Raw genomic sequence first — 72,089 nt, forward strand, 5'->3', positions numbered from 1 at the left:
ATCATATAATCGAGTCACCGCAGACCAGAAAATAAAACTAAATGCTATTGGCTTTATCAAAAATGGGGAGGAGATGTTCGATATGTCCCGCCCTGACTTGTGCCTTCCTGTTTCAGTGGATATTACATCAACACACTAAATAATGCTGCGTGTTTCAAGTTTCAAGGCACCTCAGTGGCCCGTTTTTAATTAAAGAACTTTTTTTCATTGTGTGAAGAACTTTTTTATTAAGCTAAAAAAAACGTTTCACTGTTAAAACCTTTTGCGGAATGAAAAGAATTCATGGATGTTTATAAATGTAAATATAGAGGCACACTGGCTGTGTCCAAAATTGCCCCCTGTACCCTTAAATAGGGCACTATGTAGTGGTGTCCGAAACCATAGTGGATGTTAGAGTGCATTCATTCAATCACACAATGCACCACAATAATGAGAACACAGCCAACATTCAACGGCTGGAAAATACCCATAATGCAGTGTGAGAGACGCATGCCAGATGAATTCCATCGTTTTGCCAGAAGATGGCGCTCACATCTGAATTATCTATCCATCCATTTTACAAACAGCTGGTCCAATGTGGATACAGCGTAATATCATACAGGAATTGTAAACATGACTACCCTACAATAATACTCGCTCTAGTCGGCCAAGTCTTATACTTTTAACACATCAACGTCGGCTGAGCACTAAACCTACCCTATACCCTAAACGCGTCTACAGTCGACGTCGGCTTGGTGCTAATAATTCTAACTTACTTGTTCTTGCTGCACAGCTTAAATAACAGACAGACTCCAGCAAATGTCCTTTCAATGCTTTTAATTAGCAATACTCAGAGAACTTCCCAAGTAAATACAAGGCCGGTGGATCTCAGACAAATTCCATTGAGAATCCTCCCTGAAAACACTGATACAACAGTTTTTATACAATAGGGAGGTACTGTAATGTCAAATGACATTAATATGATTGGTTCTTCATTTACAGTCTCTTCTGTTACTGGGTAGAGGAGACTTTGTTTTAATGATTACTTAACTGATGACAATTCTAACGTAGTCATCTGTCTAGTTCCATTTCCCATTTTTGTTTGACACACATACATTCATCTAAAGTACAAAGTGTCTTAGTATCTACATTGTCTTAGTATCCACATTGATTTAGCAGGTTAAATGAGGTCAAATGTTAAAACATGGTTAGCTTAATATTCAGTTTAAAATTTTCCACCGCAGTTTACATTCTTGTTTACTTGATTATTAAATTGTTTAAATAAGGCTCATAAAAAAATTTAATCATAACCTTTAAGTGAACTACAGTAATTTACTGGTGTAATGTAGGCAGGGAATGGTGAATGATTGTATCGGGGCGATTTCAAAACACAGCCGTTGTATTATTCGTGCCAGGCCAGTAGATGGCGATGTCACTTTGTCACTTTGTCAACTATACGCCTAGAGACGATAACGGTAACCCATTTCAAAAGGCTATGTTTTTACAGAAAACAGTGATGTCATGCATATGCATATTACGTGTTCAGTCTATAAGGGGTGTAGTGTTTCCTTACAAAGTGACATCGCCATCTATTGGCCTGGCATGAATAATACATTGTTTTGAACTGTTTTCACGGATCCATGTGAATGGGGATCTTTTTGACAATGTTGTTGTCCATACTTAAAAAAACACAAAGGAAAACTTTTCTGATTTAAGTACATTGTTGTAAATGTAAACGTGTCCTAAAGGACCGTTCACACAGTAAACGTTTTTCCTTTCCACTCCGCTACTTTTCCATAGTTTTTTAATGTGAAGAGAAGGAGGAGGAGATTTGTAGGATGCACATCCAGGGCACGAAGCTCCCGTTCCACTACATCCCCAAGATGCTCAATTGGGTTGCGATCTGGTGACTGTGGGGGCCATTACAGTGAAGTCATTGTCATGTTCAAGAACCCAATTTGAAATGATTCAAGCTTTGCGACATGGTGCATTATCCTGCTGGAAGTAGCCATCAGAGGATGGGTACATCGTGGACATAAAAGGATGGACATGGTCAGAAACAATGCTCAGGTAGGCCGTGGCATTTAAACGATGCCCAATTGGCACTAAGGGGCCCAAAGTGTGCCAAGAAAACATCCCCCACACCATTACACCACCACCACCAGCCTGCACAGTGGTAACAAGGGATGATGGATCCATGTCAATCAGTCATTCAGTTTACGCCAAATTCTGACTCTACCATCTGAATGTCTCAACAGAAATCGAGACTCATCAGACCAGGCAACATTTTTCAACAGTCTTCAACTGTACAATTTTGCTGAGCTCTTGCAAATTGTAGCCTCTTTATGAAGTGGAGATGAGTGGTACCCTGAAGGTTGTGCGTGTTGTGGCTTCACAAATGCTTTGCAGCATATCTCGGTTGTAACGAGTGGTTATTTTAGTCAAATTTGCTCTTCTATCAGCTTGATTCAGTCGGCCCATTCTCTTCTGACCTCTAGCATCAACAAGGCGTTTTCACCCACAGGACTGCCGCATACTGGATATTTTTCCCTTTTCACACCATTCTTTGTAAACCCTAGAAATGGTTGTGGGTGAAAATCCCAGTAACTGAGCAGATTGCGAAATACTCAGACCAGCCCGTCTGGCACCAACAACCATGCCACGCTCAAAATCGCTTAAATCACCTTTCTTTCCCATTCTGACATTCAGTTTGGAGTTCAGGAGATTGTCTTGACCAGGACCACACCCCTAAATGCATTGAAGCAACTGCCATGTGATTGATTGATTAGATAATTGCATTAATGAGAAATTGAACAGGTGTTCTTAATGACCCTTTAGGGGAGTGTGTTTATATGAGAATGTAAGGAAAATAATATACTGTAGAATAAATTACGTTGAGTGGAAATCTCATAAAATATTTATTTAATGCAGTCTTTTTGACAATTATCTTTTGCATAATCCTTCTTTTCCTTTGACAAATTTTGACAGATTAGCTGGAATTTTATCCACACCAAATCGTTATGAATTCTTCAAAAGTAGGCTACTTAAAAAATACAGAATATCCAGCTAGCCTACAGTATATTTGATTTGACTGGATATGGTCACTTTGAAAGGACATCAGGGGCAGTGTATCAAACATCTGAGGAGAAGAGTAGTGATCAAAGATGCCTTTCTAAAAACAGGATTACATGAACAGGAGGGAGCAGATCTGAACATACGCTGGAAGCTTTCATGCACATTGATCCTTTATTCAGAGGAGATCAATGTTGTCAGCAGGATCCAGACAGATCCGTGAGCAAGCACTATATTTACTCTGTTCATTAATCATCAGTCCTGACAGCTTGAGTCTCCTCTTCTCATTTTCTCTTGCTACATCTTCGCCTCCTCACATCTGATTAAAGCTTTGAAGAATATGCCATTAATATCCTGTTTATCTTATGAGGTGATAACTTAATGATAAGTTGTCCATGCTAAGGGGTGCAGGGAAGCTGTGGTAAAATTAACAGTAAAAAATACAGTAATATTGTGAAATATTATTACATTTTAAAATAACTGGCTTCTATATGAATATATTAAAATGTAATTTATTCCTGTGCTCAAAGCTGAATTTTCACTATCATTACTGCAGTCTTCAGTGTCACATGATCCTTCAGAAATCATTCTGATATGATGATTTGATGCTCAAGAAATGTCATGGCGTCACATTTAGGCTCTTTGCAGGACGTCCTGCTTTTACAGCTCAGTTTTTCTCAGAAAAAAAAAAAATCAAGTTAAATTTGAATCATCATCCATTATTATCATTTATTTAGAAGCCTCTCTTTAATTTAGTCTCTCTGTTGCATTTTAAATATCTGCTTTAATCATGTTTGAATCCAACATTGCTTTCTGAATGTAAATCTAAGACTATAATGAGTAAAAAAGAACAGATTTAAAATAGTAAAGGAAACATATTAGCTTGGGACACTGAAATACCCTGGTCATTAATTATGTAATTTGTAAAATGAGCTTTTATAAAGCCTTTAATGCATTGCTCAGTTAGGTTTCACATAAATGATGTAATAGATTAGCAAATATGGGGCCATTTTGAATTCTGTCTTCATTTTTAAGCGGTAGATCTGCCACGGGTCCAGTTATGTCATTTCTGAAATCATACAAACTTAACAAATGTAAAATTATTTTATTATGTGAGTAAAAAAAAATATTTTTTCATTACTATTCTTATGATTTAATTTAGGTGTACATAAATGCATCAGGCCTTTTCCAGTGCTTTTTTATTTTCAATAATTCACTTTACATCTGTACAGTGTTATAGTACCAAAATTACAATAACATTCAGTTATTAAATGACTTATATAATGTACAATATAATATTCAATCAATCAATCTATCTATCTATCTATCTATCTATCTATCTATCTATCTATCTATCTATCTATCTATCTATCTATCTATCTATCTATCTATCTATCTATCTCTATCTATCTATCTATCTATCTATCTATCTATCTATCTATCTATCTATCTATCTATCTATCTATCTATCCATCCATCCATCCATCCATCCATCCATCCATCCATCCATCCATCCATCCATCTGGGCATGTTGACAAAGGTTTGCTCGGGTACTGGCTTCAAATCTTTGAAAGGTCAATCGCTATTAAATAGATATTTTACTATATCTCAGAAAACTCCTCCCCCAAATGCCACATATAACCAATGCAATCCGTGATTACTGTAATCACATTACATGTCAGATGGGTGACTCTTACCTTCTACCTGAGTGATTCTTAGGCAGAATAAGCTGCATTATCCTAGCGTATGTGCACTATTGTACACATTTGCTATTCAATACTGTTTAATTCACTGCAACTCAAACTAAAACTGGAGGTTCCTTGAAAATCCATAAGACTTGCACTAACATTGTGTCCATGTAGACTCACTGGACTTAAATTAACAGTTCATTAGCACTCATTTATTGTCCGTATGGCGATAGGTCCTCATTAGAGTGTGACGGCGACTCCAACCAGTAGAGGGAGCTGTCTGCCGTGGGCCGGTCCACATGTTCACACACAGAGTGGGCACTGGTGTTTCAGCACAGAACAGGAGGCCGAGGTCACCTGGGTGGGATGCAGCCGTATGGTATATGTAAGCACAGGGAGTAGTTGGGCAGAGAGTTGTTGCTGCTGGGCAGTGGGTGAATGTGGTAATGTTCGATCAGGGCAGATAAAGAGGGGAATGTCAGATCTGCCTCCAGGTAAACCTTCTGCTCCTGTAAATATTAAAGAGACATTTTCTGGTGAATTACGCAGAAATAGAGTGCGACAGTGGCATTTCCTTAACATTCAGTAGCATTAGCATCCCATGATGGGACAGCAGAGAAAAGTTTTATTACTATTATTATTTTAGAAGTTCCTAATTTTGTTTTGGATTGGAGATTGCAGATTTTATGACATCTCTCTTCTCACAGTGTCTGCTATGGTTTACTCTGTTACTCTGTTGTGATTAGTCTACTCTACTCTGATTGGCCAGATGACCCAGTCTGTTGTGATTGGTTTACTCTACTCTGATTGGCCAGATGACCTAGTCTGCTGTGATTGGTCTACTCTTCTCTGATTGGTCAGATGATCCAGTCTGATTGGTCTAATCAGCTCTGATTGGTCAGATGAGCCAGTCTGTTATGATTGGTCTACTCTGCTCTGATTGGTCAGATGACCCAGTCTGTTGTGATTGGTCTACTCTGCTCTGATTGGTCAGATGACCCAGTCTGTTGTGATTGGTCTACCCTACTCTGATTGGTCATATGACCCAGTCTGTTATGATTGGTCTACCCTACTCTGATTGGTCAGATGACCCAGTCTGTTATGATTGGCCTACCCTACTCTGATTGGTCAGATGACCCAGTCTGTTGTGATTGGTCTACCCTACTCTGATTGGTCAGATGAGCCAGTCTGTTATGGTTGGTCTACTCTGCTCTGATTGGTCAGATGACCCAGTCTGTTGTGATTCTACTCTGATTGGTCATATGACCCAGTCTGTTATGATTGGTCTACCCTACTCTGATTGGTCAGATGACCCAGTCTGTTATGATTGGTCTACCCTACTCTGATTGGTCAGATGACCCTGTCTGTGGTGATTGGTCTACCCTACTCTGATTGGTCAGATGACCCAGTCTGTTGTGATTGGTCTACTCTGCTCTGATTGGTCAGATGACCCAGTCTGTTGTGATTGGTCTACTCTGCTCTAATTGGTCAGATGATCCAGTCTGTTGTGATTGGTCTACTCTGCTCTGATTGGTCAGATGACCCAGTCTGTTATGATTGGTCTACCCTACTCTGATTGGTCAGATGACCCAGTCTGTTGTGATTGGTCTACCCTACTCTGATTGGTCAGATGACCCAGTCTGTGGTGATTGGTCTACCCTACTCTGATTGGTCATATGACCCAGTCTGTTGTGATTGGTCTACTCTGCTCTGATTGGTCAGATGACCCAGTCTGTTGTGATTGGTCTACTCTGCTCTGATTGGTCAGATGATCCAGTCTGTTGTGATTGGTCTACTCTGCTCTGATTGGTCAGATGACCCAGTCTGTTGTAATTGGTCTAGTCTGCTCTAATTGGTCAGATGACCCGTCTGTTGCGATTGGTCTACTTTGCCCTGATTGGTCATGTCCCAGGGTGTTGCTATATGCAGTTGCTAAAGTATTGTAAATGGTATTTGCTTGTTGTTTTGTGGTAATTAGGGGTTACTGAGTGGTTGCTTTATGTTAAATTACTGATCTCTATTTTACTGAGTAGTCTCTAATGGGTTCATCTTCTTTATCGTTTTATGGGCAAAAACCTGATGCCAAATAGTGTGGGTCTACATGTATTGTAGATTTAGACTTCTTGAAAAAATACCAACCTCTTCAAAGAGCCTGTAATTTCTGGCTTTATTGATACCCGTGTCCCAAACAACCAGCACCTGTGTCAAATAGGGAAAAAGTGCAAGCACAGATAACTTAGATTTGTTTGTTTTTAGGAAAATATACTTTTATTATTTTTAAAAGAAATAGACACTATATATTTATATGAAGACTTCAGATGCAAACGCCTCTAAGTGCTATCTGAAAGTTTCTTCTAGAATGATGGTGATAGCGCAGTGGATAAGACACATACCTTTGGTGTGAGACACCAATGTGTCCCGGAGAAAGAAACTTAACCGCTAAGCTTTCACACAGCGCCTTGATCCCGGGAAATTGCCAGGAAATTGCCAGAACGCCTTCTGTGTGAACGCAAACACGACCCGGGCTTGATGCCGGGTTGGGGACCTAGTAACATTGTATGCGCGTGTACATGTTTTCGACGCACATGTTACACGTCTCATCCTGACGTCATGTGTCTTTCCAGGATCTTTACGGGTTGTGTGTGCACTCACAGATCCCGGCAAATCACTGGCAGTGTGAATGAACCGAAATCAAACAATCCCGGGATAATTGGTGGGTCACATTATCCATGTATTTTCCGGAATCTCTGTGTGAAAGGGGCTAGTTGCTCCAGGGCCGTGCGACCTCTGATATATATATAGCATAGCAACTGTAAGTCGCTTTGGATAAAAAAAAGCATCAGCTAAATTAATAAATGTAAATGTAGAATGATAATTTTTTATCAAACTTGTGAATGCTTGATGGCACTTAGAGGCGTTTGCATCTGCAGTCTTCAATATTTGCCAGTCTATGTGTATTATGCATAACATGTTGACCGTACCTGTGTTGTTCTCCCTGTTCCTGATTTTCGGATGCAGTACAGACCGTTCTGTGGGAGGTGGTACGTCTCCTTAAATATTCTATAATCAATATGAAAAGACACAATTAACAATGATGTCAAACAAAGTGATGCATGGAGTAGATCAGTGGTTCTCAACTGGTGGGTCACCACATGTACGATCTGGGTCCTCGAGTAAAAGCAGAGAACAGCAGTTGTCTAAACTCTAAAGAGAGAGTACTGATACTGATGCAGTTTACAGTACAACTACAAATCATTTCCACTAGAGGGCAGCAATACATAGAAAACTAACTGTATACACACAAATATTTAATTTACCTTTCAACATTATTGGTTTCCAACGTGTCCACGAAGACAGAGGGAGGCAGCTGCACCTGATGAGAAAAAAAAACATGTGAACAAAGGCATTATTATTGTTACGATATGGTAAGATAACCGTAACATTTTAAAAATAACTTATTTTGGTAAATGTTGCAACAGCAAAACAAAACATAGTGTAAGAAATAGTCATGATATCCCACCCAATCTATTTTGGTTCAAGCGTGTCATTGAGGAAGTGACTCATGTTTTGTTCTTCACTACAGCAGCTAACAGACAGACAGACAGACAGATGGACAGACAGACAGATATACAGTATATATATATATAGACAGACATATATAGATAGATAGATGGATAAATATAGATAGACTGATAGATAGACAGACAGATACAGACAGACAGACAGACAGACAGACATAGACCGACAGACACACATATAGATAGATATACACAGACAGACAGATGCGTTGGCAGATATACAGACACATATAGATAGATATACATACAGACAGACAGACAGACATAAGTATAGACATACATACATATAGATAGACAGACAGACAGATTGATAGACAGACAAAGGAACGCTTTAGAGATGCTGGACATCACTCCTAAAAATGATGAAACTTTGAAGCAGAAACCGCATATCAATAAGAATTAGCTCAAAGAACCAAGATGTACAAACACATGCAGAGACTTCCAGACTCCAGCCTGCACCATTAACACTTTTTCATCACATTGTCTTTTACTAAAAATGCATTTTATCAAAAACAGAATGGATTTCTAATAATGTGTGTCCACATCATTTATTATTTCTAATGACAAATAATGTGTCCACATTATCAGTTGAGGTAAATTTACATTTTCATAGTCATCATCGTCCGAGTCTTCGCTGATTCTGCTCGGCACTCGTTTTTTTAAAGGATTCTCTTCAATAGAAGAACGAAAACTTTGTCCATCCGGTGATGCTCTTCTGAGAAGAAAGGCACAGACAATTAAATAAACTCTGTAAGTCTAAATAAACTCTGTAAGTCTAAATAAACTCTGTAAGTCTAAATATTACCAGACGTGAAAGTTCTTAGATTATATGAGGAAAATAAGTATTTGAACACCCTGCTATTTTGCAAGTTCTCCCACTTTGAAATCATGAAGGGGTCTGAAATTGTCATCGTAGGTGCATTGCCCACTGTGAGAGACATAATAATAATAATAATAATAATAAAAATAATCCAGAAATCACAATGTATCATTTTAATAAATAAACTATTTATTTGTATGATACAGCTGCAAATAAGTATTTGGACACCTGAGAAAGTCAATGTTAATATTGATACAGTAGCCTTTGTTTGCAATTACAGAGGTCAAACACTTGCTGTAGTTTTTCACCAGGTTTGCACACACTGCAGGAGGGATTTTGGCCCACTCCTCCACACAGATCTTCTCTGGATCAGTCAGGTTTATGGGCTGTCATTGAGAAACATGGAGTTTGAGCTCCCTCCAAAGATTCTCTATTGGGTTTGTGTGGAGACTGGCCTTGATATGCTTCTTACAGAGCCACTCCTTTGTGATCCTGGCTGTGTGCTTCGGGTCATTGTCATGTTGGAAGACCCAGCCTCGACCCATCTTCAATGCTCTAACTGAGGGAAGGAGGTTGTTCCCCAAAATCTTGCAATACATGGCCCCGGTCAGCCTCTCCTTAATACAGTGCAGTCACCCTGTCCCATGTGCATAAAAACATCCCAAAGTATGATGCTACCACCCCCATGCTTCACATGGTGTTCGTGGGATGGTACTCATCATTCTTCTTCCTCCAAACACGGTTAGTGGAATTATGACCAAAAATTTCTCATCTGACCACATGACTTTCTCCCATGACTTCTCTGGATCATCCAAATGGTCATTGTCAAACTTAAGACGGGCCTTGACATGTGCTGGTTTAAGCAGGGGAACCTTCCCTGACATGCATGATTTTAAACCATGACGTCTTAGTGTATTACCAACAGTAACCTTGGAAACGGGGGTCCCAGCTCTTTTCAGGTCATTGGCCAGCTCCTCCCGTGTAGTTCTGGGCTGATTTCTCACCTTTCTTGGGATCATTGAGACCCCACGAGGACATGGAGCCCTAGTCCAAGGGAGATTGACATTCATGTTTAGCTTCTTCCATTTTCTAATGATTGCTCCAACAGTGGACCTTTTTTCACCAAGCTGCTTGGCAATTTCCAAGTAGCCCTTTTGTGGAGGAGTACAATTTTGTCACTAGTGTCTTTGGACAGCTCTTTGGTCTTGGCCATGTTAGTTGTATGATTCTTACTGATTGTATGGGGTGGACAGCTGTCTTTATGCAGCTAACGACCTCAAATAGGTGCATGTAATGCTGCGTTCAAGTCCTCCTGGGGAGTTCGTACGTACGAGGTGGGAAGTCGTGTTTACGACGTGAGGTGCGTTCAAGTTAGTTTCGTCGGAGCAAAATGGCAGTGTACCTACTTTTAATGAATTACACGAAAATACAGCAAGGTTTGTTAACTCTGCTAATAAAAAGTGTTTTTCTTTTAATGTTTTTTTATTAGCTTATGAAGCCAATGTAAACTATATCATTAGGTATAATATTTATTACAATGATATCATATTTTGTGCAGAGAGCTTGCTTTATAAATGAAAAAGCCTTACAATGTCAATGAGTAAACATTGAAATTCAATTAAAATTTACCGTCAACAGACGTTGAATGAACGTTTCTCACTGACACGCCCCCAACTCGTACAGATCGGGGCTTAAAGAAAATCCCGAGCTCCCCACTGGTATTTACGACATTGTGGTGGCGTTCAAGTGCGTTCAACTCGTAATTACCATCTATACGAGATGACTTGAACGCAGCATAATTTAGGATAATAAATGGAGTGGAGGTGGACATCTTAAAGGCAGACTAACAGGTCTTTGAGGGTCAGAATTCTAGCTGATAGACAGGTGTTTTAAATACTTATTTGCAGCTGTATCATACAAATAAATAGTTAAAAAATCATATATTGTGATTTCTGATTTTTTTTTAAAGATTATGTCTCTCACAGTGGACATGCACCTACGATGACAATTTCAGACTCCTCCATGATTTCTAAGTGGAACAACTTGCAAAATAGCAGGGTGTTCAAATACTTATTTTCCTCACTGTTTACACACACACACACACACATATATATATATATATATATATATATATATATATATATAACAACTGTCAGTAAGTGTTTTTCGCTCAATAATGACATTTTGAATGCAAATATGACATTGTTTAAGATGTCTTTCATCTTGACATAAACCATAACATCATAACCTAACTTTGTCATGACAACTTGACATAAAATTAAGTCAAACTGTCATGTGGTTGGCTTTGACATTGGCTGTCATGAGGCCATTATAACTTTGTCATGAATATTGTTCTCGTGACCTCAACTACAAGTGGTACAAAATGAATTTGTCATTAAAAAGTTATAAGCTACCTCATGACAGCCAATGTCAAAACCAACCACCTGACAGTTTAATGTTAATGTTAAGCTAGATGGTTTCTTAAGTTTGATAATTAATCTGCAATGTCATGTTTATTACAGGTTGTGTTGTCTCAGTAATGTCAAGTTGTCATGACAAAGACACTGACAGGTTATGATGTATTGGTTTATGTCAAGTTGTCATAACAAAGACATCTCAAACAATGTCATTTTTACATTAAAAATGTCATAACTGAGTGAATGACACTTAATGACGGTTGTCACAAACTTCCTTCATATTCATAACACACGTCATGTCATGGTTATGAAGGTGTCATGTTAGTCTCATCCACACCCCGAAGTAAGTGTTACCCACGTTTACCTGTTAAAGGTTAATGTGTGAACTAACATGAACATTTTTATAACATAATTGTAAAAATATGTCGCTTATTGTTTCATGTTAGTTAATGCATTATTTAATCTTAACAAATGAGACCAAATTGTAAAGTGTTGCCGATTTTGTGTCGCTCTTGCTGCTTTCGTGCTCTCACATCTTATGTGGTTTTAACTCTCACACATGTGGTTATAAAAACGAAGTTACAAAATGCGGTTGTGGATCTTGTTTTATAAGTGTATTTTAGTCGTGAGAGTCAGTGCGCAACATCTGTGCGGTGAGCGTGAGACACTTACTGGACGGAGGGTCTGCTGGGCTTGGGTTTGGTTGGTAAGGGAGGTTTGGGTATCTGTCCCATGCTCCTGTTAAGAGCAGAGGACAGTTGAGGCGAGACGGGACGGGGTTGGGGGGTGCTCTTCACTGTCAGGTGCTGTGCTTTACTTCCACTGTTCAGAATCACCTTCTGCAAGTTCTCGATGATGGGTAAAGTAGCTGGATTATTCCCAGTGAGAAATGTGTTCGGCTTCCTCTCGCAAACGGGCATTGTTGAGAACGGGCCTGTCATGGTCTTCATGCTGTTTGGTGGGGGTAGAGGGGGAATGGGACCAATGGGGCATTTGGTAGACAGGTGCGAGTCTGGTTTCTCTAGATGCGGGGCGTACGGAAGGGGTGGAGGAGGACCTTTGGCTGAATACACAGGCTTTTTGAATGGAGGGGGCAGTGGAGGTGGAGGTCCTTTCGTGTGATTGGTTTCTCTGGACGGCTGAAAGGGAACAGGGGGTGGTGGGTACGGTGGGGGTGGGACCGTGGGTCGACCTGGAAATAAAACATCAAACGGTTAGTCCACTCAGTGGGTTTTGTCTAAGGTAGATCTCTTCAGTCGATCTGAATGCAACCACAGTGGAATCGCTGAAAAAAGAATCACGTACCTGCTGATGTCGGGGACCAGTCCTCTCCATCACTGTCTTCATCTTGTGTCATGTAATCTATAAATAAATAAATTAAATAAATAAATAATAATAAATAAATTCAATTCCATTCAATTGAATTTGAATATACCTCTTCTGTAATGTTTTTTTTTTATTTCAAAATTAAAATGATTTTAAGTTGTTGAATCTAAAATTTTAAACATTTGTTTTTAATATGTAATGCAATAAATAAAAAGGTTTAATGCTCCTTTAAAAAATTATTTGTTTGCCAAATCATTCACGTGGAATGACAAACATATGAAAAAGAAGATTAGAAACCACATCATATATGAGAATGCAATGCTAGTTTTAAACGAAATGAAATAAAATACAATTTTAAAATGTAATTTATTTTTATGCAATTTTATTTAATTACCGACTACAAATATTGGGTAAAAATTTGATTTGTTAATACATTATTAAATACATTGTTTAATATGTTTTAATTGAATGTATATCATATACAATTTTATATAATGAAAAAAAAATACATTTATACAGATTTATAGAAATACTTTTTAAACATTTGTTGATCTTTGTTAATGTAATTTAATGAATAAAATATAGGTCTTCGTTGTTTGTTCATGCATGGTTAGTTCACAGTGCATTACCTAATGGTAATAGACATCCTTTTTCTTTGTAAAAATGTCTAATGACGTAAATATTGAAAAAAAGGTCTGAGCCTGACAGAACCCTTTAAGGTAATTGTTCATAGTACATTTGTGTTAATTTAGTTAATTCACGTGAAAGAATGAGACCTTATTGTAAAGTGCATGTTACACTCTAAACAATGCTGGGATGTTTTAACCCAAAATTGGGTAAAATAAGGACAAACCCAAATGTTGGGTTAAAAATGTAATATAAAATTTGAACCTAACTTCAACTTTAACTTTCAACTGTACATTTTTTAATTACATTTTTAAACCAACATTTGGGTTGGTCAATATTTGACCCAAATTTGGGTTGAAATAACCCAGCATTTTTTAGACAGTACCAAATTTTAATATTTCTAAATAAACACATTTTTGTAGACCTAAAATTTGCTTCACTCTCGGAAAAAAGGTACAAAAGCTGTCACTGGGGCTGTACCTTTTCAAAATGTACACTTTTGTACCTTAATGGTACATATTAGCACCTAAAATGTACATATTAGCACCTAACATGGACATATTGACACCTAAAATGTACATATTAGCACCTAAAATGTACATATTAGCACCTAAGATGTACGTATTAGCACCTAAAATGGACATATTGACACCTAAAATGTATATATTAGCACCTAAAATGTACATATTAACACCTAAAATGTACATATTAGCACCTAAAATGGACATATTAACACCTAAATTGTACATATTAACACCTAAAATGTCCATATTAGCACCTAAAATGGACATATTAACACCTAAAATGTACACATTAGCAACTAAAATGTACATATTAATACCTAAATGTATATATTAGCAACTAAAATGTACATATTAGGACCTAAAATGGTCAAAAGTTTACCTTTTGAAAAGGTACAGCCCCAGTGACCGCTTTCGTACTTTTTTTCTGAGAGTGTATATGGTTAAGTGAAATGAAACTATGAAATGCCACTACTCAATATTTGTAATATTAAGAGAAAAAAGTCATGATTAATAATTTTATTTAAACATTGGTTATGATTCAATTTAAGGTGTCAGTGTTACAGTATAATTATACTTTTAAGTATTTTTCATTTTCATTTCATTTATTTCGGTTTGGTCATTTACAGATCATTCAATCAATCAATCAAATCATTCGAAACATGAGTACTAAGTAATAATAAGTAACTACATGTTTACTATAGGGTAAGGCTAGGATTAGGGTGCGATTTAGGGGTAGTTGCATGTAATTAATCACAATAAACAGTAATTACTATAGTAACAACATGTAAAGTTTAACAATATAAAGTGTCATCACAAGATAAATACAACCATGTAGGAAGAGGAAGACTCATCATGGCTATATTCCAGGATGACAATGCCAAGATTCATCAGACTCAGATTATGAAACAATGGTTGGGCGGGAGTATGACTGATGGAGATTAAAGGGGTGGTAAAGTATGATTTCACTTTTCTAACTTTAGTTAGAGTGTAATGTTGCTTTTTGAGCATAAACAACATTATCAAAGTTACAACGCTCAAAGTTCAAAGCAAAGGAAGATATTTGGTAGGGACTACACGACATTCCTCCCGGGTTAGTGACATCACCAACCCTAAAATGTACTTAAACCCCGCCCCTGGGAACATAAGAGTGGTTATAAGAGTACATTTGTGAGTCAGCTCAAACTTTAGAATCCATCTTTTCACATGCAATAGAAAGTCACTCTGTGTGCATCTCACAACAGTTCCTATATGAGTGATTTATAGATTACATGACAGAATATACCTAACTGAAGATAGTTAACTCCACATCGGCAACATAAATTCATCAACTAACTAACTATTCAGAGACGTCCTGTTGGATTCTACCTGTTGTCACTTCTTCTTGAGTCTCTCCATCTTTGATTGACTCAATTTTAACATTAAAGGGAGACGAGTTTCTGTCATTTTAGTGTGTCTGTGTGAGGAAGTTCTTGAAACCCCGCCCTCTGCAGCAGCTCATTTGCATTTAAAGGGACAGACACGAAACGGTGCGTTTTTGCAAACCCTCAAAAAGTGACAACTTCAACACGCTATATAAAAACAGCAGTTGGGTATTTTGTGCTAAAACTTCACACACACACACATGAATGAATTCATGTGTAAATACGACTCTTAATGCTTTCTCCAAACCATTCTCACACAACTTGAGCCTGATGAATCTTGACATTGTCATCCCGGAATATAGAAATGATGTGTCTTCCTATGGTTGTTTAGGAAATGAAAAGCTACACACTCCATCTATTATGTTTAGAAGAACTGTTGCCAAACATAACATGCTAGAAACATAACAGTCACTGCAATAATGATCCAGTCATAGACTCTTAAGCATTTGCCCATTTAAATCCAAATTTTTTTCTTAAATAGGTCAGTATAAAAGCATTGCGATTTTGAATCTTTGCGTGTCACTCATACCTGCTTCAAAGTCATATTCAACAGGACTGATCTCCAGCGGTTCCTCTAACTGCCCATATATGCTCTCAGAATCCGAGTCATCGCTATTAAAACACACAAGAGATTCGTGAGAAAAGTGACAGAACACGTAGATGAAGAATTACACATGCAGTGATTGAAAGAAAGAGGAAGAGGTTCTTGTGAAATCCCCCCTCCAAGAAAACGAAAGGTACAAATGAGGGGGTAAAAATCATGTTGTGTAAGCATAATGTGTGAAATGTGACCGAGCTAATCAACGGTGTTCGGTTAATGTGAGCTGATGCCAGTTTTTACCTTGGAAGCGGCATGTCTCTTTTATCATTATAAAAGTTGATTTCTTTTCTCAAGTTCTTCATCCATGTCTGTCAGAATGGAAAAATACACATTTAAGTTTCATTTGAACTGATCAAAGAAACCAACACACATCCATGGTTGCGCAGTGCAGTCTGATGTGATCTCACCCTTCTCTCATCCTCACTCGCGGCTGAGAAATACCACGTCCGGTGTCTCTTACTGAAGTGGACGATCTTGAAGGGGAAAACATTGCTAGATGTCGTCTCCTCTGCTGCCCGCAGAACCCTGTCAAGCACAGACAGCAGAAAGTGTTTGGGAGATAAACTGATGCTGATTGATACGAAGAAATCCTTTTTGTTTTTAACTTAAATGTACAGTACTGTTCAAAAGTGTGACCTTTGTTGGTCTCACTTTATATTAAGTGGCTTTAAGTACTATGTACTGACATTTAAAAATAAGTACTTATTGTGCTCATGTTGTATTGTAAATCACTTTTGCTGCTATTGAGGTGTGATACGGGTGAGGTTAGGGACAGGTGTGGTGGTATGGGTAGGTTTAAGGGTGGGTTTAAGCGTAAGGGATGGGTAATTACAGATGTAATTACACATATTAATTACAGATGTAATTACATGCTGGTATTTTTAAAATATGAGTACAATGTAAAAACATGTATGTACACAATAAGTCCATTGTCTCAAATTATACATTTCAATGTACAGTAAGTATATGGTACTTAAAGCCATTAATGTAAAGTGGGACCAATAATTCAATAGTTTTTTTGACTTTATGTCAATCAAAGAATCCTGATATGATACATGTCACACTTTCCACAGACACATCAAGCAGAAGCACAACTGATTTAAACATTGTTAAATAATAATAATTTTTTTCTTGAGCATCAAATCATGTGACACTGAAGACTGCAGTAATGATGCTGAAACTACCATTTTCATCAGAGGAATAAATTACATTTTAACATAATATTCACATAGGAACCAGTTATTTTAAATTGTGACAATATTTCTGTTTTTACTGTATTTTGATCAAATGAATGATGCAGTCCTGATGAGCAGAAGTGACTTCTTTCAAAAACAAAATAAAAACTAAAACTTTTGTTTTACGTTTCCATGTACGCAAACTGTCATAAAAAAACTATAACTACACAAAACTTATTTTAACCTTTTGATTGTTGATTATTAGTGGTGCTTTAAATCACGATTATATCGTTTTACTGTATCCTCAGTGTCAGATACATGGCTAAAGGGTCCATAATTGCAATGAACATGCAGTTAAGTGTGAAAACATTACATTCAGTTCACATTTAAGAATAGTATTTTTAAAGTAGTCCATATTGTTATAGTTTTACAATCCTGTTCCGCATGTACATACTATGAACTCATTATCAATTAAACTCCTCATTTAAAGGGATACTCCACTTTTTTTTGGAAATAGGCTCATTTTACCACTCCCCCAGAGTTAAACAGTTGGCTTTTACCGTTTTCGAATGTATTCAGCCGATTTTCTGATATTTAGAAGAATATCAGTAACCAGACAGTTCCTGGTCTCATTGACTTCCATAGTATATATGGAAGTCAATGAGACCAGAAACTGTCTGGTTACTGATATTCTTCTAAATATCAGAAAATCGGCTGAATGGATTCAAAAACGATAAAACTCAACTGTTTAACTGTGGGGGAATTGTAAAATGAGCCTATTTCCAAATAAAGTGGAGTATCCCTTTAACTCAGTACACTGTAAATTCATTGAAAATGCACATTCTGTAAAATAAAGTGTCCTTCTAGGACGGTCTTGCTCATCCGCGAACACTCCCTGTGCTCTGCTATTAATTCAGAGAGCTATTTTTACCCAAGCACAGCCACGCAATAATTACATGTTCACCATATGGCACAGTCAAGTTCCTTATAGGAGGAACTTCTGCAGAAATCGACACCCCTTCCGTAACATTAACATCACGGAACATATGGTATTAAACAGAACATGTGCGTTAACATACACGTGAGCGCTGCGTTGACTTGCACAGGAAACACATACTTAGGCCAATTCGATGCAGAATCGAAACTGTTGCACCTAAAAGAGTCTGCGTGAAGAATGCACAGCTGTGGACAGGATGTGGCCTGCGATCTTGTCGAGATGGCCACTGGTTAACTTAACTTACAGATTGCGATACTTAGCACAGAGAGGTGGGCTTCTGAAACTTTCTCACTTTCTCTGAAACTTCATATGAGCAAATGCAGTGCTATAAGGGAAACCGATGTGAACGGGTAGAAATAACCAATGGAAACAAGCAGAATCACCAACCTGTTGTAGCCATTGAGGGAGAAAGCTCCTTGCGGTGTGGCAGAAGTACTGCTCTTGAAATAGTAGACGCAGCCTTTGTGGATTATAATGAAGCGGAGCGGCCCTGTGGAATTGGCAGACAATCAGTATGTTTCTCTTCAGCACATAAATGAAAAGCAAGAGAGTTTATAGACTGTCCGGCCAAAAAAAGATAAGAAGAAAAAGGCGCTGTTTGGATTTAAATTGGCAAATGCTTAAGAGTCTATGACTGGATCATTATTGCAGTGATTGTTATGTTTCTGGCATGTTATATGTTTGGCAATAGTTCTTCTAACCATAATAAATGGAGAGTGTATTTCATTTCATAAACAACCATGTAGAAAGACACATCCTGGCCATATTCCAGGATGACAATGTCAAAATTCATCAGGCTCAACTTGTGTAAGAATGGTTTGGCTGGAGCATGAAGAATCATTAATGTTGTGATGTTATTTCCATCAAGAGGTGCATCAATGTTCGGTTGAGATCTTGTATTGACAATGCAAGAGTCCAGCACTCTATAAAGTCTCCTCCAGCACATCCCAAAGACTTTCCATGAATTTAAGGTGTGAATGAATTTATGTGTAAATATGATTATTCGTGCTTCCTTCCAACCATTCTTACACAACTTGAGCCTGATGAATCTTGACATTGTCATCCTGGAATATAGAAATGATGGTCTTCCTAGATGGTCTTCCTGAGAAAGATAGCGCGTTCTTTGAACATTAAATCATGTGAATCTACTCTAGTAGCCCCTCAAAAAAGTTCACCCTCTAACAAAAAGCATTGTCAACCTACTTTATTCCTGCATGGATCAAACCACCATTAAATTCCTGAGGTAAACATTGTATTACCCATAACATTAGCCTAAATATTGAACATGTATCTATAAAGCTGTGTAGAACGGTCCCATGAGTAAGTCCTACTTTTCTGCATGGTATTTCCTAAAACTTTACCCCTGAATGAAAATGTTGTCATTATTTATTAACCATAATGTCTTTCCATTTCTTGCACAGAACAGGAAAGAAGAGCTTCTGGAGAATGTGAATGCTGAGTGAATGGGGTCCAAACAAACATTTACTTTCATTTGGAAAATATACATTTCCAAAAAAAAAAAAAAAAAAAAAAAACTCTTTTGGATTCGACAGACGAAAGAACGTCATACAGGTTTGGAACAACATGAGGGCGAGTTTCCTTTCCTCGAACAGATGTTAATGTATGTTCGATGTTTAGTCTATTGGCTGGTGGATTCCAGCGAGCTGCAAAACTCACATTTCATCAGGCTGAACTGGCTCCCTCCTTTCTTGTGCAGATACCCAGACCAGGTGACTCCTCCCGGCATGGTGAGCAGATTCTGAGCTCCGATAGCCCTCATGGGAACGGGCCAGGAGACCGCTGTAGCAGCCATGTTTCTGTAAGCAAGAAAAGGCCATGTTGTTAAGACTCGTTCTCGACAATAACTTATTTCACGATCAGCCACTGCTGGGGGGTGAAAACATCTGCACAACCACCAAGAACACTCTCGTAACCACCTAACAACATCCACCCAGACACCTGCGGCCCCAGGCCTAGGGCCAAATCACAACCGTGCAGCAATTCAACACGATATTATCTGTATAAAACACTATTCAGCGCAAATATAACTTTCAAAATCAAATCTCTCTTCATGCGGCACAAATATTAAAACCTTTAAATTTGAAGGTTTATAACCTACATTACTGAACTCCACTTTTCAAGTTAGTAGGCCTATTCTGAAGATCTCTCTGTACTGTTGGGTATTTGTACATAAAGGTTATTTCTCATTCGAAAAAATTGATGAGGCAAAAAATCTGTGTTCTTGCCCTACTTCAATGCAGTAAACCTACAAATAACTAAAAGAAGGCCTGACTACAATGGCCTCAGATATGCTTACTTCCTCAGATTACATATTTCCAGATAAACATCTGGTAGATCTTATTATCAGTGATCTTGGTGTTGTTCGTCATATTAATTTTGACATGGTGTTGATAGGCAGCCGTGGGTTAACCTCAAACCATTAGATTCACCAGTGTACGTCTGAAGCCCATGTAATACACCCAAACAATGTTCCTCCGCAAGTAATGTTATATTTCTAACACAGATAGCAATACAGAGACCAGAATTCTGTACTGTACCTTTAATAGGGAGGGATGATGGGTTTTTAACAGGCAAAAATCCGGAAGCGAGTTCAGATTTTAGCTCTTTCCGGTTCCATTGTCCTGAAGTCAATGGGATTTTTGAATGGGCTTTTGGTTAAATGCCTGAAATGAGGTCTGGGGTGAACACAGAGATATTTTCACGTTTTATTCTACAAAATGCGGTTGCTAACAACTCATTACTCAGTACTCATGTCATTGTGTTTATAACCGTGTTTTTGCAAACTCTTCAAACTCAAACCTTAAGGGAAAATGTTTGGTTACACTTTATTTCAAGGTGACATAGTAACATTGTTAGTCAAATAAGGACTGAGTAATATTCATTAATTGCATGTACTTATATGGGGTTTGGTTTAGGGTTTAGTTAGTTGTAATTATGCATAATTTACAGTTATTACTATGCAACCTTAAAATAAAGTGTTACCAAATGTTTTTAAATAAAGACTGAAAGAGCTGTCAGAAGCTTAATGATGGCGAACTTGAAGTCAATGATGAACAAAATATGTAAGCATTATAAACCTATTTTGGTCATAGAGCTTATTTTCTTCAATAAAACAATAGCCAATGGAAGATTTACTATTGTTTTTTTGTTGTTGTTTTTTTGCGAGGGAACCAGGGGGATCCGAAATTACGTGTTTGGCCTATAAAAATACATGATCAATGCCACATTCTATACAATTAAGTGCTAATTTTGAAAATAACAGATCAGATGTTTTTCTTATGTCTGTATTGATAAAAATAGATAATGTTATTTGAAACAAAGTGCTAAACCTAAATATATTTGAGCCTAATTTTAAATGATATTTTGAGCCTAATTTTGAAAGTGTTATTTCCTGAAAAAATCATGTAATTTTATCAAATCTCTGCCAAGCCCTAAAATATTTAATTGGGTAAAAATTGTGAGTGAAAGCATTTTTAATAATCTTTATTCTTACATTTAGGAAATCATGAACAACTGGAAAAGTTATGGGGCCTTTCAAATATTGTGGGGGGCCTTGGAGCCAAAAAGTTTTTTTTTTTTTTTGCAAAACTAAACAATAAACAAAAACCTTCGAATCTGAACAACTAATACTGAAGTACCAGACATAAAAAAATTACAGACATAACAAATCAAAAGGACAAGCTTTATAAACACATTGAGCAAACCCAGTCAAAACATGAAGACGAGACAGTTGATAATAATAAACAATGAAAAAACACAACAGCCGTCCAAAGAGATCTATCACAGAAGCCCTAACAAAATTCCTGCTATAGATCCACAATGTCCAAATACCATTAGTGATATCAAGAGAATTCTAATGGAATATGTCTACACATAATCACAAACTCCACATAATTGTTCTTCAAGAACCCAACTCCAAACAAACTTCTTCAAACACCCACACTGTCCCATGATCCCCAATCTGTTCCCTGACTCCACAATCGACGCATACCTTCTGCTGACGCATCTTCTGATGCTCTGCACCGCTGGACTCTCGCTGAACATATCGCCAGAAGAGACAGAGAGCTTGAAGACGTACTCGTCTCCACCACAAAACTCCCAAACCTCCAGCAAAAACTTTGAATCTAGACGGGACACTGAAAGGACAGGAAACTCTACGTTTCCTTTGGAAAGTTTGAGCCCCCCCCTTGGCTGTCGAGCGCACAGAGGAATTTGCCTATCCGGTGCAGGACGTCTGAGTGCCAGTCAGCAGATATAGATGGGAATCGAGGAAAGTCCATCTAACACTCGGTGGAGTGGCGAGATTAGAATCCCATGGGACAATTTTGACCTAAATGAGAAGTCTAATGGTAGCGTAGTGGATCTCATCATGACATTATAATATCCAACCAAAGAATTATAGTTCAGGAGCGAGCTTGTGGCAAGAGGATCCTATTTTTAGGAGTTAAGTAGAAGTTTAGAGTGCCACTGTCAGCAAAGTGCTCTTGACCTTCTTACAAACTTCCCTTCAAGGAAATTGAAAGAACTAAACGTCACTGTGTTTAAGAAGATTGTGCAAAAACCAGCCCGATCTCATGAAAGTTCGTGTGTCTATGGCACGAATGTCATTTCTCGTGGCATTTATACGGCAAAAACAGTTTTTGCGTGTATTTGGCACACGATTTTCGCGTACATATGATACGCACTTTTTTGCGTATAATACGCACGAACTCCCCACCCCCCTCCCCCCTAAACCTAACCCAGGGTTTTTTAGTGCGTACCATATACACGAAAAAACACTTTTGGCGTATAAATGCCACGAGAAATTACACTCGTGGTATAGATGCGCATCTTCATGAGACTGTGTTGCAAAAACATACAAATTATCCACCAAATCAGCGAAACGTAAAATGTTTACAAATTGCAATGAGAGTGTGTGTGGTTTTTTTTTTGTGGTGTTTCATAAGCCAGCCTCTCTATTACTGTTTGAACATCCTCTTGAGCCAACGCATTACTGATCCTGCAGTGTTTGTGCTACACCAAAAAAATTAAAAAAAATAATATTTTACACTTTATAGCAATCTTTGTATTTATGTTTGGTTTTATATGGTTTCGAAAAAATTATTTATTATCATTTTTCAACAAAACTTTAAATGTAATATATTATTATTACATTTAAGCAATGTAGAAGATGCTTTTATCCAAAAAAAGAAAAAAAAAAGAAAAAAAGAAAAAAGCAATTCTTCAAAAGTCAGTCACAAGTCAAGTTAGACAACAATAATACAGGGCTCAGATTATCACTAATAAACACAAGATGTTTACGCATATCAAGGGTTTGTGCGGAGTGTGGCACGCTTGCTGCATAGCACGGAGGCGCGGGCGCGATCACTTGCATTTTCCTATCAACAGTCGAAGCAAATGAAAATACTACATCATTTCTGGTCATACAAAAAAAAAAAAATACATAATTTGCAACTACTTTTATTTAAACTCACAATAACAAGAAAACGTTGTGCTTTTGTAAAATAAAATAAAACTATCAGGCGCACTTTGATGATCTCCGTGAACTGGAGCGCATCTCAAAAATGAACTGAGACAAAATATAGCCTACCTATATAAAGCTCGAAATGTCCGCTTTTAAACAAACAAAAAATGCAAAAAGCAAATATATGAAAGGTGCATTTCTCTCTAAAGGCGCATCCGCTTTACAGCGGAGAGGTAGATTTGTTTTCAGCCGACAGCGACACTGATTTATAAACAAGTTTATTAATAAACAATTAAAATGGGTCAATGTAAAGACACATTTATTATCATTAACAAATAAAACATCTATAAATCAGCTATGGTTCCAGAGGCTCTTCTCATTCAGCACTGCGGGGAAAAAATATATAATTTCCAGGTTCTAAATTCTAATTTGGCCTTAAAAATGGTTTCCATATTAGTTATATATTTTAAATGTTTAATAAAGGGACAAAAAGTCATAAACAAAAATATGAAAATACGTTAAAAAAAAATTGCGCACCATTGTGTAGAGTACAGTTCAAATTCAAATTTTGGTATTCAAAATTGGATTTAAAAAATAAAACAACCATTAATTTTTCGTTTTTCAATTACGGGTTAAAAAGGGAAAAACGAATGGACGCAAACATACACTTTTTCTACAAATGCATTATTTGAAATATTTTAATAATAAGGTCCTTGCACTTTTGCATCCATTCAATTTTCTTTTTTAACCCGTAATCGTCTGGCCTGGTGAGACTCCGAATGAAGGTGGAATGGATTTGAGCAGCAGCGTGGAAATCAATGCTGTAGCTAAAACGCCCATGCATTCAAATGAACATTGTATGTGTTGTTAGAGGCTTAAAAAAGGTGTGACAACAGTGAGTAGGAGTAGGCTATATAGTGCTACAGTCAGACATAACGCCCCCATTTGTGCCTGAGCGCCCCCCTCTCTGCTGTCTCGTTCACACCGCCCAACACTGTCCAAACGCCCCCGTTGAGAAACGCTACTCTAAGCTATGAAATATCAATCTTAAATGTCCACTAAAAAAAAAATGTCAGGCTCTAGGAACTGCAAAAAAATAGCAGGGTGGACAAGATTTCAGCCTTATTTACACAATTCCCTGATCCTGCTGTGACCTCATGCACTGCTCAGCAGTGATAGGAGGTCATACATAGTTTAAAAGTGCATTTGGCATTTGATGTGAATTTCAGAGGGTAAGAATGTAGCACAGATCTTGATTATCCATCGGGAATTGATTGGATCATGAAAAGCAGGCTTTTATGCCAGAATGGAGCCACATGATTGAAGAGAAGAGGCCGCAATGATTTGAATGGGGAAGATAAAAAAAAAAAAAACCCTCTCTAAAATAACTAAATCAGTCAGAAAAAAAGACTATCTATGTGGGAATTGAAGAAGTAAAAATGTAATAAAAGGAATTAAAATTGTGTCCCATTTGTCTATTTTCCACGCCCACGTTGTTACGATGATGTCAGAGGAAAAGTTAAGTTGTTTCATTTTATTACATTTTGATGAAAGATTATAAATAAAAGTTTTTTTTTCCGCTTTGGGATAGCATTATTTACAGCATTATCTGTGAAGTGAGAAGTATCAATTTCCTCTGAAAGCAATATAATATGCATGCCTCAGTGGTGTGTCAGAGTTTCCACATGATATTGTTTTCAGCTTGTGACATTTAAACAATGTTTCCATTCACAGGAGTCAGTGACCAGAACTTAACCTGCTCTTAAAGTGTGGGTGAATATGTAAGATACAATCCACGACTGAACCCTTTTAATGCACGACTATGCGGCAAAAAACCACCCGACGCGACCAAAACAAGCTAAACTGACTGCTGAAAGCCCCTTTACTGACTGGATAACATGTCTTATCTAGCAACCATACAATTTTGACTAATATAAGTGACAAATGAAAGTCAATTTGATTTCATACTAAATCCAAGATGTCACCCATCCACTTCATTAGAGTTACTGAAGCCAACAGCTAGCAAACATGCTCCAAACAACAGCTAGCAACAGCCAAACAGCTAACAAACATGTTCACTTTTGACACTGAAAGTGATGAAAGTTTGTCACTCAAGCAAAGTTGTGATAACCATCATTATCAGGTTGTCTAATCTGGTTTAGACTTTATTCAGAGTGAAAGCCCTGTGTGAAAACTAGAACAAGAGTTTAAAAGTTATTAGCACAGCTAAAAGCACATTAAAACACCTGTTAAAACTAGATCACATATTGGTTAACCATGAAAGTCAGATGAGCGCTTCTGAGGATGAGAATCAGGATTTGCCAGATTAGTGGAATGAAATGTCAGAAGTAGTACAATTAGTACACCAGATGTCTGTATATTCTGTGTTTATGAGATAATTGGTACTCGTCCGCAAACTCTTGCTGGTGTTTTCTGCACAGCTGTTCACGGACAGCTTGATCATTTTTTCCACGCTGGTCTATCATTTTACCCACCCTAGATGACACATCAAACTAAACAAACTCTCATTGGTCACTGAACATGCCAATCAGACAGTCTCTTCTCACATTAGCGAAATTTTGTGGGGAAAATGGAAAAACAGAGAAACACAGAAATCACTTTGTTGGTCAGTGCCACAAATTTCTATGAACAGCTTAATCTGTTGTGAAATCTGCATCGCAAAATCTTTTGTCCTCACATAAAAATCCCGATAGCATATATTGCAACGCGTTCTCATCCTTTAACGTCATATAGAACGCTATATGCAAAAACGGCGCTATACTACGCACATGGCACCCGTTATCGTTAATATAACACGCGCTGTGAGGGCTAAGTTTAGGTGTGGGGTAGGGTCTGCGTGTCATATTCACGCTAAAGTCTTGGGTTCGCGTGTTATATTAACGATAAAGGGTGCCATGTGCGTAGTATAGCGCCGTTTTTTGCATATAGCGTTCTATATGACGTTAAAGGATGAGAACGGGCTGTATATTTCGAATAAAATGGCGGGATTTCACCAAACAGCGATAAATGTGACTGCACCTAAACAGGCGTTTCTTGGACAAAATGGAATTTCTGTTGCTACAGATTATACATGAAGAATACACTTACACTCGCTTTAAGTAAACTAATATTAAAGCATTCATTTTGAATTGATTTATCACAAGCTACTCATGGTTTTCTCACATAGAGGACCATTTCCTTATTATGATTATTTATGTTACAAACTAAGGATGAGAAAAGAATCTGTGGCATCAGTTTCAGTTATTATTTTTGCTCTGCACGTACATCCTTCATTTCCTGCACTTCACCTAAAATACAGCTGGTGTCCTGTTTTCAATAAAAGAGAACATGATGCACACACGTAACACGCCTCCATCAACGGCACATTAAGTTTTGGCAACATTTTAGAATAATGATCCGTCATTAATAAGTAACTATGCGGTACTACATTAACACTTCAGCTTCTACTATTAACTATTATTTTGGAAACAAGCTTAATTAATCAGTACAGTACTTACATGTACTTACAGTGTACTTACCTAGAAAGTACTGGCTAATATAAGGTAAGTACATGGGTTAGGGGTAGGTTCAGGGTTAGTACCTAGTTATTAAGCAGTAATTATAATACATAGTAAGTACATGGGTAACACGACTGTAAAAGGAAGCGTTACCCAGAATTTGTGACTAAGATAGTTCCATGTTATTCCAAAAACATCATTTTTACTTTAAAATAGTGGTCCAGATCACTATAGTAGTTCCTGCATAGGGACTAGGCAACACTTGAGTAAATAGTGATGCACTTTATGACTATATTCAGAGTAAAAATTATAACGTCTCAGACTCACATAATATTCTTTAGAATTTGTCAGTTAGTTAAGCTATTAATCATGCCAATCTAATTCAGTAACTACTCTTTCTAAATTTCCTATTATTTACTGATTGTTTCAGCTCGTTTTTATATTAGTTAATAGTACAGTAGCTGAAGTGTTAATGTGGAACTGCATAGTTTCTCATTAATGACGGACCATTGTTCTAGAGTGTTACGTTTTTTTCAAACATCTGCCCACAGATGTTAGTCAGAACAACATTTCATAGTCTGCTGGATGTGCCCCCACATTATAACGTGTAGAAATGCAAAGTGTATCCTGTCTAAAAAAGGTCATAAGAACACCATTAACATGGGGTAGGAGTTTAGTGGTAAAGGTGTATATGTAACATCCATATTGTGGCCTTGAGTACGGCAGGGGTTTTCCCTGCAATCATTATGAATGAAAAACACATATAGTACATTTGAAATTTGTTTAACTTTACATTAAATCTGCAACCTGAATTTTACCAGAGCCACATGACTGGAGTTAAAATACAGATTATATGTGAACAATTATATAGGTAGAACTGTACTCTCTAGCACCACAAACCACGCACCTTCTCAATTATCTTAAAAACGACAATAATTCAATGACTCCCATTTACTTTAACACACATGGTCGACCATAGCACAAGCTCACTATTGTAGTAACCCTCAAACTTGTGGGAATTACTTTCACTTTTCAAACAATTGATAACAAAACACTCTTTCGTACATCAATGTTGTTGTTTCGTACATCAATGTTGTTCTGTCCAAATGGACAGAAGTGAAGAAACCCGCATACTTACTTGTTACAGAAGTCCTGGATGCACATCTTCGCATTTGACTGTTGTAAATGGCTGAAGGTATGTTTTTTTTTCATCGAAAGTGCCATTCGTACAGGCTTGTTTTTGTCACCATGTTTTACAGGTTGATGTTCAGCGTATGGTCGGAAGTTGAATGAGTTAGTTGAGAGTTCAGGACCGATAGAGCAGAGGCGAGCAGTGATCGCAGACTCATGCACAGTGCAAGTCATTTCCTCTCAGGGCCCACATTGGTGTGTGCTTTTTCTGTGTCACAAAGTCACTTCCTTTTGGTTGCTGTATGGACAAACTGATTGGCCAAAGTTCTTAGGACTTGAATTCACCGGCAGGGACTTTCCACCTCTTTTAACATGAAATTACGTCGTCAAGACGGCGGCTCTGACAAACTTGCAACAGCTTTTGTTGATTTCTAGAAATGTCTCAAAGCTCAATTCTAGGACACTAGGTTGATTTATATCTAAATCACCTAGACAACAACTAAAGCCTGAAAACAGATCATTTTGTGTGAAACTTAATAGTTTCATCAAGGTTGAGTGTAGGTACTATCACTATTGAACCATTCCCTAATCCTAATTACTAAACTATAACACTCTATTCTGATGACCCCTTTTGAACATTCAGTTGACTATTAGTAACTTTCCAACGACATGGCGTCGACTAACTCTCATTTGAGTATTAGTGGACTGTCTGCTTAATATCTGATAACTATTTGTGAAGCTCCTCTACTATGGGGTTAGAATTGTTGCATTATTCCAAATAAATAAATTAATATTCACAAATAAATGTTAAGAGATTCACAAAATGTTTATCAAATTCATAAATAAATAGATTAAGATCCACAAATAAATGTAAGGAGTTTCACAAAAAAAAAAAACACAGTTTTGTTGTAAAACACAGCTCTGCCTGGCATTTATTTGTGAACTGCTTCTTGTGCATTTGCAAATCCCCTCACGCATCTGTGGATTTTAAAACACTTAGTGTTGACGTCTAGACAAATCTCCAAATAAGTGGACTCCACCCCCGTTTCCTCAAGCCAATCAGATAACGGCCACATGAAAGGAGCAGTAATAATCTTTGGGCGCTTAATTCAAATTGAGCTGAACTGTTTGTGTGGTTAAAGGGATACTCCACTTTTTTTTTTATAGAAATAGGCTCATTTTACCACTCCCCCAGAGTTAAACAGTTGAGTTTTACCGTTTTCAAATCCATTCAGCCGATTTTCTGATATTTAGAAGAATATCAGTAACCAGACAGTTTCTTGTCTCATTGACTTCCATAGTAGGAAAAAATATACTATGGAAGTCAATGAGAACTGAAACTGTCTGGTTCCTGATATTCTTCTAAATATCAAAAAAACGGCTGAATACATTCGAAAACGATAAAACCCAACTGTTTAACTCCGGGGGAGTGGTAAAATGAGCCTATTTCCAAAAAAAAGTCGAGTATCCCTTTAAAACAATTTGTGTGGCTAAAAAACTCTGGAGTTTAAGGCCTCTTTATATTTCCATCAGGATAAACTCAAGGAATTATGATCATCACAGATCCCGATCATCATGATCAGTAACACCCTCTCTACGCCGGCAAGAGGTGGTGCGACATAATCATACTTATATTGACTAGTGCTGGCTACTGGAACATTCATATTTCGTGATACTGTCTACACTGGATACAGTATCGCATATGTATCGCAGAATATCGGAGCGTGACACGATGATTCATTGATAGTAATTGGATGCCCGTTCTTCTTCTGAAGTAGCGGCTACTACGCACAATTAGAATTATGAGGATATGATTAGCACATTTGCTTTGCCCAGTGTAGACAGCCTCGCTCGCATGGGGTAGACGCGATGTAATAAATTACAGAACATATGATTTTGCCTTTTAAAGCACAATCACAGTGATAAATAGCTATAGGACATACATAAATGTCATGTAGGGCTACCAAATATGAGCCCAAATGGCCACCCGCAATGTAACAGTACAAGCATCAAGATCAGCGTAAAGGTACGAAAGCTGTCACTGGGGTGGTACCTTTTCAAAAGGTACACTTTTGTACCTAAAGGGTGCATATTGGTACCTTCATGGTACATATTTGTACAATTATGGTACCAATATGCACCCTTTAGGTACAAAAGTGTACCTTTTTGAAAAGGTACCGCCCCAGTGACAGCTTTCGTACCTTTTTTTCTGACAGTGGTAGGGTTGGATGCTGCAAATAAAAATCCCTATTTAGCCTACTTTAGATGCTGTATTAGTTACTATTACCATAAAAAACTATTAAGTCTGATTCATATGAAGTATTATTTGTGTAATGAAGTGTTTTAACCAATCAACAAATGCATATCGCTTGTCTGCCTGGCATATTTCACTTTTAAATGCATGATACAGTATCTTTTAGAATGCAACAACCTGTCACACGTTTAGAATTAACCCACCTATTAATTCTCTACAAACAAAGGGAATCGTAAAACAGGAATTATTTAAAATACTATTTACCCAGACAGCAACATAGTGTCGGCTCAGATCCGGCCCACATTCGGGCTGTGTGAAATGAGATGTGGGCCGGATCTGTTGGTGTCTGGGTATAAAGCTTTATAGATTGTTAGATCCACGGAGCAGATCATATGCAACATTAAAACTCGTTGACTGAAGAAGTGAAAAGCTGTTGGCTGTTGTCTGACAGTAATTTCACATGTTACACAAACTCATATATTTATCACGACGTTGAACCAGGTTATTCATCAGCCAGCTAAATACTGATGATGTTCTTTTCTATCTTGAATAATGTGACGCTTCCATATACAGTACACGTCATTCACGTAACAGAGATGTAACGCCCTGTTTCTCTGGCTTTTTCCAAGGCTCATAAAAATTGTGGCTTGGCTTGATATATTCAAATTTTAAACATATTTTGCTGTAGCAATTGTATGGGCATTATGCATACACTTCCTATTTGAGTCAATGCAGATGAATGTTACCATAAACTTTATTTTCCTCAAATTTTCCTCAGACTGTGAATTTGATACATTTTTGTGAACCTCTTTACATTTATTTGTGAAGATTAATCTATTTATTTGGAAAAATGCCACAATTCTAACCCCATACTCAACAGGCATTATACTGACTATAATTATGTCAACTTACCCTACTAGTCAACTAATACTCTACTAAAACTCTAATGAGAGTAAGTAGACATGTAAGAGCCACATTAGTCAACCGAATGTGTTAAAGAAACTGTCAAAATAAAGTGAAACTAAACATTGATGTGTAAACTTTGAGGTTTCTGCTACATGAATGATCCTTCAATTGTGTCCTTTTATTTGGGCAATAAACATGGGCAATACAATCCTGAGTCAAGTATTGAATCAAATCTTGGGTCAGAAACTCTTTGACCCATTAGCCATCTGGAAATTACCCAGAACAGACGACAAATGCCCAAGCAACCCCTTACATCGTGGCGGCAACTTTCACAGGCATGAACAACACAATGTAAAAGAAAAAAGTGTACATTTACATTTTGAACACCAGCATTTATTCAAATATGGTCAGCTTCCTGAAATACAGGTGAAGAGTTCAGATGCAAAAGCCTCTAAATGCCATTTGAAACTTTCTTCTTTAATGATGATTTTTACCAAACTTGTATATTTAAGTTCAGTAATTTCACTTAAATAACAATTAATATGTAATTGTCATTGCCATTTAAGTGAAATCACTGAACTTAAATATACAAGCTTGATAAAAATTATCATTCTAGAAGAAAATTTCAAATGGCACTTAGAGGCTTTTGCATCTGAACTCTTCAGGTATTTACAAAAGTGTTTTCTTACTTACTATTACATGAACACAGTTGCCTCTTTAATACACACCAAACTACATAAACTCTGTGATCTAAATGTGTAGATGAGAATGTTTTTTTTTTGCATCAGACTTTAAAGAGAATTAAAACTACCTCAGTAAAAGTACCTCAGTTATTTTGAAAAGTGTAACCATAGAGTTACTACTATACTAAATTTAATCTTTCAAATAGAAACATAACATAGTAACACAATTATGACATTTTTAATGCAAATATGACATTGTTTGAGATGTCTTTGTTATGACAACTTGACATAAACCAATACATCATAACCTGTCAGTGTCTTTGTCATGACAACTTGACATTACTGAGACAACACAACCTATCATAAATATGTCATAAGCACGACATAGCAGATGAATTATCAAACTTAAGAAACCACTTAGCTTTATGGGTTAACAACTTTCAGGTGGTTGGTTTTGACATTGGCTGTCACAAGGCCATTTTAACTGTTTTCTTGACCTCAACTACAGTGGTACAAATTGAATTTGTCATTAAAATGTTATAATGGGATTAATTGTAAATGACCCATCAGTGTCAAAAAGCAAAACAAATTTCAAACTCTAGTTAATATCTGCATGTATGACACAACACAATCTAAATGATCTTTAACCCGATCGATCTTTAACCCAAACCACAAACGGCGGATAATGAACCTAACCATACATAAAGTACACATTTCAAAACCACTAAATTATCACAAATGATTTCTACATTGAAATATTCCGTTGCACCTACTTGTCAATTAACTCTCATTAGAGTATAGTGTGTTAGTAGAGTATTAGTAGGCTGGTATAGGGTTTGAGTTAGAATAAGCTGACATGTACAGTACTGTAGTAGCAAAAGTTACTTAGTCAGTCTAATGTCTGTTGAGGAGCATCACAATAAAGAGTAACTGAAGGCTGCATGTCATGGCAGTTACAACACCGGCACTACACTTATGATGATATACCTAATTTTTGGTTTCATTTAGGAAAGGAAAGTTTACCTTCAGCATCCTCTAAATATACAATTGAGCAGAAATCCCCCGATAGAGGATGTGAATTACAACGAGTTCCTTCTCCTTTTCATCTGTTTGGTGGGAAGTACACAAGTGTACTCAGATTCCCATGATCAACCTCAATATTTTAAAGCAAAATCAAAATCTAGAAAGCATCAATTAACAATGACGATGAATTTCATTTAAAAGAACAAAACGACTTACCCATTGAGATGATCTAATGGAGGCTTGGCTTGTACGCTTAAAGTGAGTAGTTAGTAGTGAGCACAAGTCCACTTCCTCTCTGCTACACTTAAACATGCTGTGTATGACCCTCCCATTTACAACTCGCCTTTGTTCTGTTGCTCATCGAGAGCTGGTTCAGCCGAACTGCCAAGAACAGCTCTAGTCATTTTTGCACGGTGTATGTAAAATTCACTTCATGGTCAAAATTCTAACAATTATCCACTTTAGACATTTTACTAACTTTATGCACGGTACCTTAGCAACTACATGTCAACTAACTGTCATTAAAGTAATATATCTGATAACTCTTTATTGTGATGCTTCTCAACAGACATTATACTGACTATAAGTAACTTTGCAACTACAAGTCAACTTATTCTACTAACCAGTCTAATGAGAGTTAGTCTACATGTACTTGCAAAGTTACTCATAGAAGGAAGAAAGCCTAAAGTGGGTCATTGAAATAAAGTGCAACCAAATTCTTGTGTTCCGTGTCTAGATATGAGAAGTATTGTCACATGTATATTTTACAGTCGAAAATATGTTTGTGTCATATCACAATCTCCTCCTAGAAAAACATTATTGGCATTTCCTGAAAAAAAAAAAAAAAAAACGCCAGTGGTTGCAAGATAGCTGAGGAATGGTGTTAAAGTTTTCACTAAATTTAGGTTTTAGTTCTCCATTAAAAAAAACAAGTTGCGTCATGACATGCAGTGCTGTCGGCTTGTTTTCTGCTGGCTGTGTGTTACGAGAATCAGTTTCTAATGCACCAACACAAGCAAGTAAGTGAACCGAACACTTTTTACAGTGAATTTATTTGTTTTATAAAAGGTGGCTATACTGTTAAATTTGCTGTTGCACTTATGCAAATAAATGCAATAATGATAGTCAATGCTAGATTTTAAAACTTTTTTGTCTTGCTGGCAAAGGCCATTTACACAAACTCCACCACCATTGTCTGGTTAAGCCGGACAAAATTAAAAGAGAAACCGTTCAGATGACTAAAGCAGCAGAGCGAACTGTACGGATAGCGGCTTTAGCTTTTGACATGTTTTAATCTGCCTTTTCCAATCTCATTCTTCTCATTTTTTTCCATCACACATCAACTCTGAGAGGAGTTTATTTTAAATAAAATTAAGGGTTTACCCTTTAAAGTTGAAATAAAGGGTAACACCTTATTTCGATGATCCACTTTAGACATTCTACTAACTACTAAAGTAATTTTGCAACTACATGTTAACCAACGCATTCTCACCCCAAGGCGTCACCTTTTGACCATGCTTCAATATTTTATGCTTTAGGCGCCCTTTAGCGTCAGTTACATGATGCGATCCTACGGCGTCATCTAACTGACGCTAAAGGAAAAGCGTCAGTTAGATGACGTGGGAAGGTTTAGGTCTGGGGTGGGGATAGGGTTACACGCGATCCTAGGGCGTCATCTAACTACTAATGAGAGTTAGTCGACATGTAAGTCCGATATTACTTATAGTCAACAGAATGTGTTAAAAGGACCATGAAAATAAAGTGAAATCACATTAAGAGCCAAATGGTCGACTCTTAATGTGATTTCGACTCTTAATGTTAGTCGACATGTAAGTCCGACATTACTTATAGTCAACAGAATGTGTTAAAAGGACTATGAAAATAAAGTGAAAGCACATTAAGAGCCAAATGAGTATTTAATATAGCCTACTTATAACTGAAACTGGATTTAGGGGTGGACATTAGAGACAAATGTCCCAACAAGACAGCATCCATGACATTAATTAATACATATGTTACTACTGTATTCTCTTTCATTATGTACTGCAATACACTGAGGTGCAAATAGTATTTTTCACTAAGTATAAATAACTATTGGCATCTAACTATAACTTACACATAGAGAAAATAGACTCTGCATTAAAATAAAGTCAGTAATATCTGATTAAAAGCAACAGTTGACTGAAAAACAACACAAGACCACAAAGAGAGGAAGTACTATAGAGGCTGTGTGGTTGTAGGCTTCCAGAAAGTGGCATGTAAATGAGCACAGTGAAGTGAGAACTAACTGCGAGCCTTTTTAATGTCTTATTGTTTGTTTTCCATGTAAGTTACCACTATCGTCCACCCACACGGGGCTATTCGAGAACATTTCCATAAAGAACACACATGAAAAACATCACCAGAAAGACAAATGTAAGAATGCATGTATGTAAACTTTACCACAAAATGTTTTACTGTATATAAATAGTTCTGTCCCTTTTCGGGTCTGTATGTTTTCATAAATCAATCTTGAGTGAAAAACGATGAGCGAAGACCGGTGAGACACATTTTCCACTTGAAAGATGTTTACGATTTCCACAGCCGCATGCACATTAACTGTATGAAAATGCTACAGAATGCAGAATCAGCAATGTATCTTTTCTTGCTAATCTCTGACACTACTTCTTAAAGTGATCTTTGCACATGTAGAAGCGTTTTTTCTTGACATGATTTGAGTGTTTAGAATCCAAATTTATGGGACAGTTTCTGTCAGATTTCATTGGTGATTTATTTTCAAATATTAAATTGAATCATAAGCTTGCGTTTCAAAGATGGCCGCCAAGTGAAATGACTTGCCTTATAGGGAGCTTTGGCGGAACCAACCAGAGCGCAAGTAAGACGCATATTAATGTTTTCCTAACATCAAAGGTAAACTATATTCCTATTGATAAGTATGTTGTTGAAGCCATGACTTCATTAAATATCCAGGACCAACAAGCATGATGCCACAGGCTCGGGGTTTGGTTGACTAGCATTTTATAGTCAGCAATGGTAGAAGAGGAATCTAGCATCAAAAAGTATGATTATTGCATTATTTGCAATATGCCAAATGGCTTTCATCTGTAACCGGAGAAGATCTAGACGAGGACCCTCATTCAACTTCCTGTGTGAGATGCGATTTTTAAAATATCTTTGGGTCAGTACGATTATGGGTAACACTTTATAATACGGGTGCACTAATATGCATTAATTCATGCTTAACTAATGCACAGATAATCATGAGTCAATGTATAACTCATGAAGAACCAAACCATTAATTATTGATTGCATCAGCAAATAATAAAGAGTCTATATGATTAATAGATTAAGTAATACATTCATTGCTATTAATTCAATGTGTCATTGTGTAATAATTCGTTAATAACATGTTTTATTAACTAATAGTGTAAATGAATGTGTTAATTACAACAATTAGTCAAAGCTATGCACTTCAACTTCCACTTGTCTGCTTTAATTAATCATTAGCTAATGATTTGCAAAGGTATCATTATGTTATGACTTTACTTGTTGGGGCACGTCATTATTAACTAGTCATTTGTCGTAATTTGCACATGAATTTGCAGTAACAATGAAGTAATTAATCATGTATTAATGCATATTAGTGTACCTGTCATATTATCTGGAAGTTGAAATACAAGGTTTTGGCTCATTCTAGTAATTAACATATTAATTAACACTATTAGTTAAAAATAAGTTATTATGGAATTAATCAACAATTACATAGTTCATTAATAGCAATTCACGTATGAACTAATACATTAATCTTACAGACTCTTAATTAGCTCCTAATGTGGTAATCATTAATGAATAGCTTAGATAATCATTAGTTACACATTAGTTCACACATTCAGTATAATCTGTGCATTAGTTAAGCATGAATTAATGCTTATTAGTGCACCCGTATTGTAAAGTGTTACCCGATTATGTCTCTTATGCTCATCAAGGCTGCAGTGATAAAAAATACATTAAAACAGCAATAATGTGAAATATTATTACAACAAAAAATGAATACATTTTAAAATATAATTTATTCCTGTGATCAAAGCTGAATTTTCAGCATCATTACTCCAGTCTTCAGTGTCACATGATCCTTCAGAAATCATTCTAATATGAGGATTTTATGCTCAAGAAACATTTATTATTATTATCAATGTTGCAAACACTTGTGCTCTGCAGTATTCTTGTGGAAACTGAAATATTTTTAAAGGATTCTCCGATGAATAGAAAGTTCAAAAGAACCACATTTATTTGAAATTAAAATCTTTCGTAATAATGTAGCATTTACCAATTACTTTACTGTACAAATTTTGGAATGGTTGTTTATATCTGGTCACAAATTAGATTATTATGAAAATTCTCTTTATGTCATGTGGCTTCTCTTGGTGCTCTCATTATAGACATTTTTTACACAATATTTAGGGATAAATACCAGTCTGATAGCACTTAAATATCAAAGTGGTTTCTTTGTGCGGCCTACCAAACAAAGCCACATCACAGGAGCCCTTGACTTCTGCAGATTAATGAACATCAGACGCTGTATTGAAGTAGGTCATGTAAGCAGAACCACTAATTACTCTCCATTAAAAGTAGTAAAGTCTCTGCAAAGGCACTTTGAGGTATATTGCACAAACTAATCTGACAAAATGCATCTTCTTTGATAGAGCTTATTCTAGACGAGTCTTCAGTGTTTCTTGTTTTTATCTGTTTGCTTTGTACTGAATAACTGTGTATGATTATATTACTTTGAAAGAGATTCATAAAATCTGAAGTGATGCATAGAGGAGCAAAGCTTGTCCTTTGCACTTGCATGCCTACTCACATCTCAGACTGTGACTGACGCAAGTCTTTAGCCCACGCATCTGGGACCAGTTTCTATTATTATCTCCCATTCAACGGAAATATTACAATGACTCAAAAGACCAGATTTTTTTTGTCAGAAAAAATATGGTGTGTTAATAAAAAACAAGTAATTCAGCTTAAAGTCCCTTTTCTCTTTTACTTATTGAATTTAAAAAAGACAAAGCTTGCATTTATTCTGGATTTATGGTAAAACATAATGCTAACATTTTTTTTTATTATTATAGATCTTCTGTACTCATCTGCATTTGACTAGAGTATTTTTTTTCATTATAAACTAAATACTTCTAGACATCCCCCTCTTATACTTTCTATAGTTTTTCTGTGTCAAAACAAAGTGGCATAATACATGACAAGCAATCACCCTTCACAGCACTGAGAACAGGAGTTCCCTAGGATACTTTGGTTGGTTTGGTTGATTGCGCACCTTCTTCTAGTCAATGCCGCCACCTACTGTTGGAGACACATACTGCAAAAAAAAAAAAAAATAAAAAATAAATGAAAAAATAAAAAAATAAATAAAAAAGTGAACCTTCTAACAAAAAAACAGAGAGACTTGTTTTGGCAAATTTACTAAGCAGTGTTTATAGATTGTTTGAAACTGCATTTCCATTTAATTGTTTTTGTGTCTGAAAAGCAGAGCGGTTTACCCAGCTGAGTACAAACAACATTGGACCTCATTGACTTTGACTTGAAAAAGAGAAATACTTAAAAGTATATCATTCGTAATAATTATGTTTTGATTATATGTAGGCTAACTGTTTTAAAGTCCGCCTGTGGTCAATCATTTATCCCTTAAACTTGAACACCAAAATGACATATTTAAAAGTTTTTTCCTGTGAAAATAAATGTTCACGCCTTAAAATAGCTTGAATGTAACTGCAGTCTTGCTTAATTTAGTATAAGCGAGTATAAATATGCAAATTAGCCTCAAACGCTGCACAATGGTAACCTCTTTACAACATCGGACACATAACGGTAATTGCTTTGCTACGTTATCAAACTGCTAATAATGTGTTGCTAATGTTACACAAACTATTTTACCATTGACAGTTGAGTCAGACAGGTGCCTTCTAAAAATCATCAGCATAACATAACGTCATATCCGTTAAATTGCTATATTTACTTGATTTTTCACATCAGCAGAAAAATATAGCGGAATAACCTAGCTCGCTGTTAATGATAGCCTATGCTAAAGCCTGTAAAAATCTGTAAAAATCTCCAAATGCTCCATGTGAAACTGCAGTCTTCCAACATTTTACTATCATGTCAATTGATTTGATTAATATGCGCGAGGGAGAGAGAGCAAGACAGCACTCACTTGTGTTGTTTGAAGACGTGAAAGAGCGCGCGCACGGCCACAGCACAACTCACTTCCTGGAGGTGTACTGCCCCCATCTGGTATGGAATATGGAGCATGATTTGATTTTTTTTTGACACAAGGCAGCTTTAAGAAGAAAATACTTAGCATGGTAATGACTTATGAATTAACACATAGTTTGTCTTAAAGCACATAAAAAAACCCCCACCACATAGACATATGAACAACATTAAAAACTTGATTTTCACCACAGATTGACTAAATAATAAACAAAAATCAAATTTGTGATAGGTCTAAGTTTACTTTGAAATAATTTATAATTATTTTATCATCAATCACATTACCATAATTTTTCATTTACATTTTTTTATGATATAGGGCTATTGTTATAAAGCAAAATGAAACCCCTCACTTACAACACAGAATTATTGTCTGTGTTGACAGACAATCAACATAGTTACATGCATATTATTCAGATTTCTGTTTAAAATTGTGGTTGTAGTGGCCCACTATAATAACCATCTGCACCAGTACTGGGAAAACGTGTGTATTACAGCAAGGCGGTCACTTAAGCTCACACGGCCTGAGACGGCCTAATTACAGCAATTTGCTGAGACATCAACACCTTTTATTTCTTTGACGTCAACTGATGCTGGTCACTCTGTTTCCTCAGTACCCTCTTAAACAGATATATGTACGTAGTTTATGAACAAACATTAAAAAACAAGCAGAAGACCACTGATAATTTCTTTGGCACAAGAATATGGATAATATTGTTACACCAGAAGGCAATATTAAAAAAAAAAAAGAAAAAAAAAAAGTATGTTTGCACTGTGTGAGAAACCGACAGCTCTGCTTCATTGCTCCTTCCTCAGCCCTTGTAAAGTCCCTCAAAACAGACATTTTACAGGATTAACATCTCTGACAGGAAATGGAAAAAAAGCATGTCAGAAACCCCTGCTACAGTCGCCCCTTAAAATAGCTGCTTCTCAAGACAAGTATAGCATCAAATAAAAGATACAATCCTATTAAAAGAACCAAGAAGGGCTAAAGATTCCTATACTTAAAACACAAGTGAACTACTTAAGAGCACACAAAAAACATCTGTTGATTTAACAAAATGTGACCTTTTTTTGACCAAATGTTTTTAAAGTAAGGTTCGACATCAGCATGAAATTAAATCTCACACTATTTACTTCCTTGAAGGTGCACTACAGAACTTTGGACCATAAAATTATGGTATTTTATGGTAAAATTAACTGGTATGTCCCTCTTTGGCTAATGTACTTTCAAGATGGAGGGGCAACATGGCGACCAACATTAGAACCCCTTACCCGTATGTATTTTCAATTGCTTATTATACACTCACAAGAATGGTAAATGGTAAATGGACTGCATTTATATAGCGCCTTTATAGACCTAATGGCCACCAAAGCGCTTTACATTTGCCTCACATTCACCCATTCATACACTCATTCACACACCGACGGCGGTGTCAGCCATGCAAGGCGCCATCCAGCTCGTTGGGAGCAGCTGGGGTTAGGTGTCTTGCTCATGGACACCTCGACACTTGGTCAGGTGGAACCGAGGATTGAACCACCAACCTTTCGGTTCGTAGACAACCCAGATGAACCACTGAGCCACTGCCGCCCACTGCCGCCCCTGGCCCAAGAATACTTTACTACTTGAACGAAGTAAATATACATAAATGAACACATATATTTTTGAAAGAACTGAGTGTTTTTAGCTAACAATAAACTAAAAGAGTTACACAGTGTAGCTTTGCAGCGCAGTCTCACCCCAAGACGTCATATAACTTTTGACCATACGCCAACACCCGCCTTTTTAGGGTACCCTTAAACGTCGGTTACATGACGTTATCGGATCCTAACCCTACCCCAGACCTAAACCTACCCCTAAACCTACCCTGTCACCTAACTGACTTTAAAGGTAAAGCGTCAGTTGTATGACTGCCCGGGATCGTCAACTAACCGACGTTTAAGGGTACCCTAACAAGGCGGATGTTGACGTATGGTCAAAAGACATCCCAAGACGTCAGTTATATGACGACTTGGGATGAGACAACACTATCTCACGACCAATTCGTACGAATTCGACGCATGATTAAAAAGTGGCTAATTCGTACTAATTCGTACGACCTCACTCGTACTAATTCGTACGATTTGTCTAAACCCACGTGATGGTTAAGTTTAGGGGCGGGGTAAGGGGTAGGTCATTCGTACGAATTCATACGAGTTGGCCAATTCGTAAAATATGTACGATTTAGCAAAATCGTATTAATTCGTACGAGTGAGGTCGTATGAATTGTTACGAATTAGCCACTTTTTAATCATTCGTCGAATTTGTACGACTTGGTCGTGAGATCGGGTTGGATGAGACAGTGTTAAGTTTTAGGCATTTATAAGCACTCGAAAAAGGTGTTCAGGAACTTTATGTTACCGTGTCCCAGGTTTTTGACACCTGAGGACAAAAGGACTAAGACTTGTGCTTTACTTGTGCATCTTCACTATAGAGAGATTCACTATGAGGAAGCTCCATTCGCAAGGCCCAATCCTCAAGGAATGTGGAACAAGCGTTTTGAGCCTGTGCTGAGGCACAGCAGAGACTTAAGTCATTGGGTTCACAGGTCGAGCTGGCAGAGGAGTTCCAGAAAGGTATGTCTTTTGCATTCCTCAGTCACTGGTCAAGCCGGTGGTACCTTGCATACAATGGCAGTGTTGCAATCATACCAGGCAGACCTGCTTAAAGGTTTAGATTGGGGACAGGGATTGTCTCCTGAAGCTGTCGCTGATCTGCGCCGCACCACAGATCTAGCACTCAGGGCCAACAAACCACCAGACTCTGCCATTGGTCGTTCAATGGCAGCAATGGTGGCCACGATGAGCTATCTGAACTTGGCAGACATCAGGGAGAAGATGGTTAACTTTCTTCTTGATGCACAGGTCTTGCCCTCAGAGCTTTTTAGAGCGTCGATAGAGATGATAGTCGGTAGGTTTAGTGAAGTGGGGGTGGTTGGCGGCTTTCAGGAAGTACATCAGTACATGCCTGGGGGTCCTGGTCCATCACAGTCTGAGGATTGGAGGCAGGGCTAGAGGGAGAGTGTGGCCAATCGTGCTCCTTCTAATTTGAGGAGCAAAGCACAGAGTAGAGATCTAAGGGAAGTGATTGAAAGAAAGCAATTTGGTAAATAGGACCGAATCCCTCCTTGTTCTTGTCAATGGCCAGTGCTGATTGAATCAAGTATGGGTTATAGCAGGTCCTAGATGAGTGTGATTGAAGGGTCGATCTGCCTCCCCCAGATTTCTTGAGTCTTTAAGTAGGATAGATCCCTGGTGGCTCCCTTCTAGAAGGCAGTGGTATCTAGGGTTGTAGCTAGTGCTTCCTTTGGTAGGATGCTCTTCAGGGTTGAGCCTCAACCGGACCCTGTAGAACTTTAGATGAAATTGCCTTTTTAGCAGCTCCTCTTGTTACCAGCCACCTTTTTTAGGTGCTGGAAGTCTTGGCACCCTGGGCAATTTTGGGCAGTCCTTCTGGGTTAAGTATATAGTAGAACCCTCTCATACTGTCAGAGTTTTAAAGTCCTCCACTCCATGTTGGAGCCAAAACCAATCCCTTAAAACCTGGCAAGTAGAGGTTAATTTGCCTTTTTAGCAGCTCTTCTTGTTATCAGGCACCTTGGCTGGGACTCTTGGGGTCCTAGACTAGACCAGCCAGGGTATAAGCACTTTCCCCCGATCTTTCTCAGGTAGTCGAGCTGAAGCTCCTCTGCGACTTCCTAGAGGTTAGAGTTATTTGTAGCGAGGAGGTTGAATAGTTATTCTTAATGGAAACCCCCATGTTTGCTCCCTCTGGTAGTGGTAGTGGTAGGTCAGGGTAGCATATTGAAATCTGTCTCCCTGGGCCAGTATTCCCAAATAGCTGTGTCAATCTGAGGCTGGGCCTACAAGAAAGGGAGGAAGGTTAAAAAAGGCAGTGACTTTCCTTGTCAAGGGGCATATGAGCTTGGGTAATGGTCGAGAGAATATTATCACTAGATAGCCTAGTGAGTCTGCGGATGTGCCCTGTATGATTTTCAGACACTGGTCACACTGATGGCATTCCCCAAAGTATCAATCCAGCCACAGCGCCTTGTTCCCCTTCTCAGGGAACCATGGTTATAGTCGTAATCTCAGGCATTTTCTGTATACAGACATAGTAACCAAACTCCATCGCACACCTGCAGGTGATAGGTGCGTCAGATAATAAGACCAGCTAGTCATTCAAGCAGATAAGGAACTCCCGCACACTATCATTACTTGCACTTTTTAATCAAGTTTATTCACACACAACGTTTCGGTCACACGACCTTCGTCAGGAGTATACAAAATGTTCTATAACATCTCTTTTTAAATGTGTACATGACCACTCCACAGAACTCCATCTGTAAACAATTAAGCTCATTAGGAGTACATAATTAGCCCCACATCACAGACAACTACAAATTGTAATAGATAACAAAATTAGTTAAAGTCACCCCGTAGACAAAAAAAAAAAAAAAAAAAAAAAAAAAAAAAAAAAAAAACACACATAATTATCCAACAATATCAAGTTGTACTTCCAAACAATTGTAACAGTCGGGCTCCTTAGCCACTAAAACTCATAACAAATACATAATATATATATATATATATAAAAAAAAAAAAAAAAAAAAAAAAAAAAAAAAAAAAAAAAAGAAAATTCACTATAACATTACATTAAACAATGCTTCGTCATTCATACCCTTAGGTGATAAAGTTTGAAGAGTGTAGATCCAGAACAACTCACGTCTCTGTAGAAGTAATTCTATGTCGCCCCCTCTAGGTGGCAAAGTCACTTTCTCAATCCCACAAAACCGCAAAGAAGCAACATCGTGATTCAAAGTCACAAAATGTGCCGCAACTGGATAGTTCATATCTTTTCTTCTGATCGAACTTTTATGTTCGCTAATTCTTTGTTTCAATTGTCGTGACGTTTTCCCCACATAGCCGATACCACACGGACAACGAATCAAATAAACCACATGAGTGGAAACACAAGTGATCACAGATTTAATGCTATACTTTCTGCCAGTTCTAGGGTGACAGAAAAATGATGTTTTGAAAGTATTGTTACACTGGGCGCAATTACCACAACGATAAAAAGTGCAAGTAATGATAGTGTGCGGGAGTTCCTTATCTGCCTGTATACAGACATGCAAGAGCAAACAACATGTGCCTGGTATTCCCCATGAAATCTGACCAGACAACTCAAAATATAGTTGGTCATTTAAGATGCCAAACACCTTGCCTTGAAAGTATTTTGTGGTGGAAATCTTGATTGATACAGTATTACATATTTACTCAAGTTAGTGTCTACAAATAAGCTTCTTCTATCTGTTATGAGTGAGTCATTGCAATGCAAAATGCAACATGCCATATTTTTTCTATTTTTCTTCATTCACTTAAGCAATAAACCAAACATTAAGTTAATTTCAGTTTTGTGTTGATACTCAAGTATCCTTATTAAAATGAAATACAGACCCATGAAAAACATGTTACATCTGTGTTTTAGGACAAAATAGTGCAGAGGAGGACTTGCTTCCAAAATAGACAAACACATAGACAGACCACACTCCTTGAAAACACCGCACTTTCCTGACCTTTCTTAAAACATCTCCAGCATATGGCTGAACAGGTTAACGTAATAGACATCGCCCAATTGTGACCATCTAAGTCTACTCCCTCCTCAGAGAAGGCTGAACTTATGCCGATCTTGCAGCCTCCGTGTGACTCTGTAATTACCTTTGAAGAGGCCCAGTAATGGGTGAGCGTTGGCGGCGACAAACCAACACCACATGTAACTTCCAGGAAGCTTATGCTACAGCTTTACCCACTTTCAGTGTTTAGAGAAAGGACAGGATGCAGGGATGATGGGTACTCTTTGGGTCATGGTCATCCCTATAGATCATCATATTGGTTTGCCAGTGACTAGTTTGACTAAGCTCTTTGGGCTAAGAGTGACAAATGTTTTGACTGGACATATAATTGAGAATTTGTGAAAAATTAGATGACCAACTGGACTTAAAACAAACTTTTGCCCACTATTATTGACATTTCTGTGGTCTGCTATTGTTTGTTCGTTTCTTTTTACAGATGTTTGTCCCACAGAGGACATGTTTTTCATGGCAAGTTTAACAGTAGCAAAGGCTTTTTAGTTTAGTCGAATAGATTTTTGGGCACATGCATGATCTGACTTTTAAACATGAATTTAAAAACAGCTAGCAAAATAAAAGTTTTAAGCCCACCCCTATGATTTTTAAGTAATATGTTGTATTCTGTTCAATTATGTGATGTGTATTAACTGTTGTCATTAAAGTCAATAGGGGAACCAAATACTTTTTTGCAGTTTATACATATTTCAATGTTTTTCCTTTAAACCAATCCTTTTCGTATTATTATCTGAAGGTTCAAATTCCTTTTACAGATTTTATTGTTATACCCTAAAATTCGATTTTAAACCAAAAAACATTCATCATAAAAAGTTTAAAGATTGTCATCTAAACAGAGTGTGTATAGGTCATATTTCTTTCAATTTGTATTGTGTGAAAATGATTTATATACATTTTTCCCAAAACTTTAGTTGTCCCACTGCCATAATTTTCACCACAACAAACATATTTGCTTGTGTAAGCTTCTAATAAAGCTTGTGTACCTAAAAAATGGGAATAAAAAACTACTTCATTTCCAACTAATTTCCAACTTTGTCATTTCCAACTAAGCTATATCAAATTGTGCAAATGAAAATTTTATTTAATTGTATAGGACTCTAACTGAAAGCAAGTCTGAGAAGTTGCAAATAATGCTATTAAGCGCAATACATGATTTTAGATGTGGTCAGAGTTCGGCTGATATGTGCATATGAAGAGTTCAGATGCAAAAGCCTCTAAATGCCATTTGAAATTTTCTTCTAAAATGATCATTTTTATCAAGCTTATATATTCAAGTTCAGTAATTTCACTTAAATGACAATTAATAGGTAATCCTCATTGCAATTTAACTGAAATTACTGAACTTAAATATACAAGCTTGATAAAAATGATCATTCTAGAAGAAAATTTCAAATGGCACTTAGAGGCTTTTGCATCTGAACTCTTCATATAAAGTAACAGACATTTTTAATAGGCAAATTACATTGTGAAAATAGATGTTGTTATACATTTTATTTACAGTAGTGGCCAAAAGTGATGTCCGGAGATATTTTATTTTAATATTTAAAGAAAAAAAAACTCAACTTTGGAAAGGTATTGATCTGACAAAATTATTTGGGAAAACTACAGCTACAGGTTTTATTACCTGTATAAAAAGACAAAAGGCTCACAGGAAAAAGCATCTGCATGTGTTCATAATTTCTTATGACAGCCTGGACAAAACTATCTGTGCACAGTTTGGCATGTTTTATTGCATTACCACAAACAAAACAAAGACTCTCAGCACAACAATGCAATGTGTTTACAAAATCTTTACAATTTCTTTTAATGATATTCGAAGAAAGGGTGGAGAAGTCCATTTTTGTAGGTCAGACATCACTTTTAGTTACTAAAGTATATAGATTTAGATAGCTACATGTTTCTCTAGAACATCTTCTCTTGCCATAGGCAACGCATATATGCTGTACAAATCAAATAAACATTCACAGTTACATAACAAGCAGCCAAAGTGTATGTTGCACATACACAAAATTCCATTCAGTCTACCAGTTGCCTTTAAAGTTTCAGCATTGTGAAACAAGTATTCTCTCAGACAGAGAACTGCTCCCAAAGTAAACAGACTGCTGTGCCAGGGGCTTCGAGAGCCCGTGGAGCTGATTTGTGTGGTGTGGGGCTCCAGCTAGTTGTGGAGGATTTACTGTCGACCGCAACAGACTTCTTTCGATGAACACCCTTCTCCCACACACTGCCACGGCCGGCAAAGAGGCTTTTTGCTGGCCTTTTTCCCATGTTATTACTGAATACAGACTTCCTTATAACACACTCATACACTAAGTGGTCTCTAGGCTTAGGCCTTTTCAATGTATGTCTGTGGGATTTTTATTTATTTATTTGTTTGTTTCATCATACAACAGCCAAAAAAAAAAAAAAATAGCAGCACGCTTTTCCTCAATAAGCTGTCACTCTTCAAGGACGCCTGACTCAGTAAACATTACAAATAAACGGCCACTGCACGCCTGAGCTCTCCTGTTAGTCACTCTAAAACAAGATTTGTGTGGGAGGAGTTTAAGTTAAGTTTGTTCGCATCTTTTTCTAAATTCCAAGAAATTATGGGAAGATATTTCCACATAATGGTCATGCACACATTTTTATATATTTGCTCATTTGTTTTGTCAAGTCTTTGAGGCTCTTTAGGTGACAAACATGGTTCAAAAACATATTTTATAAGGGCAGAACTTTTTTGTATGTTCCCTTCACTGGTGTTGACTTGTTTGAAGATTTCCCTGGCACATATTCCCTGGATACAGAAATACTATTTGAATCCTATTCCTTGAACATCGTGCACAGAGTTTGGTTTTAATTTACTTAAAATATGTAGAAGCTGTGCAAATTATAATTACAATAAATTATAAACATTATAAATGTCATAAATCATAAACATAACAGTGGTTGACAAATGTGTGCGTTACATGTTTTGCATACATAATTAACAAATAATAAAATAAAATGAATTGTCTAAAAGCATGATTTATTCACTTATATGAATAAATGAATATACTGTAAGTAAAAGGAACAATGTGAATATTTTTCCCTTCAATAAAATAACCGCTCTGCACAATATTTTCTTGTTCAAAACAAGCATGTAGTTTTGCAAGTGCTATTTGAGCTTTCATACATAATCATAGTCTATAAACCATCTGAATTGGAGGTCAGCATATATAATAAGTCATAAAATTATGAAGCTATGAAGTAATAGTGCACATTTGTGTATGTGTTAAACAAGAGATCATAACTTTTTAAAGCTCTCTGAGGTCTCATTCTCTTGGGAATTTCCATTTTTCTAAGTTGTTCCATTGGCATTCTGATATGAAATTTATGACTTCTATTCTTAATACGTTGTCTATCTGGTGGTAAATTCATTAACTAGGACTTTTACTGATAATCATTTTCCTCTTATGAAAAAACGAACATTTACAGTTTTGTTTAATTGGACTTTTATTGCATGTACTCGAACGACCACATCTATTAAAACATTTTGTTCATTCTGCTATAGAAGAATAGCCTACATAAAAAAAGGCCAGTGGAGAACTTGACATGTTTAAAACTGCAACATTTTTCAAAAACAAACAACGTCTTATGGTGTTGCTATGCATTTACTTACCTGGAAAAATACATCAATATATACTTTTTGATACTACTACTCACGCTCACATTCATACTACTCACGTTCAAGAGACATTTATACATAGTGTGGAAATTCCTCATTTGTTACGATAACTCATAGATTTAAATATATGAATATATTTCTCAACTCATAAAATAAGGATAAAATGTTGGCTAGTACATTTTGGACTAGGACTGGGACTTCTTGTGCCTGAAGAAAACCCACACTAATAACCGAGCCCCAGACAGTTCCACATTTAGTTGTATGGGACATTTGATTCTGTTGGAAAAGAGAATGACTCATACAACCATAATGTATTTTTTTTTTTAACCTAAAAAACATTATTTGTGTTTTAATTTTGTGCAAGCTAAGCAAATATTCAGTGGAGATGTGTAGATATTAATACTTTATTCATGTCCAACCTAAGTAGATTCGATACTTCTGTCATTGATATATTGTGTGGGTGAGATTCTTACATTATCTGTAGAAATTTTGTTTACATTTTTTTATTTTTTTGATCTGATGCCAAAATGTCCTGATAACCCAAGCTATTAATAGCATTCAGTTTAGGAAAATCTAACATATTCATCACTAAGGCCATACACAAAAAGTAATGACAGGATCATGTCTCACCTTTTGAACACAATCTACTATATATGGAAAGAATAGAAATGGAAAGAATTCATTTTCATGACACCACACCAACAGGCCACTTACTGTATGTTCCACAGGGCTCAGTACCCTGACCTCTTTCCTTCTTAATTTATACCAAATCAAAGTAAAATAACCACTTGTAAATGTATAATTTACCTGATAAATAAGCCAGTAAAACATCATCCTGTGTTTGCCAGATATTTCAACCAGCCACCTAAAGCGGAACAAGTAGAAAACAGTAGGGATGGATATGTATGGATGATTGCTATATATTGACTACAATAGCTTGATGATCAATTTTGTACTCTGGATAAGAACACACCAGGTGCCTTAAAAGTAAATAATGCAGAAAATGCTTTTTAAAGATAAAAATTAATGATGGAGAAACTTTTCTGGTTGTAAAAATGTTTATATGGAAACAAGAGGTAAGACTTAAAAATCCATTTGAAGTGTGTAAATGTGTGTCCTTATTAGAAAATTTTACACATTAAAAATCTGTTTCCTTAGCAAAATCTTTCTCTAAACTCTGAAATCAGGGGTGACCAGACACAAAAAAACCCCCCCAAAAAACAAGAAACCCCACTAAAGACTGGGTGTTACATTTACTACATACACCATTATGTCACATGGTGTGTTGCCTTTGGCAGAGGTTTAATGGTGTATGCGTGTTTGATGTATGTGTTGACATGTTTAAGATAAAATTGCGTACATACTGAGCCTGACAAGCTGGATCCTGATTCTGGTTCTACATATGTGGTCTGAATGACCTTAAGGGAACTGAGAAGCAATACATCAGTAAAGTTTTCTTAGAATGATTGACATTTTGTGGGGCTGATTTTGAAAACCAAGTAACACTAGACATGGATAGGGACAGACAGTATTACATAATGAGCAAAGATGTTTTTGTCCACGAGTAGGGCAAAAACGGTTTATACCACCCATAAACTGGGTGGTATATGTTTTTACCCAAGTAAAAAATGATCGGTGAAACCTTAAGAGACATTTAACTGGATATTGTTAGTGTACATTTAAAGATTTTAAAGGATCCCTCCATATCCCACCCATTTACCCCATTCCCTAAGAAGTGTTTTTCCTCTTCAGCAAGTTTTTGAGATGTTTGTTTTCAAGTTCATATTTTTTTATACTGGGAAATTACATAGCATACCAATAAAGTATCTCATAAAACTGGCAGCAAGCCACAACATGTCATATATTGTAATTGTTGGCCAAACTCAAACAACATTGTTAAAAATGTTATTTGTCATTGCCATGTATGTCCCCGGTGTGCTCAACTGTGTAGCCGACGAGCTATCACAAGCTGTGCTCCTGGGTGAATGGCGACTCCATCGCCAGGTGGTTCAGCTGATCTGGAAAGAGTTCGGGAAGGCTCGGTTAGACCTGTTTGCCTCCTAAAAGCCCTCCCATTGCCAGCTGTTTTACTCCCTGACAGACGGAACAACCCGATCTCACGACCAAGTCGTACGAATTCGACGAATGATTAAAAAGTGGCTAATTCGTAACAATTCATACGACCTCACTTGTGCGAATTAATACGATTTTACTAAATCGTACATATTTTACGAATTGGCCAATGACCTACCCCTTACCCCGCCCCTAAACTTAACCATCACCTGGGTTTAGACAAATCGTACGAATTAGTACGAGTGAGGTCGTACGAATTAGTATGAATTAGACACTTTTTAATCATGCGTCAAATTCGTACGAATTGGTCGTGAGATAGTGTTGGACGGAACACTCGGCACGGACGCACTGGCGTGGGGCCCTCGGGAATATGTGAGCCTACTTGCACTGATACTGTGCAAAGTTAGGGAGGACGAGGAGCAGGTCCTTCCAGTGGCTTCCTATTGGCCCACCCGGACCTGGTTCCCAGAACTCATGCTCCTCGTGTAGAAGATTATAGCCTACGTGTAGAGCCTGTCTTCTCCCGGGTTCTCACCCTAAACGGGTAGAAGCACAGAGAGGCCCAGCTCTGTCGGCTTGCTGTATCCTACTGTCCAACCTTATTACTCCAGTATGAAAAAGCTGTCCTCCAATACTCTCGGCCCGGACGTGGCGAGAGTCCAGTGCCAGGCCTTTATCCATTGAATCCTTTAGAAGCGCGTCTAGACTGGGTCCCATATGGTGACCCTGTGTATTTCTTCCACAGCTGCTCCTAAACGGAAGCCTGTGTCTTTCCCTTGGGCTTAATCAGTATTTCATATGAAGTACAACCTTTAATAGATATATATGTCCACATAACTCCTTCGGGGAAGAATGTGGGTTCTGCAGCATTCTCATTCCTAACACAAAGGGCATGCTTTCCCAGTGGTATCCAATAATCTCACTGTATTATCACGGAACAACAGTGAATCCTCCGCAAAAAACTGAAGATTGGCATAGCGAGATTCCTATTCGTCGGTCACAACGTACATCTCCATTCCCTCCTTCAGGGAACGGTTACCATACGTAACCGATACGTTTGAATTTTTTGAATACGATGAATTTTCTTTGAACCAGTGTAATAGCACACATTTAGTTGCATTGTCAGATGAAAAAAGGCTGTTTGTGTAACAGTTTTATCTTAATTGCAACTTAGAGCAACAGCAAAATAAACCAGAAAATAGTAAAGAAAAGTTTATAATATATTTATGCCACAGTGCGTGCTGAGAAAAGTGGACATAGTAATCATTATGATTCTACAGTACAATGCTGTTACAATGTAGTAATTTCCTGGGCCTAAACAGTGTATGTCAAATAATTAATGCGACTACTACAGTAAATTCAATTTATATTTTTTCAATACGACTTTACTACCCAATTATCTTTGGTGAACTCTGTTGTAAGCTCACGAATGTCATACCTTAATAAATTACAGCTATAATACTATTATGGAAGTCATCATGTGCTAATTTCCATGTTTTGGAGTATTTTCTGTTTGAAAAGAATATGACATATGAAAATCCTCACATTGCACCTATACATCAATGCAACATTCAATTGCTTTTTTTTAACAAGTAGGTTTAATGTCATTTTGCGGTGAAACTAATGAGCTTGTTTTTAATGATACTGTTGACTTAATGTTGGCCTGGATGGACAAACTCACATTTCACAAGTCATTAAACTGAACAATTACTTTTAGATGACCACAGCAATGGCACCTACAATAGTCCAGCGCTTAAATTACTGAAATTGGAAGTAAGAAAGTACTATAAGCATACTAGATACCCAGATTAGTGGTTGAATGCCATTGATGCCTTTATCTCCAAATGTTAAGGAAACGTGTCTAATACTTCTTTCCCAGGGGTACTTGGTAAAGTTACCCAAGGTCTTAAAAAATGAATCATAAGCATTTTAACTGAATCCAATTCCATTGTTTTGTGGTAATAGCACCTAAGAAACTATAATAACAAATTATGTTTGTACTATGTTTAAATGTTTAGCAGTGCGCTACTTTAAAATGAGGATTACAATAGGGGAGGTTTGCAGTGACGCCATTTTAGGCTCACCAAAGAAACTTTCAGTGAACAGTTCTTAAGTTATAGTGTTATAGTGTTATGAAGATTTGTGCTTTGCAAATGTTCTATGAATGTTAAAATGTTAAAAAATTGCCAATAAAGAACCACTATTTTTAAGAGTGTAACCTTATTCCATTACTGTTATTTAATAACAATAGCTGGTTTGTCAAATAAAAGAACGGACAATGGGATTGACTGTATAGCAGCATACAAAATAGGTAATTATTGGTCTTTTGACTAGTACATTGTACAGTGTAGAGATATACATAATTTTTTATGTGCCTGAGGCAAATAACTTCTTGTATGGTTTGTGAGACAGTAAAGAACAGCGTCTTCTTCAATGGTTTTAACACACATTCTTCTCAACTCAGAGGATGTGTAAATTGTTCAAACATGTCTGGCCCATACAGATGCTTAGCCATGTGTGGAGGCGCCTCAAATCTGGACTAGTCACATGAGTGCAGGGCGACTGTTTTGTTTAGTTTTTATTCGCTTTGTCTTTTTCATTTATTTAGTTTCCTTCAATTAAATTGCTGCAGTACACATATAAACATAATAAAAGTATTTTTTTCTGGAGCTTAAAAAAAGAGCAGAAAATCTGGGGCTGTAGCAGAAACATTTGCAGCCGCAGCCTTAAATCCAGGGCCTATATTGCATAAAACACAAACTAATAACAATTGAGACTATGGGAAATGTTTTATGCATATTGAGCTGTATGTAGAACATAGATAATCATAACAAAATACATTTTGACATTGCTATACTAGTTTGAACAAGAGTAAGTGTGCAAAACCTGTTGTGTTAATAACCGTATGATAACCATTAAACAGTTGACCACATGATTACGATTTTCTTTTCACTATTTAGAACATGCTTTTTATTGCACATCCATTACGTAATATTACGTTTTCCATTACACCAGAAGACTATTAGACAATTTAGGTACTTTTTAAGAATGATGTATGAATTGCCTTTAAAAAAAGAGGTGTTTTGGGCTGCCAGAAATGTCTCTCTTACAACATCTTATTCATCATGGAGTCTAATTATGAACTAAGCACTTGAGCTTTTTGAGACACCATTGAAAACCATCATGCCAGACAGGAAATGTACCTTTAATTATAGACTATTTCTGTCCTGGGTATGAAACGCTACAGACTGCGTAGGCGATGCACTATTACTAACTGCCAGAAACTTAATAAGTTCAGCGTTGCTCTGCATTCTCGCAGTTTCTAAATGTGAATGAATGAATTGTCTACACGTATTATTGCAAAAAATTCCTGTGTTCTGTCTCTGCACTTGTGATTGTTTAGGTTTGTTGTAGTCAAACAAAGCAGTGACATGTGGATCCTCAGTCGATTTTGAAGAAGCCAGCGCAGTTCATTGAAACAGGAAGTATGGTTCAGAAGTCATGGTGGAAAATGTGGGTGGAAATCAAAATACATGTAGACTGTATAACATCCGAGCACACACAACCTGCGTAGAGACGTGTGGGATGAGAAAAAACAAAGTCTTCATGAAAGACATGTGCCATGTCACGTCTTTCTGACCAAAACACAACGATTTACTGTAAAAGATTTGGTTTAGAAGAGTTGTGGCTCTTAAATTGCAGTAGCATTATAGAAACAACTGACTTAGCAATGATAGTGTAAAAGTACAGTACTTTATATACTTTTTTATTGCATATTCAAAATAAATACTGAAAAATATAAGTTTAGACATTAGTAAAAAAAAAAAAATATGTGGTTGTTTGCATTTAATTAATAGAAATAAATAGTGTTATGTTGAATTCTTCTATAAAGCTGCATTATGGAACTTTGGCCAATAAATTGGCATGTTACTTGCAGAGTGTCTCCTTTTGGCTCTTCTTGTTTTCCATGGATGAATTGGATAGAGATTTTATAAAGAGATTTTCATGGAGATTTTAAAAAGTCATTCGTAAAGAGTTATAAGCCATGGACCAAACCAATCAGGTAGGAAGTGAATGACTACATTACAAACTTTGAATTGAACTAAACCCAAATTATACTTTGGTTATACGTTAGGCCGGTTAGGGTATGTGTGGACAATGTTGGGGTAAGTTTTTTTTATTGGTATTGGTATTGTAAAGTAATGCTTTACAATATAGCATTACACTCTAAAAAAGTAACTAATTTTGTTACGTGATTTTTTTTTCATATAAAGTAGTGTGTTACTTTTTCTAATCTGGACTGGGCTTGCCTGTTTGTTTTTTAATCATGAAAAAATGGGAAATGTAAAGGTCCTTTCTACTCAAAATTGAAATAAATAAGCGTGAGGCTATAGATTCAGGCCAGCACAGTAGAGAGCTCAGCTCGAACAAACCTTTCAGCTGTGCTGCGATTCTGGATCGCTGAAGAAATTCGGAATTTGGATTTTTCCCACCTCTTACATGGAAAGAACATCTGGAATGCAGCAGGTCATATATCCGACCAGTGAACTCAGGGCAGATCAATCAACGCTGACCTCAGTGAGAGGTTTCATTTGACGTTACTTCAAGGATAGCCTGGAACTATTTTGTGTCAAACACGTTAAGTTACGTTGCACCTGCATGACGACTAACTCTCATCAGAGTGTTAGTAGAGTATTAGTAGAGTTTAAAGGAGAACTCCGGTCAAATTTAACATTGAGCTAATTTTTTTGTACATTTGGAGTGCTGTCAGTACAGACAAAAACGACAAAAATCGGTGTTTCCTACACCGTGTTATCGTCTTTCTAAAATTTGCACCCTGTTGACTTCAATGGGGCATGTTCTAAACCTGCTTTTAGCCTCTTAACATCCTTGATTTGTCATTACGAGAGCACAGCCACGTGAGTGGTGTTGTTAAGAGTAACCACGGTCAATCTGACTGCAGTAGATGTGAAAGATATGAATAAAAATGATGTTAATTCAGCCAGCGCGCACATACCTCTATGTGCTTCCTGTTTTCAGTCAAAGCCCACAGTAGCTGATTGTCGATCTCACGCGCATGATCATTAGTGAATATCATCTCAAATATTAAATACAAATATTAAAAATATTTTTGAAATTTGAATATCAAATTTGTGTTTGTTTTGGCCAAAATTGTCACAAAAACACGAAATGTTTTATAACGAAATACTGTCTTAGGCCATCAATGTGTCCTTACATTTACGAGTCATTCAATCATGTTTAATTTTGACTTCTCTGTGCATGCTCTTTGAGGTGAACCCAGGGTGGACCCCCTAAACCTCCATTATATGACTGACAGACAAGAACGGTTTGACCGAAAAAATATCAAAATTGAAAATACAGTGGAAACAAAGACCCCTACATCTTGGATGCCCTTAAGGTAAGCTAAAACATATCAAAAATTAATTTCAAAGGGAACTATCCCTTTACATGTACAATCCAAAAGTCAATGGAGAAAAAAAGAATATAATACATTGTTGTTCTGCCTGCCCCCGTTTTTGCCTTCAAACATTCTTTTGTTGATGGAAGAAGTTCCTTGTTTTAAGAGGTTTCCACAAGATTAATTGTATTATTCTTATTGTGTTACTGTTGGATAGACAGTAAAAACTTTTGAGGTTTTTATGTTCAAACTACATCTAAAGTGGTAAAGGCAAGTACATAAAGTATTTTCCCTGCCCCATATAACATTACATAACATACAAAACAAACAGAAAGGTTCAAAGCTTTGTATATGTTTACACACATTATGTTAATCTGTTCCCAGACTATGAATGACAATGCTATTGTTTTTGACCAAGTCCACAGTATGTGGTTCAGTTTCAGACACATTTTGAGTCAGTAGGCTCCTCCACAGAATGCTATTCTACAGTTTCAGAAAGTTCCAGTTTCAGTTTCCTGTTTGTGTCTTCCGGCACTTTCTTCCAATCTTCCCAAAAATTCCCAAAATGTTTCATGCCTAAACTGATCCAGACTGAACGTCTGAAGTTCCCTGACAGGAAGCCGAGCATGCATTTGACATTTCTACTGAATCGTTGGGGTTAAGAACCTACTACTTAAACCTACACGCTTAGCGGTTAACACACGCTGCCAATTTTTTTTTTAAACTTTCACTTATGGATATACTGTACATTTTCTGACACTCAATAGCTGATGACTATATCAGGACATAGTGCATGACAGATTTTCCCACATTGACTGACTTATGCGGATTTTCCATTGCCATAGCCATAAAAGAGTCTCAATGGTTTGTAGGTCTTGATCATGTTATTCCCCAGTTATAAAACAGTGTAATCTCGACCACATCTGATATTAATGGCCTAATATAGTTTTAACAGTTCAGAAGCTGATAGTTTAATTCAACAGTCCTTTAAAAGCATGTTTGGGAATGTATAATCCATATAGGTAATGTGTTCCTGCAGAATGTTTCCAAACAAATTGACCTCAAAGATTAATGGTTTGGGGCCTATTTAATGGCACACGACTTGGAACTTCATTGGTTTAAGTCTTGTAAAGGGTGACATCAACTTCATAAACTAATGTTTTGGATCAGGGCTGAATTGAAGCCATGTGGTCTTTTTAAAAATATATATATTTTTTTACTTAATTTCCAAAGCCACCAAACCGCAGTACAGAAGCAAAGACTAGGCTGATTAGAATGCAGTCCTGGTAAATGCTTCACTGAGTTTATAAAGTCCATCCCTGCATGAAACACAGACACTGTGGAGAAAAGATCACCACACACAGACTTAACATTGATTGAAATGTCATTGGACAGTCACGATGATGGATTCATCCGTTAGTACAAGGATAAGTTTAATACTTAAACATTTTCTAATGTTAACCTTAATCCTATTAGAGAACATTCACAATCATACCAATATGCCAGTGACCGTTAGGGATTCAACAAAGTTTAAGTGTTTAAGTTTAAGTTTAACTTAATTTAAGAGTCAAACATGCAAATTCAAAACGGTTTAAGAAAACACACAAAACACGTCTTAAAAAAAGTCTCACTCATGGTAAATAACTTGTTTTCAAAAAAGCTAGCTATCACTGTTCAGCTTCAAAAAGAAAAATTCAGTTGAGACTACTTTTGCGTTTGGCGAGAGGTCCTTGCAGTTCATAAGACCTCATTCTGCTGGACTTGTTTAACATTTTCAACACTTTAAATCATCAGATCTTCTTGTCTGCCATCTCTACAATTGTTATCACTGCATGCGGCTGGGCTGAGTCTCACCTCACAGGTAGATCCTTCAAGGTTTTGTGGAGGGAAGTGGTGTCTAAATCACTTCAGTCAATGGGGTACCTCAGGTATCTATACTTGGCCCCCTCCTTTTCTCAATGTACACAACGTGACTAGGTCCTTTTACCCAACACTTGAATTTTCCTACCTCTGCTACACACGAGCTCAACATCTTATCCCAGCCAGCAGATTGCAATAGTGGCTACCATAGATCGCCAGAACACCACCTCTAACTGAGTAAAAACTGATCTCCTTGCCTTCCCAACCAGCTTAGCAATTCATCATAACATCGATAATGGCACTCAGGTAAAGCCTGCCCTTGGAAGAAGTGTTTGACGAAAATCTAAACTTCAAAACTAGGCTGCTGTCATATCTTGATATAAAATACAGCGTTGCTCTTCTACCTGACCTTTCTGAAAGCATAAGCAAACCTAAATTTGGTGGCACGTTTTGTCTTAAATGAATCCAAGAGAGCTCATATCAGCTACACCTGTTTTTGTTTTACTTCACTGGTGTCACGGATTGGTGTAGAAAAGGAAAGCGAGGACTCAATAGCAGAGAATGAAGGTTTAATAAAAAATGGAAAAGTCCAGATTCAATCTGAAAATAAAAGCAGGCAAACAGATTATCAGGTCTAAAGGCAGGAACTCTAGGAAACATAATATAATGAATCAGCACAAGACTGCAAACACAGGGAGAATAAATAGGGAAGGTAACAAACAGGCCAGGTGGGGAAGATTAACAATTATCAGGTAACTAGATGGGAGGGGCTAGACAATTGACAGGATAGCACATGGCACCAAGAATACAAGAAGCCATGTGTTCACAATAAACATGACCAGAACACAAGCAGGAATGTCAGAGCTCTGTCACCAAACTAAGAATTAAACCAGACAGACATTGACAGAACCCTGACAACTGGCCACCGGTCGCCACCCGCATCAAGTTCAATGTCTACAGACTGTGTGATTTCAGCAATCTGATAATATTACAAATCACACTACGACACTGATCTAATAAACTTGGGTACAACATGTATACTGTACAAAGATGACACCTATTGAATCGTAGGCTACGACGCAAATTAATATATAGAAGAATAAAATGTAATCACCATGCGCTAGTGGTAAACAAATAGAGCAAGATGAATCGCACTTTGGCAATTGTGTCTTTTATATGTGTTGAAAAAAGAGGAGCTAAAGAGGAGAATATGGACGCGGTCATGGCTAGGTAAAGAAGCATGACAATTTTGCAAATGGAGCTTGGGGTAAGCAGCTTTAAGTTTTAGCGCCATGTTGTGTCAATACGCCATTTCAGGTTCTATTTTTTTTTCGGCTAGTCAGTAGACGTACAGTAGGTCGTCCCAGCAAACAGCTATCTTGGCTATCTTTTGTCCCAAGACCGTGACAATGGCCATCTTTGAACTTCTCTCACTGTACGACGTAGGCCCACTGTTTTAGGCAGTAGCACCTCATTGCAGTACACAAGGTCCAGGGGGCGGAGTTGGGTCCAGATCTAAAGGATGGAGATGGGTAGGATTAGGGGTGGGGTTAGGGACCAGAGGGTGGAGATGGGTAGAATTAGGGGTGGGGTTAGGGACCAGAGGGTGGAGATGGGTAGGATTTGGGGTGGGGTTGGGGATCAGGGGGCGGAGATGGGTAGGATTAGGGGTGTGATTAGGGATCAGGGGGCGGAGATGGGTAGGATTAGGGGTGGGGTTAGGGACCAGAGGGTGGAGATGGGTAGAATTTGGGGTGGGGTTAGGGACCAGAGGGTGGAGATGGGTAGGATTATGGGTGGGGTTAGGGACCAGAGGGTGGAGATGGGTAGGATTAGGGGTGGGGTTAGGGACCAGAGGGTGGAGATGGGTAGGATTATGGGTGGGGTTAGGCATCAGGGAGTGGAGATGGGTAGGATTTGGGGTGGGGTTGGGGATCAGGGGGCGGAGATGGGTAGGATTAGGGGTGTGATTAGGGATCAGGGGGCGGAGATGGGTAGGATTAGGGGTGGGGTTAGGGACCAGAGGGTGGAGATGGGTAGGATTATGGGTGGGGTTAGGGATCAGGGAGTGGAGATGGGTAGGATTAGGGGTGGGGTTAGGGATCAGGGGGCGGAGATGGGTAGGATTAGGGGTGGGGTTAGGGACCAGAGGGTGGAGATGGGTAGGATTATGGGTGGGGTTAGGGATCAGGGAGTGGAGATGGGTAGGATTAGGGGTGGGGTTAGGGATCAGGGGGCGGAGATGGTTAGGATTAGGGGTGGGGTTAGGGACCAGAGGGTGGAGATGGGTAGGATTATGGGTGGGGTTAGGGATCAGGGAGTGGAGATGGGTAGGATTTGGGGTGGGGTTGGGCATCAGGGGGCGGAGATGGGTAGGATTAGGGGTGTGATTAGGGATCAGGGGGCGGAGATGGGTAGGATTAGGGGTGGGGTTAGGGATCAGGGAGCGGAGATGGGTAGGTTTAGGTATATGTGAGGTGGGAGGAGTTAAATCTGGATCCAACTCCTCCCCCTGGATTTCATGTTCTGCAGTGAGGACCATCTCGTTTTAGGAGCCATGACCACAGAAATCTCCATGATTGGTCATATTTAATCTGGGACAGCCCAAAATCGTACAATGTGTACCGGGCATATGATGACATTCAGAACAGTCACTGGATGTGCATCGAATAAAATATTTGATGGGCTTTGATTTGATTGTGTCATGTAGTATTTTTCTTTTCAGTGTGGACTGACATTGTTTGTAAATGACACATTGATGAAGAAAACAAAAATCTCACATTCTCAGTCATTAATTTGACTGATGTTTGGAAAACTTGGACATTTGGAAATATGTAAGCTATATGGTGCGAAATCACACAACAGAATTGGGAAAGTTTTTGTAATTCCATGCTGTTGTGGTGGAGTTTTTTTGTCAATCCATTCATGAGACACAGGCAGTTCAGCCGCCATGCATGACAGCAAGACGCTTATTTTAACATGAAAAAAAAAAATCCAGACACCAACTATAGACTTATTACAACATTTGCCTGAGAGAAGAAATGAAAAACATTTCACTTCTCAGATGAATGGTGGTTTAATGCTGCATGTCTTAACACATGTGTTCTCAAGATGATGTTTCAAGATGACAACCTTTGATTAGTATGTCTGATGTACTTTATTTCCCCATTTATTTGCACCTTTAAAGTCCCTTTAACTTCGTTTGTCTTCACTTACATAAGTTGGTAGAAGAATTCTTATATAGAATGATGTTTCAAGTCTATAAGCTGCCTGTCAATCATAAGCGCTGATATTCAGTCTCTTTAATTGCTGCCCTGAGGTACGCCTCACAATATCTTTGCAAATCATGAATCATGAACACTAACTATCACTTTCAGAAGCTTATTTATGTTCATGTGCTGCTCGTTAATAATTGTATAGAAGTAAGGGAATGCAAAATTGTCTTGTCTCCTGAACATACAATAGTCAAAGACTACCTAACCGAATAACACAGGAGGCACAATACGGATTGCAAATTTTGAGCATCTGACTTGCTTGCTATAATCACACTGTGAATCATGATACAGACTGATGGGAAATTCATGTGATTTTGGTATGACACACTATCACCCTACTCAAAATAAACTGTAAAATTTTTTTCTTCCCTTTTACATAACAATCATGGGTGTATACATAAATCTCACCTAAAAAAAAAAATGAAACTATTTTATCATTTATTAGTTACTACTGAAATATGTAACATAAGAAGATAGCACAAGGGAATTTGAATCACAAACACTGCCAAATATAAACTTCTAATAAATCCCAACAAACTGCTTTTGTGATTTTCTGTGACACACTGTTCCCTACCAAAATTTGAACTGATTACACACTTAACACTTCATTCTGCTTTACAGCTAGAGACATTAAACCCCCTTAATTGAAGCTATTAAATATTTATTTGCCCTGTTTTATTATACAATAACAATTATAGTGGACATTGAGTCTTTCCATGGTATATGCATAATATGTTAGTAATAATAATAAGCATGACAACATTATATCAAGGATCCTAAGAGCAATACAGGATATTGGTTTTTATTTTTTCTGCTTGTCATCCATGGCTGTGAATGTTTGCATTGCCTGGCCATATAAACCACAGGAAGAGTGGGAGAATAAAGGTGGGACAGCAGCGGTAAACCTCATGACATCACAAGCTTCACAGCCATTGGCTGTTTCCTGAGGGAACAGGGTTTAAAAGCCAAACCAGCAGCCATCTCTCAGCATCAAAACATTGCAAGATCTCATCTGATCAACAGGACCTCAGTCTATCCTCTGACAGTCAAAGGACTGCAAATTTCTCAAAGAAAAAGAGGTAAGTCACTATTAAACAGTTCATTTGTTTTTATTCTTTAGGAGGTTGAGGTTTAAAACCAATTGCCGTCCAAGGATTCAGTGTGCAGATGTTGGAAGAAGCCTGAGTTTTATGTGGAACGTATTTACTTGCTTAAAAATTCTATATAAAAATCATGTGAAGGACTTGCAGCAGCCTATTTTAACCTTAAACTATTTTAAACCTTAAATGCATTGATGCTGCTCTAAGCAAAAAATAAAAATGCATTTTTTTTTCAGCCTCAATGCAAGAACAAGACTGAAGTTATGAAGACTTTTAATGATTCCGACCACAGTTTATTATAGGCAGAGATGATTAACATGAACTTGACAGACGAAAGAGGAAGTTGTGGCTATGGCACATAAAGGCCTCACTAATTTGTCAACTGAGTCATTTATTCCAGCGACACAACCACTAAATTAAAGTTCCATACAAAAGAATAATAATACTGGCTGACTGACAGTTGCCACCATTACTTCTGCCGGCAGCCTCAACAGAACGCTTCCACGCTCAGTTTTCTGTTCTGCACTTCACATTTCCTTTGACGCCACAAAGTTTAGTCGTTGGCTCGCAGCAACAAAGATTCTAATGAGAAAGTCTGGAGCCAGAGGCGTGCTATATCTTGGGATTGTGGCTGCTACATAGTCTACATATAACTTCTGGAATTATACACCAGAGGGAGATCATTATAGGTATCGCCAAGCACACGCTACCTCAACTTGTACTTTATGCAATGCAGTTGTAGCTGAAAATAAATGAGAAGTTCTTTGGCATTTACCAACGTGATTCTGAGTGCCCTTAAAAGGCATGCTTCCTTCCGAGTCAGTTTGCCTTGCAGTAAATACCAAAAATACCCATTCTTGAGGCAATTTATAGCTAGAACATTCAAGTAAAACAGAACAGGCGATCCTCTATGTAATACATGTATTATTACCCTACACTAGTTGGCGTTAACTTTTTAATGGACCTTCTAACATACTTACATTTATAAGTTCAAATTGACGTTCATTGCAACTGTGCAACTTTGTTTTTCTCCCTTTTTTAGAGTATTTTGCACAACCATGAAGACTGTTATCGTTTTAACGCTTCTCATCGCCACAGTCTTCTGCCTACCTGTAAGTTGATTTTAATTGTGAAATCTGGGCTTTAAAGTTTTACGCTATGATTTTTTAAATATTAAGTAAATGCACTTTTTTTTCCTCAGGTCAAGCGCTCAGCCAGCAGTTCGGAGAGCTCAGAAGAAATGATTGCCGTTCAACGGGCAAGTATCTTATTTGATATAGGCAAAATTAACACTGAGTTGAAATTAATAATTTCTATATAAACTATTCTGCTATTTTAACAAAACATCTGTCCTACGCAGCCACCTCCTATTCTAAAAGCTGCTGCTGATATGTTCCAGGCAGAACCTACACAGGTAAAACCCGTCCTCTATAGCCTCTAAAATGTCTATAAGAGAAAAGTTAACCCTTAAAACTCTATTGTTTATTCACCCTTGTGCCATTTATTTCTTTTGTGGAACACAAAATGTGACATTTTTGAGTAATATCTTCAAAAAGGACTGGGGTTGTCAAGCTGAGAAACTACAAAAAAAATAACCAATTTGTTCTTTTGAGTCAGATCTTTTCAAAGAGTTGGTTGATTCAATTCATTATTAAAAAATGGTCTGAATGACTCGTTGACTCACTGATTCGGTTGCAGTGGTTAACAGCTCGCTGTTCCTCACAAAATCAATATTGTACGATACGTTTATGGTGCTATTGCATTGTCAGCGCATGGAGTAATACATAAAAATTATCCACTGAAGACAGAAAGTCAGGTTTGTGTGGCTGAATAAATGATGAGTGAACTATTGGAAATTGAGTGAACTATACTAAACGTCAAAGTACTGACATAAACTAAAACCTTCGAGCTATTTCAATTTAAGGATGTGGTAATTAGCACATACGTGAGCAATACAGTGTTGTTTTATTTACGGCAAGGCGTTTGGTTGTGTTTCAGACCACACCAGCAGATTCCAATGAAAGCACAGACAGTGAAGATGACACTGAGGTGAATGAAGACTCCTCTGACCACATCACACGTCACTGTACCCACAATAGCCAATAAAAGACAACAGGCTCTAAAAACACCATTCTGTTGGTCTAGACGCACTGTAAGTTACCCTGCTGCGAGTCTCAATATTGTTTTTTGCATTTGCAGGAGGAAGATGAGGAATCTAAAACAGATGAGGATGAGGAGAACGTGAGTCACTAAAATACTTAAGTTTTCTGTCATGTAGAACCATTGTGCCCACTGGGATGTATAAAGAAGAATTATGAGAAGCAGGATTTTGGAACAATGAGATTTCACAATGTGCTACCCATGACGCCACAAACAAATATAATCCACCATGATAGCAAGAAAACAAAAGAGTTTTGTATTGTCAGTGCATTAACATGTGTTGTCCATTTAGGAGACTGACTCCAGTGAGAGTAATTCTGGGGAAACTCAGAGCACCGTCGTCCCATCCACAGTCGAGCCCTCGCTGGACCCCATTATCCACACAGGCCGGGGAGACAACATGGGCTACCCAAGCGACTACAAAAAAAGCATTGTTTATGTGGACGCAAACAACTTTGAAAAACTACCTTCCCCATACAAGTCCTACAGCAGTGACAAGTTAGGCGGTTTGACATTTGTGAGCAAGAAGTCGTCTGCTTATGATGACCAGAGCTTCAATGACGTGGAGAAAGAGATTCAACTGCACAAGGTAAATATAAAGGTTACTTTATGTTTGGGAAAAAGTGCCCATGTGCAGAGTGGACAAGTAATAGAAAAGAAAAACATATGTATTTACAACAGAACAAATGTAGCAGAACCATCCTAAAATGATCAGTTTATAGTGTTGGAAGTCCCAATTCATTCGAATCAGTTCATTAGGACGATTCATTTAAATGAACAAGCTAACAAAAAAGATTCACCCGTTCGACTCCCGTTTGATTTTTTTACTCAGTTGTGCAAATTAGAGTTTTGTTGTTGTTGTACAGTATTTAGCTTAAGTTTGATAATTTGTCATCCCAATCGTCACCCTAATTGAGATTGTTGATTCTTTTAAAACCTGTCAATATTTTTGAATGAGCAAAATTATGTCTCTAATTAAATGATAAATGATATAATTGGATAGTCAGCTATTTGTTTTAACATATGGGCAATATAGCTTTATATGTCCTACATAGCATTAATGTAGTTAGCTATGCTATAAGTTAAACAACAAATAGCTACTCTTTCAAAGCTTTAGCTTGACTGTCATTTGTCTTCTTAAAATTTTGACTAGCTTGTTACACTTTTAAATTAGCCTATAGCTTCCCCAACGCTAATTAAAGTCGGCATGAAACTAAAAGTTGTGAGTCTTTTCTTCCCTATTGTGACGTATATCCGAGCGAAACAGCTTCTCGAACAAGACAAAATGTTAAGGGCGGGACTAGATGTTGTTGGGGAATTGACTGGATGGTTGTGGTTCGCTATTCGTGGATCTCATGTGAGTGACAGGTTGCTCCGCCCTCTAGAAGTAAACACGTCATCAGAGAAGAGAAAATGTTACTGCAAGAGAGAGGGGAAGTTATTTTGATTAAATATTTAAAATGATGTCGTGTGTGGGTAAATTATCTATAATAAATAGCCTACTGCAATATTCCATAAAAACAAGAATTGTCAATTTTAAACCATTTTCATAGTTACAACAAGTAATGTTACTGTTACTCACACTTAGAGTTCTACACTCTTTGTGTAACCCTCCTGTCCCATTTACGCAACAGACATGAATGATTCTTCAAATTAACAACTGAATAATATAACAAAACAAGAATGACTTTTGTTTCTCAGGCTCTGCAGGTGCATGATCTTCTGGAGGAGGACAGCAGCACTCCCGAGATGGAGAACATGGAGCCAGGAGACCGCCAGGCGGCTCTGGGAAGCCAAGAGATCGTCCCTGCCGGCAACCAAGAGCCAGACAGCGAGGGAGCGAGTGCTGGAGACTCCACCGACAGCGCCAGCGCAAGCCAGGAGAAAGAAGGGGAGTCGGATAGCAGCGAGGAGACCACAGCCACCCCCGGAGCTGCAGACAGCGACTCCTCACAGAGCACAGAAAGCCAGGAGAGCGATTCGGATGAGCAGAACACACAGACCACCGAGGCTTCCATCATAAACGCAAAGTAATCGCAGTCAAGCCCAGTCGACACAAACGAATGCAAATGTATTAATTGTATGGTGCTTGGTGACTCACTCCACGAGGTGTTATTGTGAGATCGACGACAAACGCAGAGCACAACGACGCGGTTCATGCGAGTTCTTGAGCTGCTGCTATGCAGTTTCATCTCAACAATGTCTTCCTGTTCATTGCACAATTATTTACGAACTTAATGTAAATGTAATTTTATACTGCTCTATGTAATGAATGATCATTAATGAATAAATTTTGTCCTATATCAGTCATGCAGTGTTTCTTAGTGCACCGAGGATACACAAGATAAAGCAATGTCTAAATATTACCAAAGCTAAAAGAATTACAGATACAAATCTAGTAAACCATTCAACATGGACAGAGTTTGCCTTTGGAAGAGTGGAATTTTATACAACACAATTTTTGGTGGTGCTGGCTGAGGCAAAAATACCTTAGATTTAAGACTGCATTTTTTTAAATTTTTTTAAAGGGGTCATGAACTGGCTTTTTAAATTTTATTATATTGTTGAGGTCAACTTATGACGTTCACTTGGTTTTAGCATTCACGAACATAAAAATGAATAAGTAATAGGTACCCTAGTTTTGAGCCTAGCTGAAAAACGCTCGGTTTTTATGGGCGTCTCGCACTGAAGACTTGGAAGTAAACGCCCACTGTTGTGAGTGGATAACAGTTTTGCATATTATAATGAGTTTCAACTCACCCGTCGATGCACGTGGGGGAAATTGCTTTGAAAAGATTTTTTTGGTGTTGAAGGGCCCTTATATTGGCTCAAATATACTGGCTTAGATATTCCCATTTCTGCAGTAATTATGACAGTTTACATTATTTTGTTTATTAAAGGGACACTCCACCTTTTTTGGAAATAGGCTCATTTTACCACTACCCCAGAGTTAAACAGTTGAGTTTTACCGTTTTCGAATGTATTCAGCCAATTTTCTGATATTTAGAAGAATATCAGTAACCAGACCGTTTCTGGTCTCATTGACTTCCATAGTAGAAAAAAATATATACTATGGAAGTCAATGAGACCAGAAACTGGAAAAAAATATATACTATGGAAGTCAATGAGACCAGAAACTGTCTGGTTACTGATATTCTTCTATATATATATATATATATATATATATATATATATATATATCTATATATATATATATATAAATCGGCTGAATGGATTTGAAAACGGTAAAACCCAACTCTTCAACTCTGGGGGGAGTGGTAAAATGAGCCTATTTCCAAAAAAAGTGGAGTATCCCTTTAACAGAAACGTATGACTTGGTCCATTAACACCCAGGCAATAACCAAGCATCTTGGCCTGACTTTCCAGAAACCACCTGGACACTTTATAAACCACATGTAAACTGTAACCACTTTTGAAACATGTTCTTTGATAAATAACAGAAGGGGGTAAAAATAAATGCCTCTCTACTACAGTTACAACAATGTTTTGAACGATATGACATACATAAATTACCAGACTTACCTGGAGAGATGTCAAACCCTCACTTGACTTCTAAAAATGATCACCCACAGCTCTGTGTTTCTTGTGCCAATGTCTTGATGTGAAGGCTTCAGACATATTTGTCAAACTTTGAAGTCTAGTGTCACGGTGTGGCTCTGGCAGAAGGACGAGGAGACCGGAGTATCGGGGAGAACAAGGTTTTAATACGTATAAACAGGCAGGCAGACAGGAATACGGGCACCACACGGGTTCACAATAACCAACAATAGACATCAACCGACAAAGACAGAGTAAAACTGAGGGAACTAAATACACAGATGAATCAGACATAATGGGGTGAAAACAGGTGAAACAGATGAACAAGACGCTGAACGGGAGGCTGATGAGGGAGTGAGTTCAGGTGTGCAGACGAGAGGATCATGGGAAGTGTAGTGCAGGAGACGCTGACAGGATGGTGCAGACGCAGACTGTGACATCTAGTGCTCTGTAATCCTGTTCTGAGATCGCAGTCTGGCCATTTCTTACAAAAAATGAATACTATTCTAAATAAAATGTCTAATTCTTTAATTTGAGATTGGTGTTGACAAAGTAAGAGCACGGTGCACATGACTTCTGCTCCGTTAATGTGACGTTCTTCTCAACGTACAGCAAGTTTAATTACATCTCTAATCACAGAGCTATCAAATCAAATCCTTTGACGTCTGTTAATGTTCGCATGCAGACGCTTTCCATTTATATAATTAACCTAACAACAAAACACACATTTTGATTTAGGCATGAGGCTCAGATGTAAAAAAGCAGCTCTATGAAAGCTCTGAAAATTGTTCAATGCTGAAAAATCTTAAATAAAAATTTGAGTTAATAATTATATATAGGTATTATTTATTAATATTTAGCATATTCTTCATATGCAAATCACTGAGGTACTATTAGTCTCAGACAGCTTACAGTTTGTTCATTGACTAATGCATATTACAAACAAAACTGTATCTCTTTCAATATCTGGCCATCACTGGCTGACTTTACGCAATGTCTGAGATCTGCGAATAAATACCCAGCAATGTGTAACAATGATAAAGGGATATCACTATGACTGATCTCCCACTCACATAATACTGTAGCTGACAAATACAATGAGGTCATGTAGGAAGATTTTTTTTTCTTTTTTTTGTAACAAGCGATGTGCTTCCAATTCCAAATGCGCTTTTTATTGTCACTCAGCAGATGCAACTTTTGACTTTCAGCATAATCTTTAACCATGCAAAACAAATGCAATGGAGCACAGATGTAAAATGTTGAGATAAATTGAAGTTCTTCTTCTAATACCATAGGAGGCAGTGTTGAGGTAATGCATTAAAAGTAATGTGAGTTATGTAATCAGATTACTTTTTTAATGTAACCAATAAAGTAACACATAATCAAATACTTAACACCTTATCAAATACTCAAGTTACATTGTTTCTCAGCTCTCCTGTTCCCATATTGAGAGAAATCTTGAGAAAGTGCAGAAGCGTTGTGTGTGCTGTGTGTGTGTGAACATGATAGTTATTGTAGTTCTAGAGTAAATGAGAGCATTTACTCATCTCACTTTCACAAAAAAAAAAAAAAAAAAAAAAAAAAAAACCGCAATTTTGTATTGCATTACTTTTAAAAGCTACTTTCCTTTTAAAAGCTACATTTGTGCAACTTCCGGGTCTGTACCAAAACGTTCAAAATACCTTGCAAAATCCCTATACTCAGTGTGTAGTAATCCAAACAATACAGTAAATCATTACTTTTAAACACATTACTTTTTTAAAAGCTAGGATGATGCTGGTAAAAATCCTACAAGATTCCATGTCATTTATACTAATGTGTAATTAACTATGTTAATACTACTACAACTACTGATAATAATAATTTTATAACACTATTATTTATTATTATTTCAATCAGTTACTGAAAAATGTATAAGAAAAATGACTGAACTCACATATTAACATTCTGATATTACTTTTTTTTCTTTAGACAAAGTACTACTAACCAATAATAAACCCAATTTAAAAAATAGTTTTTTTTCTTACATCATAAAATAGTTTTCCTTTTTTTTCTTAAATAAGAATATTCCTAAAAAAAACCCAACAAAACAAAAAGCAACAATAACATCAACCTCAAAAAAGAACACGACACCACAATGAGAACATGCAATTTTAATCTTATTAGTTATATTATTAGTATCAAGACCTTCATTATCAACGCATAAGCATAGGTTATACTGTAGACTATAATCAGTTGTACACTGTTATTTGTGTGTTTTGCATGAAAATACGATTAAACAGGAAGTTATTCACAGTTATCATCAAGCCTTCCACATGTCATGTTAGCACTGGTCATATTCTGCGCAACCCAGGTTGTGGTGTCTTCTGTTGTTGGGGTTGTTGTTGTTGTTGTCGTGGGTATTGTTGGTCTTGTTGTCGTGACAGTTGTTGGTCTTGTTGTCGTGACAGTTGTTGGTCTTGTTGTCGTGACAGTTGTTGGTCTTGTTGTCGTGACAGTTGTTGGTCTTGTTGTCGTTACAGTTGTTGGTCTTGTTGTCGTGACAGTTGTTGGTCTTGTTGTCGTGACAGTTGTTGGTCTTGGTGTCGTGACAGTTGTTGGTCTTGTTGTCGTGACAGTTGTTGGTCTTGTTGTCGTGACAGTTGTTGGTCTTGTTGTCGTGACAGTTATTGGTCTTGTTGTCGTGACAGTTGTTGGTCTTGTTGTCGTGACAGTTGTTGGTCTTGTTGTCGTGACAGTTGTTGGTCTTGTTGTCGTGACAGTTGTTGGTCTTGTTGTCGTGAAAGTTGTTGGTCTTGTTGTCGTGACAGTTGTTGGTCTTGTTGTCGTGACAGTTGTTGGTCTTGTTGTTGTGACAGTGGTCGGCGGATTTGTTCTTGTAGTTGTAGGGCTTGTGCGTGGCACAACAACTTCCTCAGAAGAATCCGATTCCCTTGATTTAGACTCATTTGATTCAGAGTTTGAATCCTCACTGGAACCGGATCTTGAGTCTGATGAATCAAATCTTCTGCGCAAAGGAAACTGGGGATTCAAACAGTTGAAAAAAAGTTTTATTAATAATAGTACTGTATGCCTTTGAAAGAGCAATAAAGTAATTATATATATATATATATATATATATATATATATATATATAAGAATATCGTAAAAAGATGACTGCTTACTGGTTTTGAAAAGACAGATGCAACAAAAAGCATCAGTAACAATGCCTGAATTGACTTCATCCTACAAAACAAAAGCGCTTAATGAGATTGATGTGAAACATTTATTCTCGAAATATTGTTTATCATAGAATAATATTTTTTGCTTGTATTCAGTGGTTATTCAGGTACCAGTAATATAGATTCAAAGCCATAAATGTAGCATAACTCAAGAGATGAGTGAGTTACCTTGCGCTGATGTTCTCGTCCAGTTGTTGTAATGTCTCAGTCTGTATTAGTCTGGCATCTGTGAAAATGTGGCTTAAATACTGGATGGATGTGAATAAACCAAGGCTTGGTCCAGTGAATTCCCACGTAGATGACGTGACAATAAGTCAACATTTGTGCAACTTCCGGGTCTGTACCAAAACTTTCAAAATGCCTTGCAAAATCCCTTCAACACTCAGTGTGTAGTAATCCAAACAAGACGGTAAATCATGCAACGCCGCTGTCCCAATGCATTGTTCAGACAAATCACATTGTGTGCCACGTGTTTAATTGAATATATGATTCACATCCTCAAATGTATCAACACAGAATACATACATGATTATCATCATCGAAAGCCTGACATGAGCAAAACATTTTGTTGAAAAATATATACATA

The 72,089-nt window shown here is 37.4% G+C and overlaps 2 protein-coding genes and 1 non-coding gene across 5 annotated transcripts; 1 reads left to right on the top strand and 2 right to left on the bottom strand.

Annotated features, from left to right (window-relative positions):
* Positions 1 to 4,232: 4,232 nt before the first annotated feature.
* Positions 4,233 to 33,529, bottom strand: sh3bp2 (SH3-domain binding protein 2). 3 transcript variants are annotated; one of them, XM_039676363.2, is made up of 13 exons: positions 33,442 to 33,529; positions 19,903 to 20,042; positions 18,613 to 18,715; positions 16,461 to 16,578; positions 16,294 to 16,361; positions 15,982 to 16,064; positions 12,860 to 12,916; positions 12,227 to 12,746; positions 8,921 to 9,032; positions 8,057 to 8,112; positions 7,721 to 7,799; positions 6,879 to 6,938; positions 4,233 to 5,248 (listed from the first exon to the last, which is right to left on the bottom strand). In XM_039676363.2, exons 2-13 carry the CDS (start codon positions 20,036 to 20,038, stop codon positions 5,093 to 5,095), a joined length of 1,548 nt encoding a protein of 515 aa, XP_039532297.1. In that variant the 5' UTR covers positions 20,039 to 20,042; positions 33,442 to 33,529; the 3' UTR covers positions 4,233 to 5,092. The 3 variants fall into 3 exon arrangements, with proteins under 3 accessions (XP_039532297.1, XP_039532295.1, XP_039532294.1); XM_039676361.2 differs by lacking the exon at positions 33,442 to 33,529 and adding an exon at positions 28,367 to 28,598 and having other exon boundaries at positions 8,921 to 9,029; XM_039676360.2 differs by lacking the exon at positions 33,442 to 33,529 and adding an exon at positions 28,367 to 28,596.
* A 28,933-nt stretch (positions 33,530 to 62,462) lies between these two features.
* On the top strand, positions 62,463 to 67,030 carry spp1 (secreted phosphoprotein 1). Its single transcript, XM_039676365.2, has 8 exons — positions 62,463 to 62,543; positions 63,607 to 63,676; positions 63,766 to 63,822; positions 63,925 to 63,978; positions 64,563 to 64,613; positions 64,764 to 64,805; positions 65,017 to 65,313; positions 66,426 to 67,030. The coding sequence occupies exons 2-8, from the start codon at positions 63,623 to 63,625 to the stop codon at positions 66,756 to 66,758; spliced, it is 888 nt and encodes a 295-aa protein (XP_039532299.1). The 5' UTR covers positions 62,463 to 62,543; positions 63,607 to 63,622; the 3' UTR covers positions 66,759 to 67,030.
* Positions 67,031 to 70,420: 3,390 nt separating this feature from the next.
* Positions 70,421 to 71,774, bottom strand: LOC120482254 (uncharacterized). Its single transcript, XR_016149581.1, has 3 exons — positions 71,672 to 71,774; positions 71,447 to 71,507; positions 70,421 to 71,303 (listed from the first exon to the last, which is right to left on the bottom strand). It is a non-coding gene; the product is annotated as an uncharacterized LOC120482254 (transcript).
* Positions 71,775 to 72,089: the final 315 nt, after the last annotated feature.

This window comes from Pimephales promelas, chromosome 23 (genome assembly GCF_988280905.1).
Source record: "Pimephales promelas chromosome 23, fPimPro1.hap1.1, whole genome shotgun sequence".
NCBI lineage: Eukaryota > Metazoa > Chordata > Actinopteri > Cypriniformes > Leuciscidae > Pimephales > Pimephales promelas.

What these genes read in the sequence shown, in the direction of transcription:
- sh3bp2 (XM_039676360.2), bottom strand. Translation starts at nt 28,593, where the DNA reads ATGACTTGCACTGTGCATGAGTCTGCGATCACTGCTCGCCTCTGCTCT. An exon ending in TCCCTCAATGGCTACAACAG is followed by an intron (nt 16,579 to 18,612) that starts GTTGGTGATTCT and finishes TGTGCTTGACAG; the next exon opens with GGTTCTGCGGGCAGCAGAGG. An exon ending in CTGGTCCCCGACATCAGCAG is followed by an intron (nt 12,747 to 12,859) that starts GTACGTGATTCT and finishes TTTTATTTCCAG; the next exon opens with GTCGACCCACGGTCCCACCC.
- spp1 (XM_039676365.2), top strand. Translation starts at nt 63,623, where the DNA reads ATGAAGACTGTTATCGTTTTAACGCTTCTCATCGCCACAGTCTTCTGC. An exon ending in CCACAGTCTTCTGCCTACCT is followed by an intron (nt 63,677 to 63,765) that starts GTAAGTTGATTT and finishes TTTTTTCCTCAG; the next exon opens with GTCAAGCGCTCAGCCAGCAG. An exon ending in CAGATGAGGATGAGGAGAAC is followed by an intron (nt 64,806 to 65,016) that starts GTGAGTCACTAA and finishes TTGTCCATTTAG; the next exon opens with GAGACTGACTCCAGTGAGAG.